The sequence below is a fragment of the Ceratotherium simum genome, chromosome 4 (genome assembly GCF_057802395.1).
Source record: "Ceratotherium simum simum isolate JZ-2026a chromosome 4, ASM5780239v1, whole genome shotgun sequence".
In the NCBI taxonomy this organism is placed as follows: domain Eukaryota; kingdom Metazoa; phylum Chordata; class Mammalia; order Perissodactyla; family Rhinocerotidae; genus Ceratotherium; species Ceratotherium simum.
In genome coordinates, this window is record NC_141903.1 from 85,810,687 (window position 1) to 85,862,294 (window position 51,608).

General features: G+C 39.0%; 1 protein-coding gene across 3 annotated transcripts; it reads right to left on the reverse strand.

The window, feature by feature from the left end:
- Positions 1–3,015: 3,015 nt before the first annotated feature.
- On the reverse strand, positions 3,016–49,701 carry FAM151B (family with sequence similarity 151 member B). 3 transcript variants are annotated; one of them, XM_087430122.1, is made up of 6 exons: positions 49,507–49,701; positions 34,350–34,475; positions 25,733–25,898; positions 20,917–21,134; positions 16,925–17,060; positions 3,016–7,297 (listed from the first exon to the last, which is right to left on the reverse strand). In XM_087430122.1, exons 3-6 carry the CDS (start codon positions 25,885–25,887, stop codon positions 7,138–7,140), a joined length of 669 nt encoding a protein of 222 aa, XP_087286248.1. In that variant the 5' UTR covers positions 25,888–25,898; positions 34,350–34,475; positions 49,507–49,701; the 3' UTR covers positions 3,016–7,137. The 3 variants fall into 3 exon arrangements, with proteins under 3 accessions (XP_087286248.1, XP_004420469.1, XP_087286249.1); XM_004420412.3 differs by lacking the exon at positions 49,507–49,701 and adding an exon at positions 45,047–45,198; XM_087430123.1 differs by lacking the exons at positions 34,350–34,475; positions 49,507–49,701 and adding an exon at positions 26,066–26,498.
- Positions 49,702–51,608: the final 1,907 nt, after the last annotated feature.

A 51,608-nucleotide genomic window follows, 5' to 3' on the forward strand; every position in this document is an offset into this window, starting at 1 on the left:
AATAACTTAATAGATTTTTCAGATAATTGTGGATGGTCTCCTTTGATACTGTACCCAAACTTGGTAAGTGGTAGTTTCGTAAAAGGTTAGTTGTAATGCTGAATCTGAAACCACATCAATGAACTTCCATACTTGGTTACACTCGATTTCATTGTTCTGTCTTGCACTTTGAACGGATTCCTCACCCATGCAAGATTTTATACCATGCACTAGTCATTTGGAATATATTGATTCCTTGAGTTATGCAGATCTTCCAAATGTTGACACATTTCATTATATAACAAAAAAAAATAACATTTATTAATATTACCACTGATTTCAGAGAAAAGTCTTTAAGTATTGGGAATCATCAAGCTCACGATGGGATTCAAGTTTATACAAATTCTAATTTTTCATGTAAAAGCTCAGGTTTTATCATTGGCAACAGACACTGTCAGTTGTTTTCCTTGAAGCGACAAGCTTGCTTTGTTCATTTTTGAGAAAATATCTGCCAAATACCCAAGACTGAGTAACTTAGTCTGTAAGTCATTTTTTCAAGTAAATATTTTTTCCATGAAAAAATGGCTAGTTCAGTTTGCAACAAGTGCTTTTAAGACAATCACTGCACAGTATACAGAACTATTCTATGCTTACCTCCCATTTCATCTATGGAATACTAAAAAGATGTGTACTCAAGGTCAAGATTTACTAAAATTAATAATTTTTGCTGAATCTGATATTAAGTCTTTTTTCTTCCTCTTTAATGTGAGTGTGTGGCAGTGAAGAGTATGATTGCCAGTGGATGCCATGAACTTGATCATACTAAAGCATCAACAATTTAACCTACCATTGTTTTTCCACCATCAGCACAAATGTCAACACAGTGAGACAGGCAAATACCATTATTTGTGAAAGAATAACAATTTCACAAATGGTTTTGACCTCAGGGATCTCCTAAAAGTGTCTCGGGAACTGAGGGGTTTGCAGGCCACGCTTTAAGAACAACTGGTCTAAGAGAATTACTGAGGTTTTTTGTTATCCATCCATCCATCCATCCATCCATCCATCCATCCATCCATCCCTCCCTCCCTCCCTCCCTTTGTTAAGGGCCTATTCTGGCCAGGTATCACGTAAAAACGAACAGTTTCATTCCCCAAAACAGCACAGTTGAGGGCAAAATACAAACCTGTAAAATAATTATAGTCTAGCAGAGAATGTGCATCAGGAGAAAGCCCACAGGTCTGCCTGGGGGAGTCATGAAAGGCTCCTTAAAAGAACCTTGGTTTAGGGGCAGGGCTCAACAGGCTCCGTGAAGAAGTCATGCCCTTCTACTTTGAGTTTTGATTAGCTCTTGAATTCACAAAGTAGCAACAGACTCACACAGCCAATATTTCAATTAAAATTTTTAAACTCTTATTACATTCTTTCACCCCAAGGAAGGAATAAAGAAGAAAGGGGCAATGCCCCGCCTTAACGAAGATTCTATAGCAGCAACCAAACCCAGAACAGCTCAGCCTCTAGATTTAGTCAGACGGGTCCCTCTCACGAGCAGAAGCATGGAAATGAAAGAGCCTCCGGAGAGGCCAGGAGGCTGGGGGAGCCCCTTGCACGCCCTGCCCGTTTTCTAGCTACTCTGATGGTGGGGCTGTGCGGTTAGTTCTATTGTTTAAAATTATGAAGTCATGTAAAATGTGTAGTAAAGTAGCAATTATTGGGGGAGGTGTCTTTAAGAAACTGACAGAATTAAATAAAAAAGCATCCTTTCTAAAGTTAGAGTGGGAGGAGAGTTCAGGGATAGGCAGACGGAGTTTTCATTTTTCTTTCCAAGTTGGTATAAAGCAGCAATATCGACAAATCACTGAGAAACACGGCTACACCTGGCCTCTGTCCTAGCCTGTTTGGGTCAGTAGCACCCCCTGTTACCCAAGCCCGAAATACAAATGCTAGACTCTTCCTTCTCACCCACACTCCCCATTCACTAGTTTGAAACCTCTGACAAGCTCTTCCTTCTTAACCTGTCCTCTGTCCCTCAGCCTTTCCTCCCCTTGCGCCACCACTTTAATCAGGACTTCATCTCCCTTCACTTCAAGAATGCCACATCTCCTTCTCATGCCACCGCAGTCACCTCTCTAACACTCAAACCTGATGATAACGCTTCCCTGCTTAACAAGCCTTGGCTCCCACGGTCTAGGAGAATAGCAGTGCCCTCCTTGGCTCAGAAGACAAATCTGGCCCCCGCCTAAATGTCCAGCCTCGCAGCACAGCGCCTCCACAGACTTGTTTGAGCAGGTCAGATCAGGCTTTTTCCCACTTCACGTTGCTTTGCTCATGCGCCTCTGTCTGAAAGGCTCTTCCCTCTCTAAGTCTACCTGGTGAATCCTAGCGTTCAAGACACAACTTAAGTGTCTTCTCACAATTAGACTGCTGTATCTCACCACAACCTCGTGTATACTAGTTTCACCACAGGAGTTATATCCAAATTACTGTTTACAGGTCTCTCTCTCCCTACTATCCTTGAGGTAGGAATCATTTCTTAATTATTTGCACAGCCTCAGCACATCAGACATCAATTAGATGTCTGCCCCATCCCTCCCCCTGAGTTCCTACTGAGCCCTGGAGTCCCTTCACGTCTCCCTCATGAAAGACACAAGTCACTGGACAAATTAGGGTCCCTGGACCAAAAGATGGTGCGTACAGAGAAGAGAGGCAGTCTCAGAGAAGAATGAGTAACACTGACGCAGAACACTAGACCAGACCCACGCGCTGCTGCTGAGGTCCCAAGAGCTCCTAATCCCGCCCCACTTCTTCCAAGACCTGGTTATCAGCTCTTCTTGGTTTCACGTATTCATTCGACTCCCATTTTCTAGATAAAGACATTCTTTAGCACTACTCTCCTCATCTTTCTTTTGAACACTCACCTATTCGCCTTGTGTTGATTCATGAATTTATGATTATAAGCAGATCGTAGGCTCCTATCCTACTAGGTAGGCTCACGTCTTACATTCCCAAGCGATAGAACTAGCATTTTTCTATATATTCGTTAGGTACTTAATTTTTTTAATTACAAGGAAAAAATCCAAGACCCTAGCTCCAACAAACAAGCAAATAAACAATCTGTTCTGAATAACTTTTAACAATTTCTCACTGGATAAATGAGTACATTTCTGGCTAATTAGCAATTACATCATTCCTACAGGGCCACAAGCTACCGTACTTTTTAAAGCTCTGATTTTTTCAACAATTGGATTTGTACCAAAGTCTCTTCTAGGGCTAGGATTGCTCTGCCAGGCTTGGGGAATAGTCCCCAGATGCTATGGGATCTCAATGCCAATATGTTAGACCCGAGAACTGGGAGGGGAAAAATAGGTGGTACTTAACCATTTACTTATTTTGAGTCTCTGAATTTCTTTCCAAATATTTTCCTAGGTATATAAATGCACATAAAGACAATTTTACATAAATAGTATGATACCATACATCTGTTTTGCAGCCTGCAGTATGTTGTAACATTTTTCTATATTAATAAATGTAGACTTTCAGTGTCTACATAGTACTGTATTGCATTCTTTTACATGAAATCCTTTAAAATATTATTTAATAACCAAATTGTTAAGCGTCTGTTTAAGTCTTTGTCTTTTTTTTTTTTTTTTTTTGTGAGGAAGATCAGCCCTGAGCTAACATCCATGCCATCCTCCTCTCTTTTGCTGAGGAAGACCGGGCAATCCTCCTCCTTTTTTTTTTCCCCCAAAGCTCCAGTAGATAGTTGTATGTCATAGTTGCACATCCTTCTGGTTGCTGTATGTGGGACGCGGCCTCAGCATGGCCGGACAAACGGTGCAACGGTGCGTGCCCGGGATCTGAACCCGGGCTGCCAGTAGCAGAGCGCGCGCACTTAACCGCTAAGCCACGGGGCCGGCCCCAAGTCTTTGTCTATTTTTAATTGGGTTGTTTAGCTTCTTTTAAAAAATCAGTTTAAGGGGCCAGCCCGGGGGGGAATAGCAGTTAAGTTCATGCGCTCCACTTCTGCTGCCCGGGGTTCGCAGGTTCGGATCCTGGGCGCGCACCATCGCAGCACTTGTCAAGCCATGCTGTGGCGGCGTCCCATATAAAGTGGAGGAAGATGGGCACCATGTTAGCCCAGGGCTAATCTTCCTCACCAAAAAAAAGCCGAAAAACAAAAAAAATAAGTTTTTAAGAGTTCTTCACAGATTCTGAGTATGAACTCATTGTCAGATATGTGTAAATGGTGTCTTTTGATGAGAAATTTTAAATTTTGATAAAGCCCATTAATAGATTTTTTTCTTTTATAGTTAGTGTTGTTTTATCAGAAATCATTTCCTTGGGGTGTAGAGGAAATAGGGAGAGGTTAGAAATGTCTTACAATCTTATATGTCAATTATACCTCAATAAAGCTGATTTAAAAAAAGAAATCATTGCCTACGCCAAAGTCATGAAAACATTTTCCTTTATTCTCTTCTAAACGCTTTATAGTTTCAGCTTTCACACTTAGGCCTAAGATCCAACTCAAATTACTATTTGTGTATGGTGTGAAGTAGGGATCAAGGTTATTTTTTTCCATACGGATATCCATTAAAAATTTACTTTTCAACAGAACATATTTCATAATTCTTTTATATATTTGTTCCTGAGAACACTTTAAAATATACCTTTAAATCTTAATCTAAGTGACATTCAGTTGATAAATTTCTCAACATAAAACATTTTTGCCTTAAGACTAATATTTTTGTGTGTGTGTGAGGAAGATCGGCCCTGGGCTAACATCCATGCCCATCTTCCTCCACTTTATATAGGACGCTGCCACAGCATGGCCTGACAAGCGGTGCTTCGGTGCGCACCCGGGATCCGAACCAGCAAACCCTGGGCCGCCGCAGCAGAGCGTGCACACTTAACTGCTTGCGCCACCGGGCTGGCCCCCAACGCTAATATTTTAAAAAAGACTATCAATGCTCAGATAATCAATCAAGTAGTAAAAATAATCTTCTGGAAAAATAAATTTTACTTCAAACTTCAAAATGCAGTTCATTTATAAATTCAACTTTCTTAAAGTAAAGCATGGTCATTTTAGAAAATTTATAAATTAAACATTATTTTTTACTATAATTTTAGTTATTCTTTGTTACAATTGTTAGAATTTTATAATTATGAAATTGCACCTTTTGCTTTTGGCAAATAACCACAGAAAGTGAAGTTTTAGGTGGTACTTGACAAATAAATAGCACTGCATTCAGTTGGAGCTAAAATTTAAAGTGGAAATATAACTACGTCTTTAAGTATTTATATGTCTACGATGTTTCATGTTATATTTCTCACTGCCATCTATCTACCTACCTACCTACCTACAGTGGATATGATCACATGATAAGTGTAAAGAAGGGAACTAATTTTATCTGTTGAGCATTTGCCATGTAGTGAGCATTGGGCTAGATGCCTCCATTACGTGAATTCCTCAATCTTCATAACAGCCCTAAATGAGAATCCTCATCCCCGACCCACTCCCTCTTTTATAGAAGAAGAAACCAAGATTCAATGAGGTTAAATATTTCCCAAAATCTGTGGCTAGTAAGGGACAGAGGTGGAGCTGTGAGAGAAGTCTGTCTGAATTCAAAACCCAAGCTCTCTTCTTTATATAGAACTACCTCATTCTCTGGGAGAAAATGGTTGATAAACAAAAGGCAAATTACATATCTTATGACATTCATTGGTGAACTATGTTTCAATAAATCAAAGAAGCAACATGTTTTTCTGAATGCCTTGCTCAGGACTATGCCAGCCACCGTAAAGGACAGTTAAGAACGTCCCCTCACCATGAAGGATTTTATAATCTAGCAGAGGAGACAGAACTAACACGTATGACACAATTAGTGAACAATATTAAATAAAGTTAACTGTTAAAGTAAGATCTAGAGACCACTGATGTTGTAGGCATTGAAGTGGACTGTGCTGGAGGACACTGACTTGACTTTTAGAGTGGGACTTTATTATGAAGGGTCTTGAAAGAGTAAAATTCAATGAAGTTGAGTTTAAGACGACCCTGGAGGTTTCTTCAGCAGAAATAATCAGGGTGGGGCCGGCCCCATGGCTTAGCAGTTAAGTGTTTGTGCTGCTACTGGCGGCCCGGGTTCAGATCCCAGGCACGCACTGATGCATCGCTTCTCTGGCCATGCTGAGGCCGAGTCCCACATACAGCAACTAGAAGGATGTGCAACTATGACATACAACTATCTACTGGGGCTTTGGGGAGAAAAAGGGGGAGGATTGGCAATAGATGTTAGCTCAGAGCTGGTCTTCCTCAGCAAAAAGAGGAGGCTTGGCATGGATGTTAGCTCAGGGCTGATCTTCCTCACAAAAAAAAAAAAAAAAAAGAAATAGGGTATCTCTGAGTACAGTATGAGGAATGAGTCATGAAGAACTACTTTTTGAAGTTCTAGTAGTACAAGGACCTGGACTAAGGTGGTACTGGTGAGAAACAGAAATCAGATGATAAGATTACCAGGATTAAAATTCTGCTCTCCAACACTATTTTGCTCACAATAGATAAGATACTATGATCGAAAAAAAGAATACAAAAAACACAGGTAGCTGTCAGCATGCTCCCAACAATATGGAAATTCTAGATCCATCTAATTTAATCTATATTGTTTTCAGTAAATGGACTTGATTTTGTTATGAGAAACCTGCTCACCCCTGTGCAAGTTAAAAACATTTTAAAGCCCTCTTACTCTTTTGTAGTCTCTGAAATAACCATTTCTCGAGGAAAAAGGAAAGAGGGTGCCATATTTCTGTGGAATCTCTGAAGCAAATGCCAACAAAATATGATTTATACCTGTATTATGTATGACACATGGATTCTTTCAATTATCTTCAGTATATCAAAATTATTTCTTATAAAGGGTTTTAAAGCATCATTTCCCTAAATTATTATTAGACGAGGCCCACTGAAATCTCTTCTTTCCAAATCTTTTAGCTAAGTACAGGATTATAAGGACATATGCCTAATCAAGTAAGCACTCAATAAGCGTTTTTTGATTGGATGAACTGGAGCCTAAATCAATCATCATAACTTATATGGTAATTAATTCAGACCAAAGCAGAGAAGGGTTATGAAACCAAAACATGAAATAATTTAGAAGAATCTTCTTAGAGATTAACTTCGATTCCAACGGCTCGTTTAAACTCCTGGTTTTGTGGTTCCAAGATGTCATAGAAAACTTGTTTTTTGTCAAAATGGTCTCTAATACAAAGTAAATCTTCAAGGGAATAGTTATCATTTTTTCCAGTCCAAATAGTCAGGCTGTACCTGCATTAAAATAAAACAGAATTATATAGTTAAAAGTGAAAGATAAGAAATAGTGATGAGGAATTCCAATAAGCCTAAAAATAGTTACTCTCATTTGTCTCTAACCCAAATTCACACAGATGAAAAAATTCATTAGCAATGGCGGAACTGTACTTTCCTGTTTCACTCCTTCATCAACATCAAAGAGATCAGAGAGAAAAAAATTCATGTCTGTTGTTGAAATTAGGTAACTGCTGCATCTGAACTACAGGAATGTTAAACGGCTTAGAAACCCAGACTGGTAGCGCTGGAAACGGGCCAAATTTGGGACAAAAGAACTGAAGAGACTGTGTTGCTGATCAAGGAATCTGTTCCCTGCACAAAACTACAGCTCTGACCCCGACTTCTTCAGTAGCCTGCTCAGAGTCAAAAGCACAACTGGAAAGGACCGTGACGAGACACGAGCGTCACCGACATTCATACTCACTTCTAAGTGGCCCCGCTGTCCCTTATGGGGGTTTTTGTATGAGATACAAGAATGCCAAGAGATGTCACTAAGGTTGACCAGAATAGATTTAGATCCATTTCTAGAGTTAAAAAGCAATGATAATATACGCAGATTTATTACGGATGTAAGAATATGCTCGGAATTTTAATGTTACTTAAATTGCATAGGTTTCATTTTTTCCGGTGATATTAGTCCTATATCATTACTCCTATTGCTTTAGAGTCTAGGAAAATGCAAGGCTGTTAAGTAGTTTCCTATTTATCTTCCCCATAAACATGTCAGAATCCCGGGGAAAATCTCCAAAGCATTTCTTCTACTAACGATAATAGTCCAACTACGGTATATATTCTTGTCATATTGACACATTTCTGTCCTTAAGGATGGTGACACCATTCTGGAAATGTAACAGAGGAAAGTACTTTGGATTTTGTTCCCAGTGGTATTATGTGAAAAACCAAAAAGAATTTTTAAACTACAGCTGAGAACACAGAAAAGAAAAAATGAGAATTACTTCAAAAACCTATGTTTTTGCTAAAATGGCATCTTTATTACTTTATTTGAGCACCATGGTGACATATCTTATAAAAAGACACAGATATGAGTTTAGGTTAAAAGAAGAGCTTTCCAGCGTTATCTTTGTTTCTTTTAATCCTGCCTCTATTGTATTTAACCTGAAATAGGAAAAATAAAATTGCTGAAGGGTATCTTAAATTGTATTCATTTAAATCAATTCTCGTTTCATTTTTTAAGACCTTTTTATTGTGAAATCACATATATAGGAAAAAAATGCATGAAATATAAATGTACATTTTAACAAATTACTATAAAATGAACTCCAGTGTAATCAAAACACAAATCAAGACACAGAATATGGCCAGCACCTCGGGAGGCCCCTGTGTGTCACTGCCCTGTCACAACCTCGCCTCTCCCCTGGAGTCCTCATGACTTTGACTTCTGTGGTAGCCATCTTCTTGTTTCTTTCTTTATTACTTTCTTCTTGCTAACCACCTATATATCCATCCCTAAACAATACAGCTTAATTTTTGCCTGTTAATTAATTGTATACAAATGAAACCATATGGTATATTTTTTTCAGTGTTGCTTTTTTTGCTGAATATTGTTTGTAAACTTATCCAAGTTGAAACATGTAGCTGCAGTTTATTCATTTTCTTTGGAGAATAACTTAGCATTATCTACTCAAGTTGAAAATATGAATACCCTATGTCCTAGAAATTCTACTCCTAGAAATTCCCTTCCTGTATAACCTTTATAAATGCAGGCACGTGTGCACCAGGATGTGTGTGTGTGTGTATAAAATGTATGAATGTTCACAGCAGTGATCTTTGTAATTGTCAAAACCACGAAATAATCCAAATGTCATTCAATAACAGAGCAAATAGTGACATACAAATAATAGAATATATAGTTCCTTATAAATTCCATATTAGAGCCCTTTTGAGTTACAAAAATCTTCCTCAACCTTGTGCCTAACCTGTTCATGCTCTTCCTGATATCTTTAGATGGAAAGAATTTCTGAATTTTAATTTATTCAAATTACTCACACATATCCTCTATGGTTAGTGATTTTTGTGTCTTGTTTAAGAATTGCTTCCCATCCCCAATTATTAAGATAGTCTCTCTCTTTTTTTTTTTAATTTTATTTATTTATTTATTTTTCCCCAAAGCCCCAGTAGATAGCTGTATGTCATAGCTGCACATCCTTCTAGTTGCTGTATGTGGGATGCGGCCTCAGCATGGCCGGAGAAGGGGTGCGTCAGTGCGCACCCGGGATCCGAACCCAGGCCGCTAGCAGCGGAGCACGGCGCACTTAACCACTAAGCCATGGGGCCAGCCCCTAAGATATTCTCTAGTGACGTATTCCATTAAAACTTGGTTGTTTTACCTTTCATATTTAAAAAAAGACTCTGAAAGAGGTCGAGTTAAGAAAAACCCAAAATTAGGACAGAGGAAAACAAATAGACAATAAAACACAAAGGAGAACTAGACAGAAAAGCAGAAGAACCCACTTAGTGCGATGCCATCCAGCCGAAGGACAGGGAGTTCAAACGGAAGGGGGTGACCAGCAGTACTTAAATGTTGCAGAGGTTAAGAATTTGGCTTGAACACAGTGTGATCCTCAAAGGAGAAATTTCAGGAGAGTAACTGACCACATAGGAAGTGGAAGGTGAGGAAAGTGAGGCAGCAGATAATGAAAAAAATGGGATGGTAGGAACCTCCTATTGAAACATGGCAGCCTTTATAAAGTCAGCACTGCCTCCTTTTTCTCCTAGGAATCACCCAAACGCAGTAAAAAGAACAAAAGAATGAAAATAGAAATCCCATCTTCAATGAAATCAAGAAAGAGCTGACACTACAAATTACAAACCAGGTGAAAAGGTTTCCAGTAGCAACAGAGATTAAGGCCAGATGGCTATGTGAGGAGATAGACAGCGTTGGCCCAGGTATGCAGATTACAGAGAAAGCCCACAAAAGACACTTCTGGATGAGGGGCACATTCCACCCAAACACCTTGCAACAGTGGGAATGGCGTCCCCGGATTATGTCTGGTCCCAAGAAGCAGCAGAGACAAGGAAGGAGTCAACACAGGAAAGCCATAGTTGTAGGAAGCAGTCTGTTCTGTGGAAACCCAAAATTTAAAATTTAAGAGACAGATGAAAGGTTTTACTTAGAGATACCACAGCTGCCCATCTCCACTGACGGAGGAGAAGTCAAAGGCTAAACAAACTCACACATGAGACTCTCAGTTCATAAGGAGCATAGCCCTGGTGCCTCGCCAGTATGAACTTTGGGCAAGTAGCTGGTCCAGGAAAAACTCACTTTCTTTAAAGCAGAGTAATCAAAATAAAATTGGCAGAGGTTTTACACAAGAGAGTACAAGACAATGTAAGGAAAAACAAATGGCAAACGGAGAAATAAAAACCTCATCTTTAAAAAACTGTCAAAACTGTCAGCTGAAACAGATGTAAAACTTAAAAAAAAAAAAAACAAGAATGCCACAAAGCAGATGAAAGCCACGACCAAACATTTTTAAATGACACCATTACCTCTCTAAAGAAAGAGCACAAAGCAGAGATAGGAGCTCATGGAAGAGGCTGAAGACCACAGAAAGGAGAAGACGAAACACTAATTGGCAGCTCTTAGGAAAAAAGTGGAAAATTAATACTATTACAGAAATAAGGTGAAAGCTGAAGGTACACAAGGGAGAATAAATATTGTTGAAAATATTGTAAGGTACAGAGAAGACAAATCATAAAACCAAGTAAAATAAAATGCAAATAAATAAAAAGAAAAGAAAGACTAAAGAGAAAATAATAGATACCAAAGATAGGCAAAGGAGATCTACATATTCATAACTGAAGTCCTTGAAAGAGAAAACAGTGTTACAAATGCAATAGAACAAGTATTTAAAAATATAATTCACAGAAATACGTCAGGAAAGGAGAACATTTGAATCTATATATTGAAAAGAACACCACAACCCTGAAAAAACTGGTACAGAATGGTCCATATTGAGACATATTCTAGTAAAATTACTGAGCCTCAAAGACAAAGAGCCCTTTCTACATTCAGTTCCTCCCATCGCCCCCTGAGTCAAGTCACTTTAAGGGTGCAAAAATCATCAGGCTGGCTTCACACTTTTCCATGTCAACGCTCACAGTGGAAAGCAGAGGAGCGATGCCTTCAAAATCCTCAAGGAAAGGCACTATGAGCCAAGAATTTATAGCCAGCCAATCTATCATTCAGTATGAAGTACAAAGTTGAACTTTGAGAGAGAGAGTATGGTCAACTAAAATTAGGGGAGAAGGGGGAAGAAATACGCTAATTTTATTACTGCGCATAGAAGTTAATGAGCACTTGTGAAGAAGCAGATTAAGCATATCTTATGAAGTAGCAGTAATAAATAACCAAGAGGAAAATAACTAACAACAAATTATCAGAATTAAAAATACAAAACAAAGAAAGCAGCTACAGTGAAATGTTTCTTAAAGCTATAAAAATAGCAAGTATACTAGTTTTTAAAAAATAGCAGAAACAAGACGAAACATATCTGGGTTATAAACAAATGTAAATAAGTTAAACTCTTCTTTTAAAAGAAAAAGACTGCTAATTAGATTAATGGGAGCCAGGTATCTAAGCATATGATAAAGAATTTAACAACATGGAAAGGGAGAAGGCTAGAAAGAACTCTGAGGGGTTGGGTTGAAATCGGAAGTATCAGTATGAACTCATGGGTTGTTAAAAAAAAAAAAATATAGGGCCGGCCCCGTAGCTTAGAGGTTAAGTGCGCGTGCTCTGCTACTGGTGGCCGGGGTTCGGATCCTGGGCGCGCACCGACGCACCACTTCTCCGGCCACGCTGGGGCTGCGTCCCACATACAGCAACTAGAAGGATGTGCAACTATGACATACAACTATCTACTGGGGCTTTGGGGAAAAAAAAAGGAGGAGGATTGGCAATAGATGTTAGCTCAGAGCCGGTCTTCCTCAGCAAAAAGAGGAGGATTAGCATGGATGTTAGCTCAGGGCTGATCTTCCTCACACACACAAAAATAAATATATATACACACACACACACACACACACACAGATATAGAAATGGTTATATATGTATATGTAGGCAGGTGTGTGTGTATGTCTGTATAGGTGTGGTTTGTATATACATACATACATACACAGACCATAATCACACATACTCACACACACATATTTCCCAGCTCTGTCCCCATTGAGAGGTGCCAGAAGCAATGACACCCTAGGAGCAATGATTAAACTTCAGGTTTTGCTATCTAAATACCATCTGCCACTATAATCAAGCAGGGATCCTTAAAGAAGTGGCTGATTTGAGAATTGGGACAGGGAAAGTAAATGATGAACTTGTCAAGAATGCAGGACCTAAGATCTGTCATGAGGAAATATAGAACTGGCTCAGATTGAGGACATCTTTCATAATAAAAGGCCTGGAGTCTTTAAGCCTGTCAAGTACCCGAGAGAGAAAGACTGAGGAACTATTCCAGATAGAAGGAGACTGATGAGACATGACAACTAAATGCAATGCACATTCTTGGAGAGTTTCCTGGACCACCAGGAAATAAAAAAGCATTGCTGGAATGGTTGGTAAAATGTGAATGGGGCCTGTGGACTGTATGGTAGTGTTGCCTCAATGCTGGTTTCCTGACAGGGAGGCTGCATAGTAGTAATACAGAAGAGTGCCCTTGTCTGGGGAGGTACACACAGGAGTACTTAAGGATAATGAGGCATTATGCCAGAAAAAATACAAACAGAAAGAGAGAGAGAGAATAGATAAATGCAGGAAATGTTAACAATTTGCGAATCAGGTAAAGGAGCTGTAGCAATTTTTTGCAACTTTTTTATAGGTTTAAAACTATTTTTTTAAAATGACAATAAATCACCCTTAAAAAAGTCAATGAAAAATAAAACTCTCTAAGTCTATTTTTCAAAGAAAAGATAAGGCAGTTATTCAAGACAAACGAAAAGGAAGATGATGTGAATTTGGGTAAAAAAAAAATCATTAAATGAGACCAAGAAGGAGACCTTTTAATAATAAAAGTATAATTTTTAATGAAGATAAAACAGATGTGAATATGCACCAAATAATATATCATGAACACTTAATAAGCAAAAACTATGAAGGTATAAGAGGAAACAGACAAAAGTATTTTAATAGTTGGAGACTTTAACTCTCTTAGTCCATAAGAGAGAAAGTGGCCAAAAAATTAAAGATGACATATATTTGCATACATGCAAAATGTCACACTCATAAGGTTATTCATTATAGCGTTGTTTGTAATATCAAAGATTAGAAATATCCTTTATGTCCATCAACAGGAGGCTGGTTAAATAAATTATAATACATACATAAATATGATACACCCAGAAAAGAAAAATGAGGAACCTTAGAAAGAGCTCCAAGATGTATTGCTAAGTTTAAAAAAAAAAAAAGCAAAGAACAGAAGCAAGATATATAATATGCTACCTTTTGTTTTAAAAAGGAGGAGAAAATAAGAATCTGTATTTGTATTCACTCTCACATGCATAAGGAAACTACTGACTGTGGTTGTATAAGAAACTAACCACTGTGGTCAGTGAGGTTGGGCAGGACTGGGTGGATGGGAGAGAGGCTTTTCACAGTATAACTCTGTTCTTTTGTTTTTGAACCATGTGAATGTACTACTTATTCAAAGAATTAAATTAAAAATATTTTTAAAAGCAAACAAAAAGTAAGGCATAAAAGACTTAACATAACTAATAATGTATGTTAATGTGTCACAGAAACTAGTAGTTTCACTCCAATAGCCATTCTCCTTTCTTTCTTACATGACAATCCCTTGCATTCTAGGCACAAGATTGTACAGAATAACACCTACATTGCGCAGCTTCACCTGCAGACAGGTACTGGCACATGACCAAGTTACAGCCAGTGAGTGTGTGCAACTTCTAAGTCATGCCCTTAAAAGAGAGGGGCAGGACCTGAGCTTCTCTTCTTTCCTTCCTTCCTACCAACTGAAACTCAGACAAAGCAGTAATCAAATCTGACCATATTCTGAGGTCAATATCCTAAGAAAAGCAGGGCACCAAGAGAGAAGGATTCTGGATCCCTGACACTGTGGAGGCACTGAATCAGCCCTGGACTATTTATGCTTTCCCAGTTACGTGAGAGAGAAACAGACTTATTTAAGCTATTGTTAATGTAGCTTTCTACTATAACAGCCAAACTATATCCTCAAACAATACATGAACTCATACAAATATCCATATATTAAGCCATCAATACAACCTAAAGTCTACAAAGTAGAAATAGTATAGACATTATCTGATTACAATACTATAAAGCTTGAAAACTACTAACAAAGCCAAAATAAAAAAATAATTCTACCACCTAGATGCCCAAAAAAATTTCTCTTAGAACACCTTTTGAGACAAAGGAGAAAAAGCCACAATTGCAGAATATTAATGAATTAACAGTGATGAAAACCTACACATAAGAAACAATGAGATACAGCTAAAGCAGTGGTCAGATAAAATTACAGTCATATATACTTATATTAATAAATATAAAAGCGAAAATAAGTTGAGCATCCAACTCAAGAAATTAGAAGAAACTATAAAAAGCAAAATTTTGAAAGATAAAAGGCAGAAATGAATGAATCATAAACTAGGAAAATAAATAAATCCAAGAGCTGGTTCTTAAAAAAAAGAGAGAGATAAATCATTATCTAATCAAGAAACAAGGGGAAAAGCTCAAATAACAAAATAAGGAAATTATTTTAAAGACACAGAAGAAACTGAAAGAATAAGAAACTATTTTAATCATCTGTGTGTAAATAAATTTTAAAACCTGAATGAGATGAACAATTTTCTGGGGAAATACAATATACCAAAATTGACTCCTCAAGAAATGGAAAATCAAAACAGACCACTTACCATATAAGAAATAGAAAAGATTGTATGAGTTAAGCTTTCCCCAAGGCACTAGGTTTAGATGGTTTCACTGCTGAGTTTACCAAAACTCAGGTACAGGCCATTTCAATGTTATTTTTAACATCCCAGAACGCATAAAAAGAAGGCCAGGTTCCTAGTTTTGTAATGAAATGTACATGACATTGATACATTCTTTCTCAAGGAAAAAAAAATTCAGACCAATCTCACTTTCTTTTTTTTGAGGAAGATCTGCCCTGAGCTAACATCCCTAGTCAATCCTCCTCTTTTTGCTGAGAAAGATTAGCCCTGAGCTAATATCTGTGCCCATCTTTCTCTACTTTGTAGAGAGGGATGCTGCCATAGCATGGCTTGATGAGCGGTGCTTAGGTCTGCACCCGGGATCTGAACCTGTGAACCCCGGGCCGCTGAAGCAGAGCGCACGAACTTAACCACTATGCCACCACACTGGTCCCCAATCTCACTTTCAAATGCAGAAAATACTAACTAAAATGTTAGCAATAAAATTTAGGAGCACATTAAAAGAATGATAAATCATGATCAAGTGGGGTTTATTCTGGAAATGTGAGGATGGGTCAATATTACAAAATATTAATGTAATCTATGTTATTAATAGATATAGGGAGAAAAATACGGTTATTTTCATAGAAACAGAAAAGGCATTTAGTAAAAATTCAATATCTGCAGGAATATAGATACTTTAATGTACACGTGTCAGCTTTCCTTACTCTCTACGATACAGTGAATTATCAAACTGGGTCTTTTTCTGGATGATTTGTGAAAATTCTTTATTTGTTAGAATTCTTTGTATCTGTCTGACATATGTCTTCAGGATATTTTTACCAGAATCTTTCCATTTTTTTGTATTCAAATGTATCTAACTTTCCTTTTATAGCTTCTAAGTTTTGTGCCTTACTAAGAAAGGTCTTCTCCATTCTGCAACTATATAAAAAATCATGTTTTTTCTTTATGCATTTATGTTTGATGTTCAAGTCTTCAATTTATGTGGAACTGATTTTGGAGGAAGGACTAAGGAAGGTGCCAGCTTTGTTTTTCCTACATAGTTGGCCTGTTGTCCCAACACAAATTATTGAACTTGGGCTCCAATGAAATGCTAGCTTTTTCCGATACTAAGTTCCATGATAGAATTGGGTTTATTTCTGGACTTTCCCTGCTGTTCCATTGACTAGTCTATTAAAAAGACAGTATCAAAACTGTTTCAATATCTGTACCTGTATAACATTTTAAAATTTAATGGGTGGTCCAACTAATTTTTATTACATATTAAAATAATAAAATTTTATATGGAAAAGACTTCTGAAATTATGATAGAATTCAAAGGGAAACTATTTTATCCACTTATAGCTTTCGGTGAATGTATAACATAATGAAAAATACGACACATTTACTGGGCGTCTACTATGTGCAAAAACTTTTGTGAGGAATAGAGGTGAAAGACACAATGTTAAGTGAGTTAAGGTTCATTGAGGAGCTTCATTCTAGTGAGGCAGTCTGTGCGTTTACAGAACCAGTGTTTGTTCTCTCTGTCTCTATCTTTCTCTCACACACACTGTCTTTACATAATCAGGTTTCCTCCCCTTTCTGTCTCTGTCTCTCACATACACTCACATGCACACACTATACTGTTAAACTTATACATACCTATTTGACTTCTTTAACAGCCAGTGTAACTGAGAACAAGACTGCCTGACCAATGCTGCTCTGACAGGAAATGTTACAGGCTGATTTAGCTCATTACATATATATTCCATCTCTTTCACCATTGTCCAACTGTAACCTGAAATGAAAAGAAAGTAATTCAACTTTTCTAATTGGAATCCTAAAACTCAATTAAATAAAAAACTAAATTACATATGAATAGGTAAATTCATAGATAATTCATAAAAATTTCCATTTGGAGTTACAGTGAATTAAAATACCAATTAATGGAAGAAAATATTTTGAGCGGAAAGTGTAGACAAAAAATTAAATCTAAAATCATGCCACAAGTGACCCAGAGCAAATTTAACAAAAAATTAAAATATTAAAAAGAAGACAACCTAACAATTGGGAGAAGATATTTGCAAACCATACTTCTGATAAGGGCTTAATCTCCAAAATATATAAAGAACTCATGCATCTCAACAACAAAAAAACTACCAACCCAATTAAAAAATGGGCAAAAGACCTGAACAGACATTTCTCCAAAGAAGATATACAGATGGCCAACAGACACATGAAAAGATGTTCAAAATCACTAACTATCAGGGAAATGCAAATCAAAACTACAATGAGATATCACCTCACGCCCGTCAGAATGGCTATAATTAACAAGACAGGAAACAACATGTGTTGGAGAGGATGTGGAGAGAAGGGAACTCTCATACACTGCTGGTGGGAGTGCAAACTGGTGCAGCCACTATGGAAAACAGTATGGAGATTCCTCAAAAAAGCAAGGATAGAACAGAACTACCATATGATCCAGCTATTCCACTGTTGGGTATTTATCCAAAGAACTTGAAAACACCAATTTGCAAAGGTACATGCACCCCTGTGTTCATTGCAGCGTTATTCACAATAGCCAAGACTTGGAAGCAACCTAAGTGCCCATCAAGGGACGAATGGATAAAGAAGATGTGGTATATATACACAATGGAATACTACTCAGCCATAAGAAACGATGAAATCCAGCCATTTGTGACAACACGGATGGACATTGAGGGTATAATGCAAAGTGAAATAAGTCAGAGGGAGAAGGTCAAATACCTTATGATTTCCTTCATTAAGTAGTAGATAATAACAACAATAAACAAACACATAGGGACAGAGATTGGATTGGTGGTTACCAGAGGGGAAGGGGGGAGGGAGGAGGGTGAAAGGGATAATTCGGTACATGTGTGTGGTGATGGGTTGTAATTAGTATTTTGGTGGTGAACATGATGTAATCTATGCAGAAATAGAAGTACAATGATGTACACCTGAAATTTTTACAATGTTATAAACCAATAAAAAAAAAAAGAATTACAGCATTAAAATATTAAAAAGAATTTACTAATCTCTCAAGTGCAAAAAAAGCCAATTTTGACACTATATTTAAAGATTTTAAGGCTCTTAGGTACATGCACATCATTAATATTCTCTATAAATTTAGATTTTCCATTTGTGTTAAGTTTTCTTTTCCAAGAGAAAGATGGCTGCTAGGTATTTACTAGCTGTTTAAGTAATAATAAACTTCAATTTTTTTGGCCTGTCCAAATTACTTACATATTTTACCTAAAACTGAAATAGTGGTAAAATTGACTTTTATATATGTTTTAAATCATGTTAAGCCATTGTGGAAAACAGACTTGCTTGTTTATAAATAGCTTCAGAAAAAAATTTATCTATTTTTATTTATTTTATTTTATTTTATTTTATTTTTTTTAAAGATTTTATTTATTTAATTTTTTCCCCCCAAAGCCCCAGTAGATAGTTGTATGTCATAGCTGCACATCCTTCTAGTTGCTGTATGTGGGACTCGGCCTCAGGATGGACGGAGAAGTGGTGCCTCTATGCGCACCCGGGATCCGAACCCGGGCCACCAGCATTGCAGTGCGCGCACTTAACCACCAAGCCACAGGGCCGGCCCTATCTATTTTTAAATAACCCTAAACTCTATCAAAAGCAGGTTGTAAAAAGTATTGGTCAGCAAAGGAACATTTTCCAGAAAGCCTACATGAATAAGTTAGTTTGGGAGCTAAATGCCTCATGAAAGAAGGGAAATGTCTGCTTTCCTTTAAAATCTGGAAAATTATACCTTTTTAATTAGAAAAAGGGATTGCTAACAGGAGCTATACTTACATGACTATAAACTTATAAACTCTCTTTTCCAAATTTGTGGCATAAGAAATAGGGAGGATAAAACACACGTTGGTAATGACAGGAGGCCAGTAGGGAAAAGCAGCCGGGAAACATTTAACACCAACACGACTTAGAGACCCAGAAATGGTTAACTCACTTCAAGCCTGAGGTTAAAGTCAGTGAGACTGAACAGTGACTAAAAGGAGTTTAGAATCAGTTAGGAAGTTACTAAATTGTTTCCATTTTACCTTCTTTAAACACTTTGAATTCTATGCTATATTCTTTATTGAAACTAATAAAAATTAAAATGATTAGAAAATTAAAATAGAATTAAGTTAAAGCATATTATTTTTTCTCTCAATTATATCAATTGTTGGTCCAGGGGGTTATAACCTAAATGTCACTACTCACTAGATGACAGTGAAATTAGATGACTCTAATTTCATGTTAGACTTAAAAACTTTACATCTAAAAATAATAATAGCAAATAAGTAAAAAATGAATGTCCGGAACACAAGATAAAGGTCAACATCTCCATAGACTCTAAATACCTTTTTAGTTTATTATTTTTACCATGCGGACAGGTGTTCCAGAGCACCTGATTGCTTCCTGGCTGTTTACCTGGAAATCACTACCTAGGGATGTACAGTGATGCGTCGCTAAACAATGGGGATCCATTCTGAGAAATGCGTCGTTAGGCAATTTTGTCATTGTGTGAACATCACAGAGTGTACTTACACAAACCTAGACGGTATAGCCTACTATGCACCTAGGCTCTATGGTACCAATCTTATGGAACCACCATTGTACATGTGGTCTGCCGTCGATTAAAATGTCGTTATGCAGGGCATGACTGTATGGAGAAACAGAAAGATGAATCCAAATAGTGTAATAAGTTTCAGCCAGGAAAAAGCAACTGAATATTAGGTCCATCTGTAAGAATATGTGAAGGGAAAGAGGGAATCCAGCCTAGAGGAGGGTCTCATGGCCTCCCCTCTCCAGCCAAAGAGAGTGGGAGGGCACCAAGGTTCCCTTCCAATGTCTAGGGGGCAGAACTCGTGCTCTTCAACCACACTCCCCCTGCTTCTGGCCTCACATTGCTTGAAAAGCTCTGATTACCACTTCTTTATCTTTCATCTGACATAGGGAGTTTGCTCCAAGGTAAAAAGAAAAAAAAAAGAGCATAGAATGTTTTTCAAGTTCAAAGAGACCAACTCAGGATTTGTTTAAAGTACTTAAAGAGGCAGCTTTGGTGATTCTAGACCTTGCAAATAAATATTTCCTATGGAAGCTTGGTGACAAAACATCACCAACGAATGCAGTGTCTATCTGAAACAACAGAAAGAACAGTCATACATATATCTTCAAGGCCAGATCTTCCTCTCCATTAGGTCTTAGATTTTGTGGAATGTGTTTCAGTTTTGTATTTAAAGGTATTATTTTTATATTTGGAGTATATTTTATTTTATTTTATTTTTTTGTGAGGAAGATCAGCCCTGAGCTAACATCCATGCTAATCTTCCTCTTTTTGCTGAGGAAGACCGGCTCTGAGCTAACATCTATTGCCAATCCTCCTCCTTTTTTTTCCCCAAAGCCCCAGTAGATAGTTGTATGTCATAGTTGCACATCCTTCTAGTTGCTGTATGTGGGACGCGGTCTCAGCGTGGCCGGACAAGCAGTGTGTCGGTGCGCACCCGGGATCCGAACCCCGGCCGCCAGTAGCAGAGCGCATGCACTTAACCGCTAAGCCTCGGGGCCGGCCCTGGAGTATATTTTAATTTGACTAACCAGAAATACATTTTTAAAATTATTACCTTCATTGACTTTCTCAGGATGCCATCCTGTTGTCCAACCCAGGGAAAGTGTCACATCTGGAAAGAAGGATGTCACAGTTTCTATAAAAGGTTTTGCATCCACTACTCTGCTATTTGCATTTGGACCAGGAAGAATATCAGCATTAATCCACACAGGACGCTTCAGATGCCTCTTCACATTTTCCAAGAGCATCATGGATGGTTCTACAGCTGCCAGACTAAAAACACAGTTTGCTGTCAATGAGACATAGTCCTGAAGTAAAAGTAAAAAGTTCTTTTAGACTAGTAGTTTTAATGTTCTCAAATTCATAATGAAAGTGTAATATAATAATGCTTGAATTGAATAAAATTAAAGACCACACAGCACCAGAGGGGTAAGTTAACATATGCCGCATCCCAAAATGTTGATTCATGCTTATTACTCATCAAAGCACCCTATTACTATATTTACAGTACAAAGATTCTATAAATATGTGAATAACGACACTATTTGTGGACAGAGGTTTCAAAATTCTGTATTAGGATCACTCAGTATGAAAACAATTTAAGACAAACATTCACTCATCAAAGAATGTATAAATAAGATTTAAAAATTAGATATACTCATAACCTGCAAATTCACATTGATGAAAATACCCACAGTGCACTCAGGCACTGTGTCTCTAACACTGGCTCACGACCTTGGAGAACAGTCTCTTTTCCTTCATGTATTCTTGTGTGAGTCTGGACACGCAAACACATTTGTAAAAATGATTGCAAAGCATAAAATTACAACAGTTCCTTAAAGCTTTTATAAACTTCATCTTTTCCCCCTTTATCATAAACAGCTTTTCTGGAAACTAGAGACAACTACATTTTAGTTACTTTTAAATAAAAAAGCAGCTTCATTCTTTTTACTTCCCTACATCTATTCTGACATCTATAGATTTTGAAACAATACAGTTTTAATCAGCCTACATAATTTTTACTTTCTAAAAATATATACACAAACTTTACTGGAAAACTACACAAATAATTCTGAATCTCTTCTGAACCTTTAGGGCCTATATTCATTTCTAAGCAAATTACTTTTAGTGAATACTCTGACGGACGGCTAAGAATCTGGGCGAGGAGCGTGGAGGGGAAGACGCTCAGCACCCCCCGCAGTCTGCCACCTTTCTTCTTCACTGCCGGGAAGCCTTCCACCTACGCCTCCACCGCTCTTCACTATACTCCTTTTGGACCTTCTACTTCAAGAGGAAACACCGAAAATCTCATTATTTATTGGGTCATAGTTATTAGTGAGCAAGGATACTGTGTATTAAAGCCAGAGGAAGCCAGCCTCCAGCCTTTCACTCTTTTCCCATGTGGTCAGCTTCTTTTTTCTCACTCTTCTGCCCCTGAAATGGAGGCCCTAGATGTTAGTGGATTAATAAGTTCTAATGCTGGACTTTGCAGACTCTAATTTAGACGCTGTCATTTCTCTGTCTCAAGTGCTTTCTGCCTTGAAGGTATCGATACCATGTTAAAACCACAATTCTGAGATCTGGCACTATATCTCCTACAAAAGTCCCTCATTTTTTTTTTTTTTTTTTTGGTGAGGAAGTTCGGCCCTGAGCTAACATCTGCCAATCCTCCTCTTTTTGCTGAGGAAGACAGGCCCTGAGCTAACATCCATGCCCATCTTCCCCCACTTTATATGGGACCCTGCCACCGCATGGCTTGCCAAGCAGTGCGTCGGTGCGTGCCTGGGATCCGAACCAGCGAACCCCGGGCCACCGCAGCGGAGCGCGCGCACTTAACCGCTTGCGCCACCGGGCCGGCCCCAAAAGTCTCGCCTCTTTGGTAGCAAGCAACTTGTGCCTGTGACTTCAAAGCTTGCTTTGTCTGCAAGTCCCACAGCAGCCAAGTCCCCGTGGGGTTCAGCTCTTCACGGGTGAAGGAGGGAAACCCTGAAACTAACCGATGCACATCTGCCGCCCTCCACCTCTTTTTCCAGAAAGGACTCGGATTTCTTAAGAAATCTGGTGCCCGTGGAAGTTGGGTTAAACACTAATTTCCAGTTTACATTCCAGAGGGAACTTTTTAGGCTTTCTCAATTTAGTAAGCTGACACAGGGCGGTTTAAGATTGGTTCTCCATCGGATAATATCTAGTCGCAAACAGTATTTTCTCCCCAAAATTGAAATTCCACTAGCATATATTAAGCGTCTACTACATGCAAAGCACTGTGTAATTAAACTTAAGAAGCTATGACATGTATTCTCTGTACCATGAAACAAAGCATTTGATCTTTAATGCTTGGTGACTCAAAGTTTTAGATCTCTTTCCCTTTTCATATGCTTAGTTTTTCATACATTTACTATTGCTCTTTGAATTGTTCCCTGTGACATATTCTTTGGCTCCTCACCAGTCAGATCAGCTCATTAATTCCTAAACACTAGTGGCTACCACAAAAGGGCTGAGCCATTAGAGAAAGATTTTGCAAGTTTTTTGGTCATAACATATTTGAAGGGAGCTGCCAGTCTGGCTGGAGAGTTCACACTCTGAACTAAAACTCATATTCCATTTTATATGTAAATATTTTAATTACCACTAATATAGACTACAGTAATGACACTTTCCCTTACTGGAAACTTAAATAACATAACCAAAACCTACATTAAGAAAAACATAAAACCTTATGAAACAAAATAAAACTTTTGCTGTTGTAGTTCTTATTTTTCTGGAACTTGACAAAATAAGTCTAAAAGAGTAAATGTGGAAGAAAAGCTATAACATTTTTGGGAGCAAAAAAAAAAAGGACTGAGGACAAACTTTGCCAAACAGCAAAACAGAATATACACTACAAGGAACATCATACCATGTTCCTAGCCTGGAAGACTCAATATTGTAAATACTGCAAAATGACACATCCCTGCTGATTAATCTATAAATTCTATGTAATTCTAATTAAAATACCGTGGCCAACATTCTCAATTTTTTACATGTATTAGTATTAAGTTTCCCAACTGCCAAACGTCAAGATGACCATTTGAAGAGGGAAGTCCTGATCAAAATACTACCTAAATTTCTCTTTGGTAGCACTTATTTAATTCTCTAGGAAAGAATATAAACTTAGTTTTTATAGACTAGTTTTTTTTTCCTGAAAAGTTACTTTTAAGTCAAACTTGTGAGTATCATATCTTACTTTCCTATTAATTTCATTAAGAAATTGGGAATGACAAAATAAAAATCCTACTTGAAATTGCAATAAACCATTTAAAATTACATTTTTTTTTTTTTAATAATTTTTTTTTATTTATTTATTTCCCCCAAAGCCCCAGCAGATAGCTGTATGTCATAGCTGCACATCCTTCCAGTTGCTGCATGTGGGACGCGGCCCCAGCATGGCTGGAGAAGTGGTGCGTCGGTGCGCGCCCGGGATCCGAACCCGGGCCGCCAGCAGCAGAGCGCGCGCACCCAACCGCCAAGCCACGGGGCCGGCCCCTAAAATTACATTCTAAAGGAAAATAATTCTTTGCTAAAACACAGGAGTTTGCTAAAACTCCACATAAAATTTAAAAATCATCATATATTACTTAGTTATTATTTGTATACTCTCGTTCAGAGTGTGAACTCTCCAGCCAGACTGGCAGCTCCCTTCAAATATGTCATGACCAAAAAACTTGGAAAATCTTTTTCTAGTGGCTCAGCTCTTTTGTGGTAGCCACTAGTGTTTAGGAATGAATGAACTGATTTGACTGATGAGGAGCCAAAGAATATGTCACAGGAAACAATTCAAGGGGCAACAGTAAACATGAAAAACTGAGCACATTAAAAGGCAAGGAGATCTAAAACTTTGAGTCGCCAAGCACTAAAGATCAAAAGCTTTGTTTCATGGTACAAAGAATACTAAACTGGCTCAAGGAAACCTGGGATCTGGTCCTAGCTCAGCTGTCATGCTTGGCTGTTGTTCTTGGGAAAATCACTTAACCTCTCTGGCACTCTTTGCGAATAAAATGGAGTTGGACCATTCACCACCCTAAAAGCTTTTCCATTTTAAATAACTCTTTCATTCACTAACAGTATAATCAGGTTTACTGGTATATTTAGCTCTACAACAAATTATTAGAGTCATCTCAATAACCCCATGAGTAAGATTTCCAAATCCTTATTAATTTCTGGAGATAATTCAATTTATAATAATTCAATTGTTCAGAGATGAGGTAGGTTTACCACAAATCCTAGATTTTCATGGAAGTTGCCATCATGACTTATGGTGAGCTTTTGTGGTGTTAAAATATATTCCTAGCTTTACATAATTTTTACACTGCCAAAATACCACAAAAGTAAAATTTCCTGGGTCAGCCACAGGGAAGGAAATGACACTTAATCTTGTTCTTCATTATCAATGCCTCCAAAATACTATTTTTAAGGAATATTTCAGTTATTGAAGAATTCTAAATAATTCCCTGTAAACAAATAGAATAACATAAATCAAGTAGGATATGCATTAACTATCTCAATAAAATTCTCTCAATTCTCTCTCTCCTGGACTACTTTTTAATGAAAGTAGCATGTTAAATATACCATTTTATTATCACAATGGTCACTTATGATAAATTCCTTTATAAAAATTGACTTAATTTTAGCCTCAAAGGATCCCCAAGAAGCAATTTTAGCAAACAATTCAGTGGGTCTTAGGTCCATTCCTGAAACATATTAGTGGGCAATCCCATTATCAATTTAAATAAAAGCACAAAGTTAGTCAGGCACAGATATATAAGGCTATTAATCTTTTTTTCCCCAAAGTTACTCTGTAACAACCAGAAAACTGAACATGTTTGTACAAATACCTCTTGAAATCCAGCTTGATGCCTTTATTGCTCTTCGTCACTTCAGCCAGCCATTCCTGTAGAGTGTTATCACTGTGAGTTTCAGGAGGATGGGCCATGATTGGTTGGCCAGGTTCTGATCCATCACCTGGAAGAAGGACATCAGCCTCTATCATGTGCGCAGTACCTGTCCAAATAAGAGAACTTAAGTTAATGCCAATAAAACAGGGACTCCAGGAGATGCCACGTCCAGCATCCTTCTGGGGAGGATAAAAGGAAGGAAAGAAAACTAACATTTACTGAGTAACTACTAAGTGCCAGATACTGGGCGAGGCCTTTGCATGTCATTCTTACTTTTTACAGATGAGCAAACAGGTGGTGATGTTACCGCACCAGGTCCGGTTTTGCCGGCGGCCCAGAACGCCAAACACCGAGACAACGAGATTGCAGCAGAGAGAGGGTTTAATCACAAGGCAGCCAAGTGTGGAAACGGGAGAATGAATCTCAAATCCTCTTCCCCGAAAATAGGGACTCCGGGATATTTATGGGCTAGGGACAAGGTGTTCGGAAATGATAGGAGGTGAGGAGAGAAGAGGTGATTGATGATCTGTGCAAGCTAGTCAGGCTGCATGCCTCTTTGTAGGACGCGTGTTCACAGAATGGCAGCATTAGCGTGCCCTGAGGGTGGAGTTCCAATCTCTTGCCGTCAAAAGGTCACTTATTGGACACATGTCTGAGTGGGCCCAGTTGATGGGTTGGCGGTATCAATCTGGCCTGAAGTGGACAAGGGGTTCAGTTCCTGGAAAAATATAGCTCAAACACCCATTACCATGGTGACCCCGACTCCAGGGGGATGTTACCTACAGGAACCTAGTGGGAGTCATATAGCATATTGCCTAAACAGCACAGTTCACAATGGGTAGGTTTATCATGCAGATTTAAGTCCTCGCCTTCCATCTGATAAATTTCTAGGTAAGGCCATCCCCCCTTTCTTCCTGGTACAGGGAAGAAGATGCCTTTACAGATGGAGATTTTCTTTACAAATGTAAATGTCTCTTTTAAAGGGTAACCAGAACTAAGAATGGGCTTAGCACGGACCCACCCAGATACCAGAGATGTCTATGGTAATGGCCTGTTCTGGGGGCAGGCCTCCCATCCCAAACTCCTTTGGTTAGTTAGTGGGGGTGGGGGCCAATTCTGATCCCCCATAGTTACTAGCTGCTTAACCATCAATGGCTAACTTTGCCAATTTCAGTGGGGAGTTCAATGCCTTTCCCCAGGTCACACAGCTCTTAAGCTGTTGTCATATTATTTAATTTCTTCCCAGTACACTGCAAAGTGAGTATACAAAGGCAAGTTTAATAAGTATTTAAGTTTCTGAGAATAAAAGCAGCACTTTTATCTTCTCATCCCTCCATTTAGAAACTAGATATTACTGCTTACATGTGAAGTCCTATGTTACAGATTCCGTTCTTTGACTTAAAGCGTAGCTACTGTTCACAAGCATGCATCCCTGGAATAGGCAACACGCTTCACCAGTCACCTGGTGTGACTGTGTTTAGCAGGCAGTGGTAGACTGACTCCCCGGTCAGACGGTAGACCACGATCCCGCCCGTACATACGCACCTCTCCTCTCCTCTCTTTCTCCTCCCCTTGAGTCTGCGCTGCACTTATGACTTGCTTCGACCAGTACAAGGTCGTGGAAGTAAAACTGGCCTGGTGGCTTCTGCTTTCATCCTCTTGAAAGCCAGCCACCACGCAAAGAAGTTCAGGCAAATGACTGGAGACTCGGAGACCACGTGGAGGGAGAGAAGCCACACGGAGGAGGACTAAGACCTCCTGCCTGACAGGCAGCACTAAGACCTCTGACATGTGAGTGAGGCCATTTTAGAATTTCTGGGCCCAGCTGAGCTCCCAGCCGAATGCAGCAATACGAGTGTCCCCAGCCTATACCACATAGAACGGGAGAACAACTAGCTGACTCCCAAAATCATGAGAGATAATAAATCATTGTTATTTTAAGCCACTAAGCTTCGAGGTAGTTTATTATCCAGCAAGAGAAAACAAACAAATGTTTCCTGGAAGTGGGGCACTGCCACAACAAAAACCTGAAACACGTGACACACTTTAGTTTCTGGTGGCTTCAAGAAAGGCGGGGAGTGCGCTGTTAATGGGAGTTGGAAGAGCAGTGGGGAAATTCTTATTGGAAGCTTGAGAACAGACAGTCTGTCTCATGGTGAAACTTTTGGCAACACTGTCACTTGTAGCAACTGGAGAACGCAGAGAGCGTATCTAACGAATTTGCGGATTTGGCTAAGGAGGTTTCCCCGCAGAATGCTGAAAGCGCCAATGGCTTTTTTTAGCTACCTATGATAAAAACAGGAAGAGAGAGCTGAGTTAAATAATTAACTAGTCAAATTTTAGGCAATACAGAGAAAACATCTCCAATTTAGGAGTTGTGCCAAGTTAGAAAATAAAACCCACCCTCTCCAGCGGGCAAAAGATTCTCAAAGTAAGAGACAGCCTCAGGCCAAAAGTCAAATCCAGGATGCTGTGGGTAAACTATGGCTTCAGGGTCAAGATCAAATCAAGGAAGCAACTACAGAACCATTTGTTAAGAACTCAAAAATACAGTGCCTCGTGGACCCACACAGCTAGACAAAAGAACTTCTAGAATCTTAAGGGTGCTGTCCCATAGCACCCCAACGTAGAAAGAGGCCTACCTCAAAGAGATTTGGGGGTAAAGTTTTTGATTCAAAAAATGGTTTATAATTTGATATATAGAAAGCTCACTACATTTATTGTGTGTGTGTGTGTGTGTGTGAGGAAGATTAGCCCTGAGCTAACATCCACTGACGATCCTCCTCTTGTTGCTGAGGAAGATTGGCCCTGGGCTAACATCCATGCCCATCTTCCTCTACTTTATATATAGGATGCCTGCCACAGCATGGCTTGATAAGCAGTGTGTTGGTGTGCACCTGGGATCTGAACCTGCGAACCTCAGGCTGCCAAAGCGGAGCGTGCAAATTTTTTTTAATTTAATTTTATTTATTTATTTATTCCCCCAAAGCCCCAGTAGACAGTTGTATGTCATAGCTGTACATCCTTCTAGTTGCTGTATGTGGGACGCGGCCTCAGCATGGCTGGAGAAGCAGTGCGTCGGTGCGTGCCTGGGATCCGAACCGAGGCCGCCAGCAGCGGAGTGCACACCCTTAACCGCTAAGCCACGGGGCCGGCCCTGGAGCGTGCAAACTTAACCACTACGCCACCGGGCTGGCCCCTAGAAAGCATACTACAATTTTTTTGTGGGTGTGGGTGTGTGAGGAAGATCAGCCCTGAGCTAACATCTGTTGCAGTCCTCCTCTTTTTGCTGAGAAAGACTGGCCCTGTGCTAACATCCGTGCCTACCTTCCTCTACTTTATATGGGACGCCACCACAGCACGGCTTGACAAGCGATGCATCAGTCTGCGCCCAGGATCTGAACCGGTGAACCCCAGGCCACCGAAGCGGAGCGTGCAAACTTAACCGCTACGCCACTGGACCGGCCCTCCTACTACATTTTTAATGGAGCTGTATCTACTTGGACCCAAAAAGATAGTTCAAAATGAAAAGAGATAGGCTCTCAAATTTCTACAGGCAGAAAATAGGCTGAAAAAGCTACTCAGCTGCAAATATGGGCCATTTGCCAATAAATACATGAAAAGATGCTCACAATCATCAGGCTTTAGGGAAATGCAAATCTAAACAATGAGATACCTATTCACACACATTAGGATGGCTATAATGAAAAAGATAGACAATAACAAGTGCTGACAAGGACATGGAGAAATTGGAACCCTACTTCACTGTGCTGGTGGGAATGTAAAAAGGTATAGCTGCCTTAGAAAAGCATGGCAGTTCTTCAAAAATTTGGACAGAGGGGCCGGCCCGTGGCATAGCAGTTAAGTACGCACGTTCCGCTGCTGGTGGCCTGGGTTCGGATCCCAGGCACGCACCAATGCACTGCTTGTCAAGCCATGCTGTGGCAGCGTCCCATATAAAGTGGAGGAATATAGACACAGATGTTAGCCCAGGGCTAGTCTTCCTCAGCAAAAAGAGGAGGATTGGCATGGATGTTACCTCAGGGCTGATCTTCATCACAAAAAAAAAAACAAAAAAACTTGGACATAGAGTTACCATATGACCTAGCAATACCACTCCTAGACACAGATACAAGGCAAGTGAAAATATGTGTCCACACAAAAACTTATACACAAATGTTCATAGCAGCATTATTTATAGTAGCTAAGGAATGAAAACAAACCCAAATGGGTAATCAAAACATGGTATAACCATACAATCTAATTATTATTCAGCCACAAAAATGAATGAAGTACTGATAAATCCTACAATATAGATGAATCTCGAGAACACGCTAAGGGAAAGAAGCCTGTCACAGAAGGCCACACATGAAGGAAAAGTACAAGGTGCTACCCTGAATTTTGATTCTGGGATCAGGAAAAGTCTCTTTGAGGACATGGCAATTAAGCTGATACCAAAGGAGGTGTAAGAGATTACCCAAGCCAATTGTGGGGAAAGAACATTCCAGGAAAGCATATTTGTGACTGCCTGAGGAGGAAAAGAGTTTAGCTACGTGAGGAACTGTAGTGCCAGCACAGCAGGAATGTAAGCACATTCTCTGTGACAGGAGAAGTTGGGGAAATAGGCCAGTTTATGTAGGGTGTTTCAGGTTACTGAGGTGGTTTGAAGACTCCAATAAATAGCATCCCATTCTCCAGATGGATTCTGAGAAATAAAATAGCCAAGTCAGTAGATGGGGCTCACGGTATTACCTTTATTACCTATGAAGCTAGGTCAGGGGATGCAGCTTAGCTGAGAGCTAAATGAGCTTGCCGACCCCTAACTTCCACCATCCCCTCCCAGTCCAAACTCTGCAACAGCCTCTGTGAAGCAATTTCCAGCACATACAAATACCCAGCCTCCCACTGTCCAGGGGGAAGAGCAGAGAGGAGCACTCTCCTTGGCCCAGCACCTTTGACAGATCAGGTCCACCCAGTCAAAATCCACAAACCAAAAAATTCTCTTTACCTCTGTGAGAGGATAACCAGTGAGGCAAGTGGCCAAAGCATTTAGGGAAAAATCTCCCCTGCTGGAAACCAGAGTGCTGGAACTAAAAGAGTTCCCATCTAACAGTTATACTAAGTATTTTAAATGGAAAACCATTAAGGGGTTTTGAGCAAAAAAGGCCTGATTTATGTTTAAAAACACCATTTTGGATGCTGGGTGGAAAACGAACTGGACAGGAGCAAAGGTGGAAGCAGGGAAAATGATTTGCCAAATCAAGGCTGCCCCATATATCTACTGGATGCTTCTGGCTGCAAGTTAACAGAAACTCAGATTCAAGCTAATAAAGAAACGTATCATCTCATGTAACTGCAAGTTCAGAGAGAGGGTGGGCTCCAGGTGTGGCATAATCGGCAGCTCAGTGATGTTATCAGAGTCTTCATGGCTCTTCTTTACCGTCCCTGGTATTGTCTTCATCTTAAGGCTGATCTCTACCATGACTGTAAGGCGGCTACCAAGACCACTGGGGCTACATACTTTCACATCCACATAGTTCAGTTTTAAGACAGAACTCTTCTTCAATAATTATGGATATAAGTACTCTCCCTGGGTCTGATTGAGCCAGGTTAGATCACTTGCTCACCATGGGAACAATATGAATCATCAAGGCAACTCCAAGTGCTGATTCCCTTATTCTAACCCACCCCTGGGGCTAGAGATGGAGTTAGCTTCCATGTGGTTGTATGGAGCAGCGATGGATACCTTAATAAAACCCAAGTTCTTTTAGGAAGGAAGAAAAGGGAGATGGTGACGGGGTAAGCACCCAACGGTGTTTGTTATTATATCTCTTTTCCCTAAGCTCTACCATGTTTAGGTTCTTTTGCTCATAATGAGGTAAAGTACAGAACGAGAGACCAAAGCCAATCACAGTTTTGTACCCCCTTTATGCTCTACAAATGCAATTCTAAGCAATATCCAGGTACTATCAAAACAGCTTCCAGCCCCCCGCCAAAGGTGGGATTGCTCATATGGTTAAAGATGCTTATGTGGTTCACTGGGCAATGGGGCGCAGATGCAGAGAAGTCTTTCTTTCAGCCTATGGACAAACCTCTGTTGGGACAACAAGGCAACTGAATTAGCAGAAAGATGGATGATCTAATCTCTTTCATTACTTTCCCAGGATGAGAAATTGGGGGAATGGGTTGTGGGCCCATGGTATCTCCAACTCAATTTTCTACTGCCATATTTGAGATGCAGTAGGTCAAGCTTCTGTTTAATTTTCTTTCTTTCTTTCTTTTTTTTGTGAGGAAGACTGGCCCTGAGCTAACATCTGTTGCCAATCTTGGTTCAACTATATTATCTATCTATCCAAAGGCCAAATAATTGTACAGCTTTGTTTTCAAAAGAAAACAGAAGAAAATCCCAAATAGTTACTATTGACACTCAAATCAAAACTCAAATAAGTATGTGTATAGAAATGAAGTTAAACATCTATTTTGCCTATACTGTTTATGTGCTACATTTAGTATAGTTCTATTAATACCTTTACTCAATGACTATAGTCACTCTTTTCCTCAAGATGTTACAGAGGCTTTTTTAAAATACATTTTTTATTCTCAAAAACACAATGTTTTCGACTTTTTGAACCAGCATATCTTTTAATATACATGTTTTTAAAAATCTAAATGCAGAAATGTTATAACATAAAATTACATTACATGTAATAACTCCTATGAACAATTTTGACTATTCTCAGATTTGGATGTGTTGACAATGGAACACCAAGGGGTGCTCTTACACTGTTCCTCCTGGGCTTTGTTTTTTTTTTTTTTTTTAAATCATAGACATTGCTAAAATCCAGTTTCACATGTTAATCAAAATAGAAACAGCTCTATTAATAATAGTTGTACTGAACTCAAATATTTTGGGAGAAATGAGATAAATCACTGAAATATAGCCTTCACGTCTCCAGGAACCTGTTTTCTTTCCTTTGGACTAGAAAGAAATTGCAAGACCAGCCAAGGCTGAGGAAAGGGACTTGATGAACAGCATTTCCAAACTATAAAACTTGGGGCTCTGGTTGCCCAACAGAAAGTAAAGAGGATGGTATCTGAAGACTAAGTAACCTATGAAAACTTCTCAGATCAACACCAGACTGCCAGCAATTGGAAATGATTTTCCATTAGTAATTTTTAAAACAATCTTAAAAGTAAAGTATCCATATTTAATTAGATTATTTCCAGGTACGAGATTTCTGCATATACTATCACAAATGGTAAATTTTTAAGATTTTTTCAAATTTTTATATTGGTTGTTACATAGAAATAGAATTTATTTTCAGTATTGACTTTGTATCCTGAGATTTTCTAAATTTACCTATGAATTACAATCATTTATGCACAGAATCTTTTTCATTTTCTATATACACAATCATACTGTCTGTAAATAATAGTTTTATTTCTTCCTATCCTTTTTCCCTTTTTTAAAAATTGATATTTAATTCACATACTATAAAATTCATCCTTTTGAAGTATACCTGTGGTTTTTAGAATATTCAGAAGATCGTGCAACCATCACCACTAGCTAATTCCAGAAAAATTTCATCATCCCAAAAAAAAACCCTGTACCCATTAGCATTCACTCCCTATTTCCTACTCCCACCGGCTCCTGGGAATCACTAACTAACTTTTTCCTGAAGCGTTGCTTTTGCTAAAATTCATTTATTAAATAATCACTGTGTGGTTGTTATGTGCTAGGCACTGTTGTAGGTACTAGGGATTCAATATTAAACAAGACAAAGTTCCTCCCTTTGAGGAGCAAAGAAAAGCAATTTAAAACAATATTCTTACAATAAAAGAAATACATACTCAGATATATTATTCAGATACATTATCCAGATACATAATTGAGTAGGACGCAAAAAATGCATAAATTTTTACAGTAAAACATAGGACTTAAGGAATTTTCCTTGTTGGACCAGATCACTTCAAGCTATGCCCCAGCCCTCTGGTGACAGGCTTTCATCCTCCTCTGCTGCTGCAGCCAAAAGGGGTACTTCATAGCAAACAGCTGAGAACCTGCCAAGTTCATCTACATAACGAAGGGGATATATACGGCTATACACTGAGTTAGTAAATCAGAAGGCTCGGTTTCTAGCCTAGGCGTAAATACTGCCCAAGGCAATTAACTATATATTAGTGTACAGTGGCTTCATCCACCCATTCAACTAATGTTTACTGAGCCTGTCCTTAGTACACTGTGAAAGACACAAAAATATGTAACACATATGACCCTGATCTTAGAAATTTTACTCAAATCACTACAATATATAAGCAAGTGTAATAACATATGAGAGTTTCAAATAGGACATAGAAAAGGCAAATCACTTCTGAAAAATAGGAAAATTCCCCAATTATGGAAATTTGTTCATTTTATAAACAAAATGGGATCTTTTATAAAAATGTTTTGTCAGCCTAGAATTTACATTTGAGTCATCTACGTCTCTGATACCTGCAAATATGCCCAGATATCAAGAGGTGAATTCATCTCCCATCCAATGTAAATCTGACTTACTTTTCAGTGCTGCCTTCACTTGTGCCTTGTGGTTAGCTGCATGGTACCAGGTGATCTGGGCGCCATCTTCTGTTGTGATCTGGTTATTTCTCAGAAAATATTCCAGTATATTTTCACTCCAAGATCCTAAAATAACAGCATTTAGATTAAAAAGGATAGATTGTTTTTTATGGAGTAAAAATTTTTTTAACAAACAAGGGGACAGCATATATTGAGAAATAAAGTAACTAAATTTTTGGGAAAAATACAAGATTTTAAAAATTGAGAACAAGTATTATGATGTGGCAGGTACATTATATATATATATAAAAACATGCTATATATGATGTAAGTAGTAATTAGTAAACATATAGCATAGTCTGAACCTCAGAAGCACGAGAAAGTATATAGGAAGAAAAAAAACTGGTAAGAAGCAGGTATTTTAAAGCAGGAATTTACATAAGATATCCTCTCCAATCCTAGCCCCATAAATAAGTAAAATGTATGCAAAGCCAAAGCTATATTAAAAACTTCTATATTTTGTACAACTTAATTGTTTTCTCCACCTGAAGCCCCATTCTCTATAACAATTTACAGTTTTAAATTACACATTTAAGCATATTCACCTTCAGATTATGAGGTGACTCAGCAACATTTATATGAGTGACTAAGCAAACTCCTGAATTAGTATTCATAGATTTATGGAGCATGTACAAATATACACAACTCCCATATCTATCAAGTACTTTTTGGCAGACCAGATATTCTCTTAATTAAGCATTAAAATATGTGAGTTAACTCAGACTAATACACTTGAATCCAGGTCCAAATTATGTCATATTCTAATATAACAATGAGAAAAAGGTGAAAAACAGTGAAAATAGTTATCTATAATCTTACCTCCCTAATTTTTGTTCATTCATTAAACATTTAAGTGCCTACCACATGGCTGCAAATTTCCTATGCATGAGATTGTGTCTTCTGTTAATTATTTGTCTATTAACTCCACATAACAACAATTAAAAACCTAAAAATGACTATCAGAAACTGCCGATGAGACATTGAGTATAATGAAAAGTATACGAAAAAAGTATACGAAAAGTATATGAAAAAGTATAATTTGATTAGAGGATGGAGGGGCCTATAAAAATAACTTCTAACTAACATGCGTGAACTTAGCAACCACTCTGTATATCAGGCTACAGAATCAAGAAAGGAGAGAGTCAGCTGTGGGATCCACTAGCCCCACACTCTCTCCTACTCACAACACATGACTCTATTTAGCATATGCAATAGAGTCACAGACCCTTCAGACTTAGATGAAAGTACATGGCCACCATTTTTTTAATATTTAAGTTAGGCATTTTTAGAAGGCACATTAATTATTAGGTATAACAGAAATGTCCAACAATGGGAAAATAATTAAATCATAGTATATCCTCATGATAAAATATGTGCCTGATTTGGCTGTTAAATATGAAGTTTTTGAGGTACACCAAAAGACGCTCAGAAACAGTAATCATGCGTGTTACCAGAAAAAAACTAAATGTTAGTCAATGGTGTCTATTGGATGTGTCTGCAGCACCTTTCAACTAAACACACTGCATTAAAAATTTTTATAAGGGCAACTAACAAATTAATTATAAAACACCATACCTCCAGAATTTAAAACCATTTGAAGTAAAAAGTTCTCCTTGCCCTGTTAATGGGTGAAACTGCTACCTTATCCTTAGCCACAACTGCATATATCTTTAGAATTTAAGAAGGCTCCAATTACCTACGATCTAGGATATTATATTTTAGGTAGGCTGTAATTCTGAAAATAGGGCCAAAAGAAAGGCAAAATTAGTTGCAATCTTTTTTTTTTTTTACTTTTCCCCCCAAAGCCCTAGTAGATAGTTGTATGTCATAGCTGCACATCTTTCTAGTTGCTGTATGTGGGACGCAGCCTCAGCATGGCTGGAGAAGCGGTGCACGCCCAGGATCCGAACCCGGGCCGCCAGCAGCGGAGTGCGTGCACTTAATCACTAAGCCACGGGGCTGGCCAGTTGCAATCTTTTTAATTAAGATTTTTTGGGGGAGCAGTTTTAGGTTTACAGAAAAAATTGAGTGAAAAGTACAGAGTTCTCGGGGCCGGCCCTGTGGCGTAGCAGTTAAGTGCGTGTGCTCCGCTGCTGGTGGCCCAGGTTCAGATCCCGGACACGCACTGACGCACCACTTGTCAGGCCATGCAATGGCGGCGTCCCACATAAAGTGGAGGAAGGTCGGCATGGATGTTAGCTCAGGGCCAGTCTTCCTCGGCAAAAAGAGGAGGATTGGCATGGATGTTAGCTCAGGGCTGACCTTCCTCACAAACAAAAAAAAAGTACAGAGTTCTCCTCTGTTTCCTCCCCTTCCCCTCAATTTTCCCTTTTTTTTACATCTTTCTGTGGTGATAAAAATATTCTAATATTGATTGTGGTGATGGTTACACAACTCTGAATATACTAAAACCCACTGAGTTATATGCTTTAAATGAGTGAATTGCATTATATGCAAATTATATCTCAATAAGGATTAAAAAAGAAAAACTTAAAAAAAAATACATCTACTCTTTGACCCAGAAATTCCACTTTCATAAATTTATCCCATAGACAGATATGCTTATATGTGGGAAATGACACATTTGATACAAGGATATTTACTGCAGCATTGTTTGTAATAGCAAAAGAGTGAAAATAACCCGAATATCCATCAACAGTGGATTCACTAAAAAAACTGTGGCATACCCATGCAATGGAACATCATGTAGCCATTAAAAAGAATGAGGCAAATCTATATGTACCGATATAGAGTAATCTCAAAGAGATGTTCACTGAAAAAAACACAAGGTGGAGAACAATATGTATAGGTATTGTAGTAGGAAGAATAATGGCTCCCAAAGATGTCTACCTCCTAATCCCTGGAAACTGTGACTATGTTATGTTACACAGCAAGGGAGAATTAAAGTTGCAGGTGGAATTAAGGTTGCTAATCAGCTGACTTTGAAGTGGTGAAGAGGAGCCTGGATCATGCAGGTGGGCCCAATTTAATCACAAGGTCCTTACAACTAAAAGAGGGAGGCAGAAGAGCCAGTGTCAGAGTGATGCAATGTGAGGAAGACTCAACCAGCAATTGCTGGCTGTGAAAATGGAGGAAGAGACCATGAGCCAAGGAACTCAAGCAGTCTCTAGAGGAGGATAAAGGCAGAAACACTGATTCTCCCCCAGAGCTTCCAGAAGGAATGTAGCCATGCTAATTTTGAGTAGCTTTGATTTTAGCCAGTGAGACCCCTTTCAGACTTCTGACTTCCAGAAGTGTAAGAAAATAAGTTTGTGTTCTTCTAAGCCACTAAAAACTAATGCTCTAAGAAATTAATTTGTATGTTAAAAAAAAAAAAAAAGTTGAGAGAAAAACAAAAAAGAGATATATAGTAATGGTGGTATGTACATAAAATATCTCTGAAAGGACACACAAGGAACTAGTAACAGAGAATGAGTGTGTAGAGGGGAACTTATTGGTTGAGGGATGAGATGGGTTGGAACTTTTTATTATAAATCTTATTGTGCTTTTTGAATTTTTTTATATTGAGAATGTATTACTGGTGGAGTGACATCAGCATCATGGGGGAGTGAGCTCTTCCCTTAGACTCTCCCCCCTAAAATACAACAAAATGGACATTCATAAACCAACAGAGGACATTCACACAACACAAAAGACATCTGAGAGACCCACGCAGCCATAGGTCTGAAGGTGGAGGTGCTGGGCCCCCCAGGGGGAAGTGGAAGGAGGTAAGGAGAGCTTCTCTCCCTCCCCAGCAGTGCCCCAGGGCACAGGACTGCATGCAGCTCTGAGTAAAGAGGGGGGAGTGGCAGCTCTCTGGGGGAACACCTTTGTTCTCCAAGTTCCCTCACAGCCCATGGGAAAGTTCCACATAGAGAAGGCTAAGCTATTGCGGGGGTGTCTTCATTAAGCCAGCACCCCAAGAGAGCAGATAGCGAGGGCAGAGGGAGAATGCCCCAGGGATCACGCAGGTGAAAGAAAGCACCTCTCCCCCTTCCTGGCGCTCCAGCTCAGCCGGTCAGCCAGAGTGCCCGTGCATACGTTAGAAAAGCAGCAGCTGCAAGAAAGTGAGCCAGCAATTGCAGATGGGCCCTGTAAGCATAGATTGCAAAGGACAGGCATAGACGCCAGGGATTGTGGCAGGCTCAGAATACACAGTTCCTGACCACACCCCCCCAGTGGCGGCAGGTGGAATCTGTGACCAGATACTATCACTACACGAAGGCATAAATCCACACCATCAAATAGTATGAAGAAATATATTAATACTCCAGGCTAGAAAGAAAATGACAAGCACCCAGAAATCAATCCTGAAGGCACAGAAATTTACAATCCAAATGACAGAGAATTCAAAATAGCTATCATAAAAAAACTCAATTAGTTACAAGAAAATTCAGATAGAGAGTTCAATGAAATCAGGAACAAAATTAATGAACAGAGGGAATTCTTCACAAAAGAAATTGAAACTATAACAAAAAACCAATCAGAAATGTTGGAGATGAAAAACACAATGGATGATAAAGAAAAATCTGAAATCTCTGAATAACAGAGCTGATATTATGGAGGACAGAATTACCAATCTGGAGGACAGAAATACAGAAAAGCTTCAGATGGAGGAGGAGAACTAAGACTAAAAAGAAATAAAGAAATTCTCCAAGAAATATCTGACTCACTTAGGAAATGCAACATAAGGATTACAGGTATTCCAGAGGGAGAAAAAAGGGAGAAAGGAGCAGAAAGCTTGTTCAAAGAAATAATAGCTGAGAACTTCCCAAACCTGGGGAAGGAGCTGGAAATACAAGTAAAAGAAGCTAATAGAACTCCTAACTATAGCAATGTAAAAAGACCTTCTCCAAGGGATATAGTAGTAAAACTGGTAAAAGACAATGACAAAGAAAAAATATTAGGGGCAGCAAGGCAGAAGAAAATAACTTACAAAGCAACCCCTATCAGGCTTGCAGCGGATTTCTCAGCAGAAACCTTACAGGCTAGGAGAGATTGGAATGATATATTCAAAATTCTGAAAGACAAAAACTTTCAGCCAAGAATACTCTATCCAGTGAAAATATCCTTCAGATATGATGGAGAAAGAAAAACTTTCCCAGATAAACAAAAGCTGAGGGAGTTCATTGCCACAAGACTCCTCCTATAAGAAATATCAAGAAGGCCCTCATACTTGGGGAAAAAAATAAAGGGTTTACAAAGCCTTGAGCAAGGAGATAAACAGGCAGACAAAATCAGGAAATTGCAGCTCTCTATCAGAACAGGTTATCGAACAATTATAACATTAAAGATAAAGTGAAGGAAAACATCAAAAATCGTTTTAACCACAAACTCATAACAGAAGATGGAATAAGTTGTGACAACAATAACTTAGAAGGGGAAGAGGAGAGGGATCGAATCAGCTTAGACTAAGGAAATAAGAGGCGATCAGAAAAGGGACTATCTCATCTATGAGATTTTTTTATACAAACCTCATGGTAACCACTAAACAAATAATCAGAATAGAGACACAAATGATAAATAAAAGGAAAACTGAGAAAACCATCACAGAGAACTACCAAACTGAATTGGTAGTCCAAAATACATGGGATGAGAAACAAGGGAAATACAGAACAACTGGAAAATGAGTGATAAAATGGCAGCATTAAGCCCTCATATATCACTAATCACTCTAAATGTAAATGGATTGAATTCTCCAATCAAAAGACACAGAGTGGTGGGATGGATTAAAAACAAGACCTAACAATATGCCGCCTCCAGGAAATACATCTCAGCTCTAAAGACAAACACAGACTCAGAGTGAAGACATGGAAGACGATACTCCAAGCAAATGGCAAACAAAAGAAAGCAGGTATTGCCATACTTATATCAAAGTAGACTTCAAGATAAAACAGGCAATGAGAGACAAAGAGGAGCAGTATATAATGATAAAAGGGACACTCCACCAAGAGGACATATCACTTATAAATATATATGCACCCAACACTGGAGCACCAAAGTACATAAAGCAACTTTTAACAAACCTAAAAGGAGATATTAACAACAACACAATAATAGTAGGGGACCTTAACACCCCACTTACATCAATAGATAGATCATCCAGATAGAAAGCTAACAAGGTAATAGTAGAATTAAATGAAAAACTAGACCAGATGGACTTAATAGATACATATATAGAACACTCTATCCAAAAATAGCAGAATATACATTCTTCTCAGGTGAAACATGGAACATTCTCAAGGACAGACCATATGTTGGGAAACAAGGCAAGCCTCCATAAATTTAAGAAGATTGAAATCATATCAAGTATCTTTTCCAACCACAATGCTGTGAAACTAGAAATAAACTGCAAGAAAAAAGCTAGGAAAGTGACAAATATGTGGAGACTAAACAACATGCTACTGAACAACCACTGGATCACTGAAGAAATTAAAGGAGAAATCAAAATATATCTGGAGACAACTGAAAATGAAAATACACCATACCAACTCATACGGGATGCAGCAAAAGTGGTCCTACGAGAGAAATTCATAGCAATACAGGCCCACCTTAACAAACAAGAAAAATCCCAAATAAGCAATCTTAAACTACACCTAACAGAATTAGAAAAAGAAGAAGAAAGAAAGCCCAAAGTCAGGAGAATGTATTACTTATTTTTCTAAAAGAGGAGGAAATGATTCATATAATGGAAAAATCTGGTTAAGAAATTAGCCTCATTGGTAACTTAGCAATGAGAATATAATTTTTTTTTCAATGGCATGTGTCAGCATCTGGAACATTTTTCACCTGAGCACATGTGTCATTCTGAGAAGTTTGTAAACTTTGTATCAATTCAGAAGAGAACCTGTACTTATATAGCCTAATAATGAGAATGGTGAAAGTCTTCTGAGTGTGAGCTTTGACCCAGATTTGGATTTTTAAGGAAAACTAGGCATTAAATGGATTTATAATGAGATGTAAGGGAAAGAGCCCAAGGTTTAAAAAGGAAAGCCCTGGTCTGAATAGAACCAGGTTTGATGTAGGTTTAGCAGAAGCCTTAAAAAAATGTTCATTTCCTTTGATCCAGTAATTCCTGTTAAAGGAGTTCAGGCTAGCATTAAAAAAAAAACAGAAATGAGGAAGAACAATGCAAAGATGTTCATCACAGCTTGAGTTCTAATAACAACAACAATAAAAAATTGAAACACTTAAAAATATCTAAAATTAGGAGACTGATTAAGTAAATTATAGTATAATTGTATGATGCAATATAATCAATCATTCAAACTTATGTTTATAAAAAGCTTTTGTGACGTGGTATGTTATGAGAGGATGCAGGATAAAAAAATGTATATTTACCGTGATTTTAACTATATTTTCTTAAACGTCAGGATTGTTAGAAAATATACCTAAAAGTTACTAGTGGTGCCTCTGAGTATTGGCATTATGTGGATTTTTTTTCCTACTTCAATATACTTTATAAATGTTCTAGAATGAGCATGTATTATGTTTGCAATCAGGAAAAAATTTCAACTGAAAAAGAAATGTGTCACCAAAGCCGTCTAATGTGACTACTTACGTTTATATAAAAGATACTGCAACCTTCTGGAGGAGAACTGCCTGGCTTAAAACACCTCTCACTCTGGGGTCAAATAACAGAGACACACTAATTACCAGCTTCCAAAGGTTGTCAACAAAAAGCTGGAATAATGCTTGGCCATGTCCCTCTGCATTTCCCATCCTCACCCAATTCCCAAAGAGAAACTGGACTGACCAAAACTACTTTCCATTTGGTCTGTTGAAATTATGGATTAGGTAAATGTCACATACCTTTCATTTCAACCAAGACCTCAAAAAGCAATATTCCTCCCCCTCTCACCACTCCTTTCCAACATCATACTGGAAGTCCTAGCTAATGCACCAAGACAACAAAAGGAAATAAAAGGTATACAGATTAGGAAAGAAGAGATAAAACTGTCTTTGTTCACAGATGACATGATTGTCAACGTAGAAAATCTGAAAGAATCAACAGAAAAACTCCTGGAATTAATATATACCAGCAATGAACAAGTGGAATTTAAAATGAAAAACACAATATCATTTACATTAGCACCCCCAAAAAAGAAATACTTACATATAAATCTAACAAAATATGTACAAGATCTATATGACAAAAACTACAAAAATCTGACGAACAAAATCAGAGAACAACTAAATAAATGGAAAGATATTCCATGTTCATGGATAGGAAGACTTGACATCATCAAGATGTCAGTTCCTTCCAACTTGATCTATAGATTCAAGCAATCCCAATCAAAACTCCACCAAGTTATTTTGTGGATATCAACAAACGGATTCTAAAGTTTATATGGAGGGCAAAAAAAAACCAGAATAGCCAACACAGTATTGAAGGAGAAGAACAAAGTGATGACACTACCCACGACTAAGTTTGTGATGTAAAACACAAAACAATAAAACTCCTAGAAGATAATATAGGAGAAAACCTAGATGACTTTGGGTATGGTGAGGACTTTTTAGATACAACACCAAATCCATGAAAGAAATAATGCATAAGCTGGATTTCATTAAAATGAAAAACTTTTGCTCTGCAAAAGATGATGTCAAGAGAATGAGAAGACAAGCCATAGACTGGGAGAAAATACTTGCAAAAGACATGTCTGACAAAGGACTGTTATCCAAAATACACAAAGAACTCTTCAAACTCAACAATTAGAAAACAAACAACCTGATTAAAAAATGGGCCAAACACCTTAACAGACACCTAGCCAAAGAAGATATATAGATATCAAATAAGCATATGAAAAGATGTCCCACATCATATGTTATTAGGAAAATGCAAATTAAAACAACCAAGAGATACCACTACACACTTACTGGAATGGCCAAAATCTGGAACACTAACAATGCCAAATGCTGACGAGGATGTGGAGCAACAGGAACTCGCATTCATTGCTGGTAGGAATGCAAAATGGTCTAGCCACTTTGGAAGACAGTTTGGCAGTTTCTTGCAAAACTAAACATACTCTTAACATATGATCCAGCAATCCCACTCCTTGGTATTTACCCTAAGGAGCTGAAAACTTATTGTCCATAAAAAAACACGCATGTGGATGTTTATAGCAATTTTACTCATAATTGTCAGAACTTGGAAGCAAGTGTCAACCTACAAAAACAGAAACCAGTTTAAGAGGCAAAGTGTTTATCTGGGATCAAAGAATTGCAATTCAGGGAGCAGCGATTCAGGTAGAAACCCAAAGAGTGTCCTGATTACAGGAGAGGGACTTAGGGGTTTTACCAGAAAAAGGGAGGATAAGGTGAGTTGTATTAAGGAAGAGTTCATTGGTGCTAGATGATGTAAGGCTACGTTTGTCCTTCATTGATTGGTTAGCCATTCGGTCATCAGCAAAGTGCCCTTTCATCATTCCTTACAGATAGGATATTCTTGTCCTTACTGACTTGGAATGTTGGCAGTTTGGTCCAGTTTGGAAGATAAAGAAAACAAGATGTGCAAGAGAACACCTCTGAAATGGCTGCTCTGGCTTTATTTTATTTTATTTTATTTTTTGGTGAGGGAGATTGGCCCTGAGCTAACATCTGTGCGAATCTGTCCTCTATTTTTGTATGCGGGTCACCACGACAGCATGGTTTGATGAGTGGTGTAGGTCGGTGCCCAGGATCTGAACCTGCCAACCCGGGGCCCCTGAAAGCAGGGCACACAGAACTTAACTACAGAATTTAACTACTATGCCACCTTGGGGGGCCCCTGCTCTGGCTTTACGTAATATGGCTCCATTCATGTCATCTTTCACACAACAAAGATGTCCTTCAGTGGGTCAATGGATAAATAAACTGTGGTACATCCAAACAACGGAATATTATTCAATGCTAAAAAAGAAATGAGCTATCAAGCCATGAAAAGACATTAGGAATCTTAAATGCCTATTACTAAGTGCAAGAAGCCAATCTGAAAAGGCTACACATTATATGAACCCAACTACATGACATTCTGGAAAAGGCACAACTACAGAGACAGTAAAAATATCAGTGGTTGTCAGGTGTTGATCGGGGCAGGGAGAGGGATGAAGAGGTGGACCACAGAGGATTTTTAGGGCAGTGAGACTACATTGTAGGATATCCTAATGATGGACACATGTCATACATTTGTCCAAACCTACTGAAGGTACATCACCAAGAGTGAACCCTCTAGTAAACTATGGACTTTGGAAGATAAGGATGTGTCAATGTAGGTTCACAATTGTAACAAATGTACCACCCCGGTGGGGGACGTCGATAGTGGGGAGGCTACCGCGTGTGGGGGTAGGGGGTATACGGAAATCAGTCTTCCACTCAACTCTCCCAAGAACGTAAAACTGTTCTAAAAAAATAATTCCTTTTTAAAAAGGGCGCATATTCTCGCCATTCCTGACCGCCCCAAACGCTTTTCTCTTAACGCCCACGCGGGAACCAGGGTTCCAGGCCAATGGATGCGGGCGCGCTGAGAATGCGGACCGCGAGGGTCCGAAAAGGGCGGGGTGCCGCCAGGGGAGGCTCTCAGAGCGCCCCCAGCTACGGGCACGAGGCCGGAGAACGTGCCCACTGCCAGCCAGCTGGGGCAGCCGCGGGACGGCGCTTACCCGGGCCGCCCGCGGTCGCTGTCATGGTGACGGACGCCCGCAGTCCGCGCAGGCGCTGAGCGGGGGGCGCCGCCTGACCCGTCGCAGGTGGCGTGGAAACCGGACGCCACCACCACAGAAGGTGGACAGAGCAGCCGCTCCCCACCGGGCCTGGCCTGCAGCTTGGCAGCGGAGGCGGAAGGGGGGGGCAGCGGTGCGCACGCGCAGAGACTGCGGCTCGAGGTTCGCTTCCGCGCAGTCTTCGCGGCCGGCCAAGTGTCGCGCGAATTGCTCTTTTGAAAGGTAGTCAGAAGACAGGTTAGTCCTTCTGAAGGACGCCGCGGCCGGGGTGACCGAGGCGGAGGATGAGACCCGAGATTGAGAGCAGTTGCTGGTGTGGGGTACGAATTTCCAAAGCTGGGTATATTTTCTTTTAATTTTGGTAACGTCCTGAAATGACATGGAGTCATTTCTCCGTAAGAATCAGTGTTTCTGCACAAGGATGCTGAAGTGATGACTTGAACGTGTCCTGTCCCCTCTTCCTCTCTCTCCCACTGTTCACTCGGAAAACCCTCCTAGCAGCTGGACTCGCCCACCTGCTGCCTTCTTTGCCCTCCTGACTCCCTACTCTCCGCGGCCGAGCTGAGGCTGGAAAAAGCGCCGGTGGAGTCAGACTGATGTGAATTGACAACATAGCGCTTCCATTTTCTGGTCCTGTGACTCTAATGCAACTCGGTCAGTTGTAAAATTAGGATAACAATACACCACCTGACGCAACACAAATGGCAGCTCTTCTCGCCCAGCCCTTGAGATTTTAATATAGTCTTTCCAGACTTGAGTTGTAATTATGTCAATTTATCTTTGATCAGACATTTGTATTCTCTGATGTTCTCTAGTTCAATCAAAAAGATTTCTTGAGTTTCAGAAAACACTAAGTTTTAATGACTTCAGTGGCCTTTAAAAACAAAAGCTTTATTGATATACAATTGATTGTATTTGATTTGCATTTCCCTAATGATTAAAAGTGTTATACATTTAAAGTGTACAATTCAATGTATTTGTAGTGTACTCTGAGTTGTGCAACCAACACCACAACCAACTTTAGAACATTTTCATCACGCTAAAGCAGTCACTCCCCGTTTCCTCCCCAACCCTACACAACCACTTTATGGATTTGCCTATTCTGGACATTTCATATAAATGGAATCATACAATATATAGTCTTTTGTGACTGGCTTCTTTCACTTAGCATAATGTTTTTAAGGTTCATCCATGTTGGAGCATGTTTCAGTACCTTATTCTTTTTTATGGCAAAATAAAATTCCATTGTTTGCATATACCACATTTTATTTGTCTGTTCATCAATTGATGGACATTTGCATTGTTTCCACTTTTTGGCTGCTAATGAATAATACTGCTGTGAACGTTTATGTACAAGTTCTGTGTGAAAGTATGTGGACATATTTCTCTTCGGTGTATCCATAGGAGTGGAATTGCTGGTTCATATGGTAACTCTGTGATGAACTTTTTGAGGAAGTGCCAAACAGTTTTGCAAAGCAGCTATACCATTTTACATTGCCACCAGCAATGTACGAGGTTTCCAATTTCTCCACATCCTCACCAACACTTGTTATTATCTCTTTATTTTAAATTTTTTTTTATTTTAGCCATCCAAGTGGAAATGAAGTACTATCTCATTGTGGTCTTCAATTGCAGTTCCCTAGTGACTGATGATATTGAGCATATTGTCAAGTGCTTATTGGCTATTTGTATATTTTCTTTAGAGAAATGTCTATTTCCTAAATAACTAGATTCCTTAGTGTTTTGCAGGTTGAATAATTTGGGATTATTTCCTGGATATTTTGAATATTAGGAAACTCTCAGTCCTGTATAAATCTTCAGAAGAATGTTTTTGTTGTGTTTTGTCTTGTGTTAGCTGGCAGTCAATCCAGTTAGTTCAGACCACACAACCTGGCTAGCTTTCTGTGGGCTGTGGTTCCAATGGTAATTTAGTTTTCAACACCTTTTTAGTGCCGTTCTAGTCAGCCCCAACTGTGCACCACCCAGTGGCTAGTGTAAACCTGGATAGTGATCTACACTGTGGTTCGGTGTTCAAAACTTTTGCCCTGGGGCCGGCCCTGTGGCTTAGCGGTTAAGTGCGCGCACTCCGCTACTGGTGGCCCTGGGTTCGGATCCGGACGCGCACCGACGCACCGCTTGTCTGGCCATGCTGAGGCGGCATCCCACATACAGCAACTAGAAGGATGTGCAACTATTACATACAACTATCTACTGGGGCTTTGGGGAGGAAAAAAAAAAGGAGGATTGGCAATAGATGTTAGCTCAGGGCCAGTCTTCCTCAGCAAAAAGAGGAGGATTGGCATGGATGTTAGCTCAGGGCTGATCTTCCTCACAAAAAAAAAAAAAAAAAAAAAAAAAAAATTTTGCCTGGCTGCTTCTGGTCAGTTTCACACATGCACAGCTTGAGGGTGATCCCAGGATTTTATACACAAATTTAAAGGTTCCCTTTCTTCAGTTTCCTCCTGTCTATTATCTTCTCCACACTCACTGGTTCCAAGATCCCCTTTCTTGGTGTTTTGGCTAGAAAGTCAGGCCTTTAGCCTCCCCACAGCATTGTTAGTGTCCTGCCCTGCAGTCTGCCACCAGTGTACCAGTGGTTAGAGGGGTGCTACCTTTTTGCTGTCTCCAGCTTGGTGTAGGGCAGGGAAAGTTCACAAGGCTCCACCTCACAGGATTTACACATAGTGGAGAGGAAGGGGTGCTGCTGCTTTTCTGCAGCTCTCCTAGAATAAGGCAAGTAAATTCAAAAGGGTTCTGTCTCACATGCCCCAACCCCCTTCCTGGTCCCCTGACTAGGAGAGAGCAAACTGTTCCTTGGACTCTGGGACAGCTGGCAGTTCCTGTTTTCCTGTTAAGCGTATGTGTAGACTGCTTTTTATTTATTGTTTGGGATTTGTCTGGCTTCTTCAATCTATGGAGTCATGTCTTTCAGCAGTTTTGAAAAGTCTACATTATGTCTAAAAATATTTGCTCTGTTCTATTCTCCTCTCTCCTTGTGCAGCTAATTAAGCATATGTTAGGACTTCTGTCTCCTGTTTTTTCCATCTTGTCTTTCCATGCTGTACTCTGTATAATTTCCCTGATTTATATTCCAGTTTATAAATTCTTCCTATTGGCTGTATTCTGTTCTGCCATTAAACCTATTTACTGAGTTTTAAAGTTCCGTTTTTATATATTCCTGCAATATTTGTATTGTTTTTTCCCAAATTAGCTCCATCACTTTTTATAGTTTCCCATTCTCTACAGGTACCTCACACCTGACTTTATTTCTTTAAACACAGAATGCATAAATCTAATACCTAAGTCTATATGAATTTGTTTTCATTGTTTCTACTAATCGTTGCCTCTTAAGTCATTTCCTTTTGTGCCTACTTATTTTTACCTGTGTTAGCAGATGTTATATTTGAAAAGTAATTTGAAGCCTACAGTGAAGTTACTTTTCTATGGAGAAGATTTACATTTTTATTCCTCCTAGCACCTGGAGGCATCACCAGTGTGGGAGCACCTTAAGCTAGTTAAATGCTTAAGATTCCTTGGGTGATGTAGGCAATTCTGTAATTTTATTTATTTATTTTTCCCCCAAAGCCCCAGTAGACAGTTGTATGTCATAGCTGCACATCCTTCTAGTTGCTGTATGTGGGACGCTGCCTCAGCATGGCCAGAGAAGTGGTGCGTCGCTGTGCGCCCAGGATCCAAACCCGGGCCACCAGCAGTGGAGCGCGCGCACTTAACCGCTAAGCCACGGGGCCGGCCCCTCGGCAATTCTAAACTTGGCTATAATTTTACATAATTTATACTTCTGGTTCAGCCTCATCCAAAGGCTGAAACACTTTGGAGGGGGTGGGGGTGTCTCAGCCTATTGAGGGGAAGTTCTCCTGTTAGATTCATGATTCCTGTTAGATTCACCACCTTGTGTGGATCTTGAACTTTGATATCTGTCCCCCTCACCCCATAAGGTTGTCACAGTAGGGCTCCATGTTCACTTCTTTTTCTCTTTACTTTTGGACCGGACATTCCGTACTGTTTCTCCTTGATGTTTTAAGATGACTTTGTATTTTAATCAGCTTTGGTTTTTTTCAGCAGAAGCATGGATCTAAATATCTAGTATGCAATTTCCAGAAACAGGAAGTTTCCCACAATTGCATCTTTGTTCCTACATGGCCAAATCCTACTCTCTCTTGGTATTCTCTGCACTTAGCACATACTACGTATGGCATGGAATCCATAACTGTTGATAAGAAATATGCTTACTTCTGTCAGGGCAATTAATCATTTTTAGCAATTTTTACAGACAGCTGCTCAAAGATATAGGTATCTCGTATTAGTTTTCTAATATTAGTTGCTGCACATAATAAATCACCAGAAAACTTAGCAGCTTAAAATAACAGACATTATCTTACATGGTTTTTGAGATTCAGGAATCTGAGAGCAGCTTAGTTGGGTGGTTCTCATGAGGTTGCAGTCACACTGTTGGCTGGGGCTGCAATTTGAAGGCTTGACTGAGGTTAGAGCATCCACTTCCATTCATGTGGCTGTCATCAGGAGGCTTCAGTTCCTCGCCAGATGGGCCGCTCTATGGGGCTGCCCATGCCTGGCAACTGACTTCCCCAAGAGGGAGTGATCCAATAGAGACAGAACGAGAGAGACACACACAGACAGACAGGGAGGGAGTGGTGGGGAGAGAGCAATGAAAGGAAGAAAGAGTAGGGAGAAATGCACCAAAGTTGGAAGCCAAAGAGTCTTTTATAACATAATCTTGGAAATAACATCCCTTCCTTCTGCCTTATTCTATCAGTCACAAAGACCAACAATGGTAGTGTGGGAGGGGGACTACATAAAGGTGGGAATACCAGGAGGTAGGGATCATTGTGGGCTATCTTGGAGGCTGTCTACCACCTTATTTTACCAAAGGAAAGAAAAAACCCTTTATTATATTCAGAGGTTCATAATAAAGCACTTGAATTAGATCTATTTCTTCATCTGTAAAAAGAATGAAAATATAGTTGTAATTTTATCAATGCAAATGCAGAAAATGTTTCCCCAAAGGTGTTAAATATTAAATTGTGTATCATTCCAAGCTAAATTCAAAACAGAATATAAAGAAAAGATTTAAAACTACTAAAAATCTGATGTGAAAAAAAAAACCCCAATGTATCAAATAAGTGGTAAAAGATAAATTTAGATGGTGAGGCTTAGAGTCTGGTAGAAAAAAATAAAGGTTTTAAATATACCTGAAATAGAAAAGCTTGCAAGTGTTTTAGTAATAAAAATTTTTGTTATAAGAAAAATAGTCCTACTGAAACATATGGTCATAATTCCAAGAATGTATTTTCTTCTTGCCTTTCTGCAATTAAGCTGCTTTTATCAATCATCAAGTAAAAGCGGTTTGAGAAGCAACAAAACCTTTAAGATTCTAAATATAAATAAATCACAAAACAAAGTAATTGAGGAGGTGACATTGTGTTCTTCACTGTAAACAGCATGCCACATTTTGTATAAAAAAAATGAGAGAAAAAAATAATTTGTACTTGCTGCTACTGCACCTAAACCTTGGGAAGATACACAAGAAACTAATAAAAATGATTAGTTGTTGAGATTGGAGAGTGGGAAGAACAAGGTAGACACATGCAAGGTGGGAGATAAAACTTACATTGATAAGTTTTTAATATTTTTTATGATTTTTGAATCATGTATATATTACCTATTTGAAAGTCTTTTTTTAATCACAAAGGAAAAATTAAAACCTACGACAGGAGGCGGATTTGAGACTTGTTCTCCCGTTTTCCTCACTTGGCTGCCTTGTGATAAAACCCCCTCTGCAAAAAACACAACAAAACAAAACCTAGGACGGTTTGGAGGTTTCTGGTTTATATCAAGATATTTTCTTTTAAAATTTGAGTCAAGTTATCAAAATTATGCTTACTATTAAAAAAAGAAAAAGTTCTGTTCTTTACTTATAAAACAATATCTAAATCTAGGCTGTTATTTTTTTTTTTAATTTTTTTTAAATTTTTTAATTTTTCCCCCAAAGCCCCAGTAGATAGTTGTATGTCACAGCTGCACATCCTTCTAGTTGCTGTATGTGGGACGCGGCCTCAGCATGGCCAGAGAAGCAATGCGTCGGTGCGCGCCCGGGATCTGAACCCGGGCCGCCAGTAGCAGAGCGCGCGCACTTAACCACTAAGCCATGGGGCCAGCCCTAGGCTGTTATTAACTTAGGCAATTGAGACACCATAATCAGGCTACTACTTTTATGATTAAATTATAAGGTAAGATATTCACATAACACAGAAGACTCTAAAGTAAATTGTCTTAAAAGGGAAAGTTCAACTCTTTCTACATATTACCTACTTTTCAGATTTTCAACTCTTGCCTGGACAAGTCTAATGCCCACCACCTAACAGGGTCTCAGGCTGCCTTCTCATTACTGGTATGGCTCTCCTCTTGGGTTATTTTTTAACCACCCAGTCAAGACTCATGTCTCTATTATGACAATTACTTT

Coding starts and splice junctions, on each gene's coding strand:
- FAM151B (XM_004420412.3), bottom strand. CDS start 45,071: ATGACAGCGACCGCGGGCGGCCCGG. Junction 34,476..45,046: donor AGCGACCGCGGGCGGCCCGG/GTAAGCGCCGTC, acceptor CTGTTATTTTAG/GATCTTGGAGTGAAAATATA. Junction 21,135..25,732: donor ATCAAGCTGGATTTCAAGAG/GTATTTGTACAA, acceptor CTGTGTTTTTAG/TCTGGCAGCTGTAGAACCAT.